A 68,789-nucleotide genomic window follows, 5' to 3' on the forward strand; every position below is an offset into this window, starting at 1 on the left:
AAATTTTGTCGGTTAAGTTGATATTTGAGTTTCCGCAGTATATTCAGATGTTTTTTAACACTATTTAATATATTTTCAACATGGTTGTTCCATTTTGCGTCACTTCTAAATGTAACCCCTAGATGCTTATGAGATCGCACAATTGGTATTTTTTTATTGTTCATAGTAAAATTAAGGTCTTGTATCTCATTATTTGAAAACATCATAATTTCTGTTTTTTCAGGATTGAAAGACATAGGATGTGTAACACCCTCTCTTCCGGTACAGTTCCATTACACGGAGTCTCATACTCTCTACAAGCCTTCTGAACTTTAGTTGAGCAAATTTATTCCATTCAGCAACAATTGCGCTTCTTAAATCGCTAAGATTATGCAAAGATGGATCTCTGCGATTGAGATTTCTGCCAATGGCATCCAAGTCTGGAGACATGGAAGGCCAAAAGACGGTGTCAATGACTTCTTGCTCTTTATACTCTTTGTACTCGGTTACAATCCTTGCCCTGTTTGGTCTAGCATTGTCGTACATGCACAAGGGTCTTTAAGCACGTAGAGGATTATCAAAATGAGGGACTACAATGTTTCTAAGCACCAAATCCCTGTATGTCTGTCCGTTACCCTGCATAATATGCATACCCACCTTAAATTACAACAGTATGAGAAGAAACCCCATACTGTAACACCACCAGCTACGTATGCAGTCGTTGGGCAAATGTTGTTTTGGTCATTAGCAGTTTTATTTCCACCACAAACTCATATTCTGCCGTCTATTGGTCGTAACAGAAACTGACTCTCATTTGACCAATGAATATTTTGCAAGCTTCTCATGTTCCAGCGTCGATGGTCATTAGCCCTTTAAAACCTGATTAAAGGGTGCCTGGCTGTTAGGGCAGGCCTCTTGATAACGCGACGTGCTCTTAGGTAGCCTCTATGAAGTCGACGGACCAATGTTCGAACACGAACATGACCACCTTGACGCCAGTGGTGTCTAAGTTGTGGGGCAGGAGTAAATGGGTTTGCTTTAGCACATTTAATAAGAAGTCTGTCATCACGATCGGTAGTCAAACGGGGTCTTCCAGACCTTGGTCTATCATTTACAGTTCCTGTGTCAACATGACGTTGTAAAAATCTGACAATGACGGTGTGTTTAACATTGAAATGGTTACCTATGCAACTAGTGCTCCTACCGGCATTTGACATGTCAATTGCTTGTCAAGGTTCAGTCACATATAACTTACCCCTTGCCATATTTCACAGTGACTTGGTGAAGGTCAAATTTCACCTGTACGTGGGACAGTAGGAAGATGATTTAAAGGCATCGAAACAGTGTATCCGAAAAAGTGCAGATGACCTTAAATAAAAAATTGCATGACGTGTTTATCGGAGTTTATTTTTTTTTGTCGTAATGGATTTTCTTAGTGTATGTTATAGGCAATTCATAACACCAAACATAAATATTTTTTTCGCAACCGTTAAAAAAATATTGCCAGTTATATTTAGGTGGTGCTTAACTTTTGGCGGACTGTATATTTTTCTTTTGTAAAGTTCCTTTACACATATTGTCTTTTTGCAAATCACTCAAACTTTATATACTGTAAATGAGAAATTATTGAATGTGAATAATGTGACTAGGTTAGTATCGCAATAATAAGAACTTGCATTCTTATAACTGAAACATACACATTTATGCAGAATTATTTGAAATCACAATAAATAAACATTTTTTTGTAAAATTGAGAATGGAAGTTGTGGAATATGCACGTCAAACAGACAACCCAACCAAAGAGCAGATAACAGCCAAGGCATCCATTCTTGAATAATTGCAATAATAAATGCATGCAAAAATTTCAGTATTTACAGTTTTGAAAAATTGCTGGGTATCCTGATTTTACATGTTTTATAAACTGTTTTTATTTTGAATAATAAATCTTTTTTAATAATAAAAAGTTGAAAATTGACATTTTTATATATACATGTATGTGAAATCCCATTTTAAATAATTCTAGTGTTGGTTATTATAATATATAAGTTTATCCAGATTTTTTTTAAAGAGGGTCAACAAGAAATCTGTAAGCAATACATGGTTACACAAAGACTTAAATGCCATTTGTCTGTTTTTATATCAAAATTAGAAGACTAGTATGATCGCCATTGAGACAACTACATGTATGCACCAAAGTTCAAATGAAGTAGCTATAGAATTTAGCAATTATACTATAGGCAACTACCCAGTGGTGGATCCAAAGGGGGGGGGGGGGAATCCATACCGTATAGTGGGCTAAAAATGGCTTAGACATAAAAAAAAATTCAATTGAGAAACTTAGCAGCCTAATGTATAACAAAACAGATATGACAGACATGAACCAAATTAAAGGAAGCCACTGAACAAATGGTCCCTTTAAGGTAGCACAATACAAAAGCAACTAAATTTTATCCAAATTTCATTTTCAACTGTTTTTGTTACTTCTTAATATTCCAAAACCACAGAAGAAAAAATCATTTACATATCTTGAATTGTTAATGAGTTTTGATGATAATTAGTTTTATAAACAAATGCACGTGTCTGACTGATACAAGATAAGAACATGTGGGCAGTACTTTGTGGGTAATCAATATAATCATTTGATAGATTTATGACCACTGACCAGCAATCCAAATAACAGTTACGAAAAAGAGGTGGATTAGGGATTAATGGAAAAATGAAGATAATGAATATTCCAAATAAAAATGCATTTCATTAATGGAGCTACCAGGAGAAAAAAAAACAAAGTAACAATTTGGAGATATAGAGGGAATCAAAATATAAATGTACAGAAATTAAACAAATGTAATTGTATAACAATTAATGTACTGGAATTTCTTGGGGAAGAATGTTTAGATGTGAATTTTTTTTAAAAGACAAATACAAATTAAATATTTCATTTTCAAACTGCAAAATTGAACAAAATCTACTTTGTGTAAAACACCATATTGTCCTTGTATACAATTACAATTCTAAAAATCCCCCATAAGGATCCCCTAAACTGAGCAACTGATCATTTTGTGTACACATGCCTAACTTACCTTTTGTAACAATCAAAAAACAAAATATATTATGTTATGTACTAAATGAATAAAATCCATATTGAAAAAAGTAAATGCAATGTGTAATTAGACTTCTGGGATCATTAGTACTAAAGGTTTATCATGGTAGGCGGAGTTTTGACCATATCAGTAGCAACTGACTAACAACAAGGTCAATAATGATATAACATCTCCCGCCAGATCTGGTTTTTGATGCATAGGGTGTGCATTTTCTCTATATATTTAGAATTGCTGAAATTGAATGCTTTCTTACTGGTCAAAACCTAATTGATTTATGATTGAAGGCCAATCCTGAAATATCCCAATGGTACATGTGTGAATTATATTGAAGTTAATGGGGTACAAGTAGGAAAATCCTTATTTATTCAATTGTGACACATTCATTTTTGTCATGAACATGTAGTTTTAAATGAATTTAGATCCTAGATGGATGCCCCTATATGTCTGGTTTTCAGACATGTTGTTCCTTGACCAGTTATCTTCAAAAGGGTGTCTCAGATTTCCAAAAACATCAATAGAACAAATTTTATACCCAATTAAATTTAGTGATCTCTTATGAATTTAGGTTGCAAACTTCATTGAAGGTTTATGAGAGATTGAAATACAATAGGAAAAATCTAAGACACCCTGTTGGAGTTCAAACTGTGTTATACAAGAATCTATAAAATATTTTGGGATGCGATGAATAACAAAGAAGCTATTTTCATTCAAGTGTGGACATCTCAATATAGCAACTAATTACATAATAATTAATTATGTTATAATTATGTCAAATTGACGTTTTCACCATTTGAAAGATTAATCTTTCTTCTTTCTGTTGGTACCTCATTTATAAAATTTCAAGCTGGATGAAAGAAATTACATCAGTTTAAAGTTGTCTGATTATGGGGTGAAAAAATCTTTGTATTGTGCTACCTTAATACTGTAACACAACAACACAAATTCATTTTTTTTGGTCACAAAATGAAATGCGATGCTTGATAACACAATATACATGATATGGATGAAATGTATGCGAGTACTGACTGGGACATCAATTTTGAAAATGAATATCCTTGCCTGGTAAGAACTGGAAAAACACAAAATGAAGGAAAAAAAGTGAAAATAATGTCTGTGTAGCAACAGATGAAAGGAAACATTCCATTTTCCCCTCCATGAATACCAAATTCTCTTCCGTTTAAAATCAAGTGGTTCTCTATACTTTTCAAGACTTCTGAGTGAGCTTGTCATACTCATTTCCAAACATATTCTGCAACTGAATATGTCAGAACTGCTTGTTTTCTTTTATTCTTCTGTTATATAATTTTTAATGCATACCATTGGCATACATTTACAAACCCATATTTAATAAAGGATTTATATAGTTAAAGATCAAGGATTTATATAGTAAGAGATCAGTGATTTATATAGCAATATCTTGAAATACACAAAATAAATAGTCTGATATGAATATAAATCACCTGGGGCTGGAGGAAAGTAAATGGTGGATAAAAAGAACCAAGGACAACACATAACATATAAATATGAAAGACCTGTTCGTGACCTTCTGCTGTTGTCTGTTCTATGGTCGGATTGTTGTCTCTTTGACACATTCCCCATTTCCATTCTCAATTTTATATAGAACTCAGATAACCAACATATACACCATAAGAGTACTCTTCAAAGTTTAAGCGACCAAATTTGCATAGAGATTGGTAGTACAAATTATTTATGAAGGTGGAACTGAACATATTTTGTCAGTCCTTTTAACGGGAAAATTCAACATTCTACATACAATTGAAGCCTAAAGAGGGGCATCAAACACAGACAACTTGTTTTACTATAGTCGGTTACTACAAAGGTCAAACGATTTCAACAGATATTGTCAATAAGACCAATTCGCCGTTTCAGAATCTAATGCATCATGGGTAATATTCTTTGGTGTACGCTGCGACGCCATTTTGTTTCTAAGGACGCCATAACGTTTACCGTAACTGGTGCAAGAAAACGTCAATAATAATGGGTTGGACATGTGCCGTTTGCCCAAATACATCCAGAAATTCACAAAACTTGAGCTTTTTCAGAATTCCAAAAAACAAATTACGAAAAAAGTGGTTAAGTGCCTTAAACTTAGAAGAAGAAAACGAAAATACGGCAACAAGAATTTGTTCTGAACATTTTTTCGCTGGTGAAAAAGTTCTGAGTAATGGTATCCCCGACCTGTCAATTGGCAAACAAATTGGAAAAAAATGTGAACGCAAAACTCAAAAGATAGAAAAAAAATCTAAAGTAAAGCTAGATAAACCAGAAGCAGATGCTAATTCAACTTTCTTTCACAATGAATCTCGGTCTCAATTACCTTTACTGCCTTCTGGTGACGCTTGTCAACCAAACCCCACGGCCACGGAAAATGAACAAAACAAACTGAAAGAGAAAATACGAGATCTAGAAAAAGCGCTAGAACAAGAAAAAAACATAAACACTATCTTATCAAATGAAAAACATATGCTCAGTAATAAACTATTCAGATATAACAATTTCAAGAACAGTGATACAAAGATAAAAGAATTAACCGGCTTACCTGATAACCACACATTTGAGATACTATTTACACTATTTGACAAACCTAAACAGTATTGGTCTTATGATAAGAAGAATTTAGATGGAAATTTAGGTAGACACAGAGCTTTATCAGCACAAGACGAGTTTTTTGATGTATTTACTGAGGCTACGACAAGACATAAGTGAAACCGTTCTTTCTTCTATGTTCAATATTTCAATATCTTCTGTTTCATGTATTTTGTCAACATGGGCCTGTCACATCAAATCAATATTTTCAAAAATTAATATGAACCCTACAATGGACGAATTACAGACATTATGTCCCCCTGATATACTTAAAAAATTTCCAAACTGCGTTATGATTTTGGACTGTACAGAATTTGAGGTTGATGAGCCTAGTGAACTTGATAAACAGTCGGTATTTTGGTCCGAATATTGGAGTCGTCATACGGCAAAGGTATTAGTTGGTTGCACTTTATGGGGGTCTTTATCTTTCATTTCCGACCTGTTCCCTGGCAGTACAACAGATGTTGAAATGTGCCAAAAGTCAGGCTTGTTAGATAATATTAAATCTGGCGAGGTATACATGGCCGACAAAGGTTTCACCCTTCAGAGACAGTTTCAGGAAAAGGGTGCGCAACTTCTGGTTCCTCCGTTTGCCAATAAAAACAATTCAACCCACAGCAGGTCGAAAAAACAAAGCACATAGCATCTACCCGCATTTTTGTAGAACAGGCGATAGGTAGAATTAAATCGTACAGATTCTTAACCAGGAGAATTCCGATATCTTCGTTTCAATTGGCTTCAATACATATACAAAACATCGCTTACCTTACAAATTTCCAACGTGTATTTGTCACCGCTGCAGATCCTATACTTGTCGCTCGCCGTAAAGTGCTCATTGAAAAGTTTTGCAAACAGCTTATAAATGAAAGCGAAGAAAACACAGAGGAAAACATAGAAGCATTTTATAATGCAGAGCCCATTGTAAATTTTGAAAACGTCTGTGACGGTGACCCTGACATTCCTGAGATTGACGTCAGAGTGTATGACGACGAGCTAGTGCTTGGGTTAGTCGACTTGTTAATTGAAGGGGAGATTGAAGCCGAGGAAGTTTACAGCATATGTTAATCTGCAGATCTCAAATCCGAAAACATTAAAGAGATAAATAATACCTCTAAACTTCACTCTTTGTCTATCATTAGCTAATATTAAGAATGCAATATTCAAATGTTGGTCATAAGAAATAATTACTTGCAAAACAGAGTTAAACTGAAATCTGAATAGCAAACATGTCATGCTAAAATAGACAACAGGAAACAAACAAACAATCAAACATACAAACACTAGCGAAAATTGAAAAAAACAGGAAAAGAAACAGACACGAAACAAAACAATACATACATAGCAATCAGCAACAGAAAAAGAAAAGATTGGAACAGATAATTATACATTTGATTAAATAATATCTCCATCTATTTTCCCGATGATTAAATTTAGAACTGGAATGAAATTTAGTTATAAATTGTACTGTGATAACGGGGTAACGGCCCGCATTATAGCATCATTTAAAATGCACATTTTTCTCTTTATGAATATTTGATATATAAATTCAGTCTCATGTGTAGTCATTAAAATTGTTAGAAATGAATAGAGATATTTCAATAATAAAAAAAGATCAGCACCCTCCCTACATTATATACATGCATTGGTTGGTCAGAAAGAATATTCGTTTCTTGATTTGCACGAAAACATATTTCAGTTTTACATATAGTTACCTGCAGCGTCATACATGTGATAGTAATTTATTTTTATCCAATTTTGCAATACTCTTTACCTATAATTATGAACCAGCACGTAACCAGTTTGGTGAAAAGTAACAGATGAAACCGCCAGTCGAGTATATGAATAATAGAAATCGATAAAGAATATTTCAATGCAATTAAAATACACAAAAATACAATTTGAAAGAGACTCGTGTTCTTGAAAAAATATTTAATCATGCTTGACATATTTTAGTTGCAATATTGTTTGTACACGGCAAATTCTGTCTGACAGTTGTAACTTATCAATTGCATCCTGAACACGACTTGTTATTTTGTCTTCAGTTAATGAGGGGTCTGAATTGAATGTTTTGTAATCCCGTTTTTGCTTGCGTTTTGTTGGCTGGTTTTCCCATACAGATAAGTTTTTATGAAATGTGTAGTCAGCTATACATGTTTTAGGCAACACCGATTTCTTTTTTGGTGGTTTCCATGTGTTTTGTTTTGAAGTGCAAGGAGTATTGTCATTGATATCAATCTTCTTTTCACAACGTAATGAGGAGTCCATCTGTTTATTCCTTTGAGACCATTCGATAAGCTGATGCAGGACAGCGGATACATGACCGCATGTACCAGATAATCTGAAAACAAACCAAAACATCATCAGGGACTCTGAGCGAATCTTTCTGAAACATGAGGCAGATTTCGGGATGAGGATGGGGCGTCCCCCATATGGAGCTTTGTGGAGTTTCAATTATATGTATAATAAATGCATTGACATTTTACAAGTTTAAATTCAAACGTTGGTTTGCTAAGGACCCCCCCCCCCCCCCCTCCCTTCAAAATCCTGGGTGTTATCAATATTCAGTAATGCATCAGAGAACAGTTTACAGGGCGTATTAATTTAGTTTTACGGAAGTTGAACTGGGTGCAGGGGAGGATCAAGCCACCTTAAGGGGGGTTCCCAAACCAGGATAAAAAGGGGAGGGGGGGGGGGGAGTTCCAACTATGTGTCCCCATTCAAATGTATTAATCGTCCAAAAACTTGAAAAGGGGGGTTCCAACCCTCCCCCTCCCTCCCTCTGGATCCGCCACTGGGGTGGGGTATAGTTATATTCCCCTATATCTGACTCATAGAATGTGTCTGCATGTCTTATATATAAAGCAGTTGTTGTGCATTTCTAGAAAAAAAGTGTACGTGTCCCTGCTATCAGTATTTTGAAAAAGAGGACCCCAAACTAGCAAACCTCAGAAGTTTGTGCCCTCCTTAAATCTGACTCAGGTATGTTGAACTGCGCCGTCGAGGTACAGTTTCTTTTACAACGAGTGAAAATATTTTGATAGAAGTTTTCCTCATAAAATTCCGTGACAAGTGAAATATAAATAAACTTTTATAATTTTGCCACTTTGTGAGTGATAGAAGCTGTCTTTCTTCAATAATTTAGATTTGTGGTCATCTTTTTCACGACTTTAACGACTTTGGTATTTTTGTTGGTTATTCATTCTATATTTCTGCGTGGCATAATTTTTATTAACCTTAAATTTACACCTTCTAATATGTAGACTCATCCACATAGATTCTCATTGGCTGACCCACTTATTTGGAAGTTGATTGGGCGGTAAATTCTAAATGTGTTTGTGTAGTCTTTGTGTATAGATGTACAATGCAGTACACATGTGACAGTGGAATGTGTTGTTTTATTACATTCGTGTGTTTTCTTTCAATTTAATGAGACAAATAGTGCCTTAAATGCAACTATAAAAAGTGTTTCGCATACGCATTGACTTCGCAAAAATTAACATATACATCTGAGTGACATCACAGCCGGAGTAAAATATAATAAAGTGACACAGGACAAAATAGGAATTTCATTATGACAAAAGTCAAAACATGTGTGAATGTAGAGTGAAGCAGAAAAGGAGGTCTGTATCAAGGTAGGATATATAGGCACATATATTTCATTTATAATCTGTGATTTTTGTATTCATAGATTTAGTATTACACTTACCCGGCTTTGCACAAGCAAACAGCAAATGTAATTTTGACTTTGTTTTGATTTTGCGGGTCATATTTTTTTATCTGAATGCGGACCTCATGTGTTTCTTTTCTCATGGAAGCATATACAAAAGCTTTAATGTAAAGTCCGTGGCTGACTAAGCTTGTTGTAGGTGCAACATTTTGAAGATAAATTACAGTGTCTTTAACAAATCCTGCATAAAATATTTTGGCACCACGACTTAAAGTTCTGAAACTCAGGTCTGTTCCTCTGTTTTTTGCCATTATTTCAAAATATTTATAAAGTTCAGAGGATGTAAAAAGACTGAGAAATATATTCATTTCGTCCGTTACATTTTCTAATTGAGTCCAGTTGTAAACAGGAAAGAGAGGAGGTTTTAAAGTTAGAAATTTCTCTAATATTTCGTCAGTTAGTTTAGATGTTGTCGACAACTGCTGAATTTTTTTGTCAGTGTAGTACGGGTAGTCTGGGTCATACAAGGGGGTTGACTTCGTTTGGACTGGCAGTATATTTTGCACTGTTGAAACCAGTTGTGACTTATTGAGTCCCGCAACTGATATACCGCGACAGCGTAACCAAAACTGCAACTCTGGAACCTTCAACAAATGTGGCAATTTTCCTTGCAGTGATGCCCCCGGTATATCATCTTCCGTGAGCACCCATGGGAAATGATCTGGGTTATCTAGTACCGGCTGTGGCGCATCAAATTTAAGTTCTTGTTCAGCATCTACAACTATTTCACTATCATCCATAATGCTTAAAACTAACGCGATCAACTTTACAACTTTGTGGCGTTAAATTCAAAATGGCGTCGCAGCGTACACCAAAGAATATTACCCATGATGCATTAGATTCTGAAACGGCGAATTTATGTTGAGGTTTAATAATGTCAATACTCCCGCATCGTCAACTGTGACAACAGAGTTGCGGTTCTTTGATGATTGTTCGAGTCTTCAGTGCGCTTGAATAACATAGACAATTTATCGAAACCATACTTACCAATTCTAAATTCACAAAAAGCGGGTTACCAGAGACGATATTTCTCAAAAAAATCAACTGAAAGAGAAAGCTTTAGATATAACCTAACAGAAAAGTGCTGCGCGCTTATTGAATATGAAACTGTAATCAAAATAGGAACGAAACTGTGTACAAATTTAACGTTATATGCTGCCGGGTAAAATACAAATATTATTTTTATTTAATATGTTCACTTCTGGAAAATCGCGCAGCACTTTTAATTAACTGGAAAGCACAAGGATGCGTTTAAAAAAAAGTTTGTTGATTTTTATTCAGTGTAGTAACCCGTTTTTTTTGCTAATTTGGTTTAGGCATTTTACCCCTGTAGAAGTCACGTGACCTAGGCGATCATGACCAAAATTTCGGTTTACTGAATCCTTACTACACTTTTTATAAAATTTGTTGTTTTCAGGGATTTATTTCTGATTTTTATTCTAAGAAGAAATACTTCCTTATATCAAAACCATAAAATAAAGTATTCATCAAATTAAAAGCAATTATATAACTATTAATAGTTACAAACTCTAAATGTTTATGCCTAAATGTATAAAAATACTTTTACAAATAAACAATTTAACACATATAACTTAAAAGACCCGTACCTGACTATGGAACAACCACATAAAAAAACGCTTCATAACGTGTGTAGATCATTTTTTTTAATTCAGTGAAATCCAGCAAATAATTTCTCGTTGAATATGCACAACGTTAAGTGTTAGCTAATAATGAACAAAACATTGAATAACCGTCACAAGGAATGATTGAATACACATCATAAATAAAGGGCAAGTACTGTTATAAACTAAAAAGCAATAGCATACTATTTTTTTGTTTTTGAAATCCAGACCCGTTTGAAAAATAATATCTTATCATTCTTGTGTAATGATATTGTAATTCATTGAATTGTATTTAGTATATCTCTGTAATGATATATATGTAGTGGACACGATTGAGTTAATTATTGTTTTGCAGACATGTTGAACAATTGTCTGTGCTGTAAAATATGTAAAGCAACGTCAACATGCTTTCAATTTGTTTTAATATCTGAGTCTTTTTATAGGGTTGCCAGACACAGTAATATTAATGAACCTTCTTTTCTGTTAATGTATTCACCAGTCTTGAACCCCACGGGAGATACATAGTTATTAGGAATTCGTGAATGCGTCGATCCGTTTGTCTATCTGTTAGACCTATGTCCGAGCTTCGTTCCGTAGCGCTTTAGACAACTTCTAGTAAGATGACTTTACATTTATTTTAAATGTCATATAATGCATGTATGTGATATGTGTTTTCAAGCACACATATCCTTAGAAACAAAATCTAGGAACATAACGTAAATTTAAGAATCAGCATTGTGATGTTAATAAGGTATGTTAAACAGTCCCAGTTTCAGTAAAACGTAACAGGTTATATAATAGGTGTAATAACAAATAACTCCATAGTGCACTACATATTTTATTATAATTTTTGAATCTGAAAATTGTTTAACGAGCTATATTTTAACTTTTTGTACTGGTTGTTTGTTTTTCGAATTTAAAATATATGGAAGTAAATGAACTCATCATAGTAACCATGATTGATTTTTTTTTATTTGCGCCAGACGCGCGTTTCGTCTATAAAGACTCATCAGTGTCGCTCGAATCACAAAGTTAAAAAGATCGAATAAAGTACGAAGTTGAAGAGCATTGAAGACCAAAAATTTCTAAAAGTTTTGCCAAAATCAATCTTGGTCAACGAATGTTTAAATGTACATAAACGTTCCTCTGATATTCAAACATGAACTTATATTTAAATTAATAAACTCGTATTTTGTTTTTAAAACATTTGCTTAAGTTCTTACACTAGGATAAACTGACAACATATTCCATTCATAAGCAAAATAATTAACATGGGTTTTATGTACCTCTATCTGTGTCCTGTGTGTGTGTTTTTAAGGAAAGTTAAACTAGGTAATTTAGAAAATTGTGGCAATTTGTATGGTTACAAAATAAAGTACCAAATTCCTGATTTTATATTGAAGTCATGAGGAAGTATTAACGTTTGCATGTGTAATTCAATACTATTTTGATCATTGTTATTTATAATAAGGCATTCACCAAACTGAAAACACTTGTTAATTATATAGCAATGCGGTACGCATGTATGTCATTCTGGCTTTGTTGTGAACGAATCTTCCATTAATGGGGTTTTTTATGCGATGTTTTCCTTGTATCGTGATTTTAGGGAAGCCATTTAGGCATAAACATTTAGAGTTTGTAACTATTAATTGTTATATAATTGCTTTTAATTTGATGAATACTTTATTTTATGGTTTTGATATAAGGAAGTATTTCTTCTTAGAATAAAAATCAGAAATAAATCCCTGAAAACAACAAATTTTACAAAATACATCAAGCGTCTACAGGAAGATGGAGTAATGTTAACATGTTGGTCTGTCCTAAAAGAGAGATCATGTTAAAATTAGAGTAATATCAAAGGTAAAACTTTTTTATAACTTATCATTAAACAATGATTTTAAATACATTATAAATTGTCCATTTAATTCAATTCTGTGTATCTTAGAACTGGCGATTAATATAGTTCTAATACAATTAAACCAGTTAATACAGTATCTTTACAGATCTTAATATAGGATTTTCACTTCCGTTTTTGTTTTCAAAAAGGTGTGTATTACGTGATATATAATACATCAACCAGTTTGATGGTAAAATTGTTTTTATCATGCTGTAATATATTTTTTTTTTCAAATATACAATAATGATATAAGATAAGACTACTAATAGCACACGATTTTTTTTTTTTTTTTTTTATGGCAAAGCGGTAAAATAAGTTATTTATTGTACATCCTTGTGTCATTAAGCCAATGATGAAGGGTATTTCAAAAGTAACTGATTACTTAAATTGATGTTTTTTTTGTTTGGTAATGTCAAAGATGTGAAATGTAAAAACAATTGATGGCCAAACATGCCTAAGCAATAAAATATAAAGTTACGTATTAGTTACACTAGATATATTTTCGCAAAATCAAAGTTAAACAAATCATTTATACGGCCTCTTTCACGGGTTACAACTGCTTCATATTAGTTCCGGATTCCTTACTCCCCACCCCACCCAACCCAACTCAACCCAACACCAACCATACCCTCTTCTCCCTCTTACTCTTTTCCCAATCACCAAAAAGCCTTTCATGAAATCGTATATTAAGAATTAGTATATGATCATGTAATGCAGTATGCTAGAAATAGCATTAAGTACAACAATTGTCTTGCATGGTTTATTAACTATTGTTGAAAATATAATCTGATTTTCAACTGTAAACATGTTTTGATACAAGAAAAAAGGTATGACATCCCCTTTAATGAAGTAAATTTAATGAATAACTTCCAAAGTTAAATGACTTGTAGTTTTCATACACCGTCATATTGTTTCTTGCATTACACAGTTACAGTAACATGTTTTTGAAATTGAACAATGATTTCTAACGTTTATCTGTAAAAAAAGGACGAAAGATACCAGGGGGACAGTCAAACTCATAGATCGAAAACAAACTGACAACGCCGTGGCCAAAAAAAAAAGACAAACAGACACATAATAGTACGGATGACACAACATAGACTAAAGACTAAGCAACACGAACCCCACCAAAAACTAGGGGTGATCTCAGGTGCTCCGTAAATTAATTAGTGAGTTATACTTTACTATACACTATACATTATACTTGACCTGTACGGAGGGCAAGGCTATACCTAATCACACAAGAAAAGATTGTTCCACTTTCTATGTGATTGACAGAAAAGGGTACAAATCCTGATAATATTTACAGAAACAAATAGTTTTTGATTGTACATGGATATACGCCAGGTTATGTATGTTTTACGGTTTTTCTTTGTGTATAACACACCTAAAGTTATAAGGGTTTCTTTATGGTCAGTCTTTCATTTAATCAATCTAGAGAACCCTCAATGTATTATTCGACAAGAACAGCCTACGAATATGCATTATATATATATATATCATTATTCTAATGATGATTTACCTAAGCGAAAGAAGAAGTTATAGCACGAACAGAATACTATCGGTTTGAAAGGCCAATTGTACACATTACATGTATAAGTTTAAGTTCACACAACGAGTATTTATGAAAAACAATTAATTAGGAATGCTTGAAAAACTTGGCTAACAAAAGCTGTCAAACAATGTACAAATATAAGCAGTGATCAGCCTAGCACGATGTTAACATCTCGTTAATTGATGAAAGTGGTAACGCTTTAATACTACAGGAATGGCAAGAACTCCAAAATGGAGCAAAACTGGGTGGATCAAAAGACTAAGCGTAAATTGATATGTATACTTCCCCGAATTTACTGTATGCTAAAATGTTACAGTCGGACAAATTGAGAGGCAAGCAATAGATTGTTGTAACATTCAGAGAAATATTTTTCATATAACACCACTGAAATTAATGGTTATATAATGCAGGATTTTTTCTCCGATCCTTTTATTGCATCAGTTCATATAGATAAAACAACTCATCGATTATCTGGTGGAAGATAGTCTGCATTTTTTGCTTGGAAAGTGGGGATCTTGGGATTAAATCTGTGGTCGGGTCATATCACTTCCTAACAATTTGATAGAGGTGCTTCTTGATAAGGCACGCAGCATTAAAAAGAGCAAAGATTGGTTGGCTCGTAAAAATTTGCCTGGTAGGTTACCATATCTCTTGACTTTACATTCTGGTAAGACTTCGCATGTCAGTCTAGAAGGGCATATTTAAATTTGTTCGTCCTAAATATGCAACTAATTTTCTGTTCTACATTACAGCAAACCATGATCAGCATAAACACATGGTTAAAACCTAATTTCGAGTTTAGAGGCATATCATTTGCACATTTTTGTTTTCCGTCTGATATTTTGTTGTAACACCACTGTCCCAGGTTGGAGGAAAGGTACAGCGCTGACAAATATGTTTTATCCAGCCTCATAATATATGTGGCTGTCCCAAGTCAGCTCTTAATGTAACGATTGTCTTCTGTTCCTGTCTCTCATATTTGTTTTTCGTTGGTTGAATTTTATAAATTTTGCCGTTAATTTTCTCGTTTGGATTGTTTATGTCGAGGCCTATAAAAGTTGACCTTACGGTTTGGGTGTTTCTGATTGTTGAAGGCCGAAATTGGCATCTCATTGATTTTATCTTCGTTTTATATCTCTAGCGGATAGTTGTCGCATTGACAATCAATCATACCACATTTTAATTGTATGCATGTGGAATATTTAATAAATATACGTTATTTCATTTTCCTATTTCACATACAACTACATACCTTACGCTCTACATTTTTTGTTGTATCATGTTTTATAACTTTTTTGTATCATGTTTTTGAAGCGCATCGACCATGTCATAATATAGTAGTAATGCAGACATCATGAATATACTGGTTACAGGGAGATATCATTTTTATCGGCTGAGAGCATAATTTATTTAGTTTCTAGCTGATTTAATCGGTACGTATTTTAGACATTACTTTTTATACATTTTTTTTCTGAATGCAATTTTGTTATCAATATTGTTACAAAATCTACAAAATAAAGGTCTAAAACAGGTGTTACATTATTTGACTTCATCTGAAATACAATGATTGAAACAAAACAGTATAAATCACATGGTTTAAAAGCAATAATATAACACCATCTGTTTTAAAGGTACAAAGATAAGAATATTTCATTTTTTAACAACTCATTGTATCCATGTCCTTATCGTTAAACACTTATTTATTTATTCGTTCATTATGTTAATGTAAAATAAATACACTCGTAGCGAGATTTGTTTTGTTAGTAATTCGTTTTAAAACTTTAAATATTACAAAGGATGCGGAACATCGAACCTAGTTTTAACACAAAAGAACCATATGATTAACTGAAAGGTCATTCTTTCATCAAATAAGGAACTTGATACGCAAGAATTTAGTTAAAACAATTTATATTTGCGTTTCATTATTTACCTTGCTTGTCAATGGGATTTAAGATTGGACCTATAATGTTTTTGCATTTTATTTTATAGTCAATCTAAGGGTAAGTAATAATAATCACATCACATTTTTTATAAATTAAATGATCTACCGACACACCATATTTTCCTAAAATGTACTGTACCAAATAATGGCAACAGTAGTATACCGCTGTTTAAAAGTCATAAAAATTCAAGTCAGGAATATGACAATTGCTATAAGCTAATCCGTGTCTAGGTATGTTGGAATTTCTTTTTGTTGCAGTAGAGTGTTTCTTTTGTTTCGTTGTTTTCCTCTTATAATTGATGTTTTCCTCCTCAGTTTTAGTTTGTAACCCGGGTTTGTTTTCGCTTAATCGATTGATTGAACAGCAATTTACTACTCTTGCCTTTATAAATTTGAAACAAATGCAAAAAATAAAACGATATTTAGCAAACAGAAAAGTAACCCAACACAGACTAGATAAAAAAAACCAACAACATAGATATAGAATGCCTGATGAACATGATAGATGTTTGCCTTTACCATTTAAACATGATTAATTGTTGAATATATTATCACATTTTTAATTACGGATTGTGTTTTTTTACTTCGACTCATAAATAATAAATCTTTTATATTTTAGAGGTAACATCGTGATGAAATACAGTGTTTGTGTTTTTATTGAATTGCTCATTTTCGTCTGCTTCTTCAGTAGAGGTAAGGCACATACTTGTTTTCAAATAGTATTTAAAGTATTCTAAAATGAAAGGAAACAAAAACGATCACGCAATGCTTGCATGTATTATGACAAATAATAGATACAAAAGGTAAACAGTTGAAATGGGATCATGTTTACCTTAAATACGTTTACTTTTCGTTTCAAAGGGATGAAAATTTGTTGAACACGAGGTTATATGGTAACATTCGTATCGTAACTTATAACGTGTCATTTAAGTGTTGTCAAACATGGTTGTCATTCAAAGATTTAACGAGACAACAAGTGTGGTATTTGATTTAAAAACAAAATAATTGATACAATCAGTAAACAACGCAACACTAGCTGTAGCTGATGCTTACCACAAAATCGTATTTGGACGCGAAATATTAGATTGATAGTTCGAATCAGTATTTAAAATAGCTGCTTTTCATAAATGTCTAAAAGTAGTTAGGATATGACATGACGCTGTGAATGGTTATACATATTGTTTTTTCAACCTTGTTTTAGGTTAAAAAAAACTTTTTGAAAAACAAATGATGAATGTTTACCAACTTCACTTATCAATACAATTGAGAATGGAAATGGGGAATGTGTCAAAGAGACAACAACCCGACCATGGAACAGACAACAGCAGAAGGTCACCAACAGGTCTTCAATGCAGCGAGAAATTCCCGCACCCGGAGGCGTCCTTCAGCTGGCCCCTAAACAAATATATATACTAGTTCAGTGATTATGAACGCCATACTAAACTCCAAATTGTACACAAGAAACTAAAATTAAAAATAATACAAGACTGACAAAGGCTAGAGGCTCCTGACTTGGGACAGGCGCAAAAATGCGTCGGGGTTAAACATGTTTATGAGATCTCAACCCTCCCCCTATACCTCTAGCCAATGTAGAAAAGTAAACGCACAACAATACGCTCATTAAAATTCAGTTCAAAAGAAGTCCGAGTCTGATGTCAGAAGATGTAACCAAAGAAAATAAACAAAATGACAATAATACACAAATAACAACAGACTACTAGCAGTTAACTGACATGCCAGCTCCAAACTTCAATTAAACTGATTGAAAGATCATGTCTTCTTCATATGAACATCAGGCACAATCCTTCCCGTTAGGGGTTTAGTGTCATACCATCATAACATATATGAGAAGAACATAACCCGTGTCATGCCAACAACTGGTTTTTTAATTAAATGTGTTTAGTGCCGATGCAAAGACCCTATAAGTGAATCAATATTAACGCCAAAATATGCAATCTTTAATGACCTGACAACAGTATCGTAACTATATCCCTTCTTAATAAGTCTATTTAAAGGTTTTGTTAGCTTCAGAGGTGAATACTGACATTTTTGTGCTTTATAAGAATATTTCCATAAAAAATTGGATGTAAAATACCTGAACGTATAAGAAGTCTGCATGTTGAGCTATATTTACGAATGATGTCGTTATAACGATGATAAAATTTAGTAAACGTTTTGACTAGTTTGTGATATCGAAAACCCTGGTGTAATAATTTTTCAGTAATACATAAATTTCTCTCGTTAAAATCTAAAACATTGTTACATACACGAGCGAATCGTACAAGTTGAGATATATAAACACCGTAAGATGGTGACAAGGGAACGTCACCATCTAAAAATGGATAATTAACGATAGGAAATGAAAAATCATCTCTTTTATCATATATTTTAGTATTAAGCTTTCCGTTAATGATATAGATATCAAGATCGAGAAAAGGGCAGTGATCATTGTTAGTATTAGCTTTATTTAAAGTAAGTTCAACAGGATAAATTTCTTTAGTATACATACTGAAGTCGTCATTATTGAGAGCCAAAATATCATCCAAATATCTAAAAGTATTATTAAATTTGTGTATCAGATGTTGTTTCGATGGGTCTTTGCTGATTTTTGTCATAAATTGTAACTCATAGCAATACAAAAAAAGGTCCTCAATAAGTGGTGCACAGTTAGTCCCCATTGGAATTCCGATAACCTGACGATATAAAGAATCTCCAAAGCGAACAAAAATGTTATCTAGTAAAAATTCAAGGGCATATATAGTATCAAAGCATGTCCAATTGACATAGTTTTTTTGTTTATTGCTACTAAAAAATGACCTAAAAGAGTTTGAACATATATATTCACATTTTGACTTTTTAAATGCCCATTTAATTAGGTGTGTGATTTTTTTCTTAATGAGAATGTGAGGCAATGTGGTATATAGGGTAGAAAAATCAAAACTTTGAACAGATTCAAAATCACCAATATATGCATGCAATTTATCAAGTACTTCCAACGAGTTCTTGACACTCCAAAAGTAATTAATTCCACTATTTTCGAATGCCTTATTTGAACAATTTATTATCAGGTTTTTGATTGTACCAAGTGTACTGGTAAGAAGAATAGACAATTTAGTAGTGGAACAATGGCTTGAAGACGAAATGAATCTATATTTGTAAGGTGTTTTGTGTAGCTTCGGAAGCCAATACATAGTTGGGACTTTCATTGTATTTGGTTCTGCTTGTAAAGCGGTAGCTAAAAGTTTATGTTTGTTACATATGTCGTTTTCTGAAAATGGAGTCAGTTGAAATGTTGGTGAATTGGTGATTTCTTTTTTCAGAACCTCAATGTAAAATTTACGTCAAACAATAATAATATTATTAGCAGCTTTATCGGCCGGGACAAAAACAAATTCCTTGGCTAGTTCTTTTAGTTTATGTTTGATACGAGAAATAGGTTTATTGTGGTTATTGTTAAGAGTAAAATGTTCTTTAAAATGTTGAATACGTATATCAACTATGTTCATTACTGATTTAAAAAAAGAGTCCAAAGATTTTTTGTCAGTTTTTTCCCGTTTTATCCATTTCAAACAGTAAGTATGGAGTGAGTCGTGGATGATATTACGACACTCATTCCAATTAATAATTGACGGGGGACGATATTTAGGTCCTTTACTGAGGAATGATTTTAACTCTCGGTCTTGAACGATGTTAAGATCTCCTGTTATAACATGGGAAATGGGTCCATAAATGTATTCGGAATTACTGCAATTACATGAAGTAGGTGTATTTTCACTGATATTAACATCTTTACACAATTGGCTATAATTAAACACAAATTTCCGGGTATATTTCTTGTAAATATAACAAATAAGAGGGAGCTCAGTATTATCAAAATATCCCGGAATTTGTTCTTTAACAGAATGGTCGTTAAAAATGCATTTTATTCGTTTATTTTATAAAGGAGTAGTATCATTAAATCAGCCATACATGTGAATTACGTAAACAAATGTTTTAAAGCCTTGATTAAGTTCCAACTATTAATCTGTAAATATGGCTTCATTGAAAATGCTGTTAAAGTAAACGTGTAATCTAGTTCGTGACGGTCAGCAGTTTTAATGTTACGTATATATAGTCGTATATGCTGTATAGTAAATACATGAGAATTGTATCCCTATGTGTTAGGATGCAATTTGTCATGTGATATAATTTGTTTCTTTCTGGCGAAACGTGTCGTGGTTAGTTTATGTGGTTTTTTGCTCTAATCAAATATAAATTCAGCGGCATTGGGAAATATTTGTTCCCGATGCACGTAATAATATAATAAGATGGAAAAAAGAAAATTAATAACCCTAAGAAAAGTGAGACAAAGTGTGATTTTCAGTAGTGTTTTACCATTTTAACTCAATAACCGTATGAGGTACGTAAAATCCAAAGACATTACCGAAAGGGATCAAAATTTGGATTTCGCGGGAAGTACGTCGACTGAGCATGCGCGAAAGCGTATAAGACAAGAATCAATAACGGTCATCGAGTTAGGATATTTTTTTCAAATATCGGCGTTTTCTGTAGAAACAGACAAATTTAGGAAGTACAAAACACCACATTTATACGTCTATCACAAATATTTCTGACTTTGTATGGTTTCAGAAGAGTTGCGGCTCAATGAAATCAGTTCCTTCCTTTAGTAGTATAGATAATAAGATATAAAGCCATAAAGATTGCAACAGGGAACATAATTTCCCGAAAAATAATTTATAGCTTTACACGAAGCATCTGGAACGATAATTTTTATTGATTTAATGTGTTGTCTAAAACTTAGGTAGACATAAAGCTATTTTTCGTAATTAAAACGAATAATATACAGCCACAACAGCCAAAACTTTCTGGTGCCGGGTTTAGGGTAAAAAAGATGTAAAAAAGAAAACGTAGAGTATAATTATAATGAAATGTTGTTTTTCATTTAATTTCAGGGCTTCAAAACAAGATAATCTTTTCAATTCATGGTTCAATTAAAGAAATAAACTTGCTTAATGGCGTAGTATCTAATTTATTATCCAATCTGCAAAGTAATATATACTCCTTAGACTATGATTATGAAACTGGATATGTGTTTTTCCCAAGGCATAATAAAGACGACATTTTGAGGTAATCAATAAAAGTATTTTCTTATAATCTTTAAATTGATATGTACATGTGTATGTTGTATTAGGCTAATTCTCCTATTGACATTCGAAAAAGTTGACGCGATTGTAGGTATGACATTAGGTTTTGTGATCTGCTCCGTTCTTATTAGTAAAATCCTTTTCAACTGATTTAAACATTGGTTCTTTACTTGTCCTGGCACAATATTGTTCCAGCTTAGAGAGACTGTTACACACAATCAATCTTGTGTAACCCATTTGCATTCATTGTGTATAGATATAAAAATATGTGGTATGAGTGCCAATGAGACAACTCTCCATCCAAGTTACAATTTGTAAAAGTAAACCCAAATTGTGTGCCTGTTTTAAGTCGGAATCTTTTAATGGAGTTCTGAGTTTTGTTTTCTAATTATTGTTTTCTTGTTTAGATTAATTTCGATTTCGCTATATTGATGCATTTACCTACTTAACGGTTATGATTGCCATTATTTTTGAAGTCCATACAAAGACCTAATAAACCTTTAGATACTCATACACATATCCACGTCATTCTGTCTTTGATTATTGGCTGTCTCATTGTCAATCGCTACAATATATCATATTACCCCAAATATATTTATTTTCTATAACGATGTTATATACAATATAATATCTTGTAGTGATTGTCAATGAATAAAATCAATGGTCTTATATTAAAAAAAGAATGTAACGGTCAAATCATAAAATATATTGGAGGAATCATACTGATAGGATGAACGCCAACAACTTTCAAATATAAGTACATACGGTGTTATATGGGAATTTCAAATATGAAATATTTGTTTTGAGAGAGAAAAAAAAAAAACAACAATCAAAAAGAGAAGTTAAAATATTAGTGAAAGATTGTTTTGTAGGTCGAAGCCTCAAAATACAGAGAGTGTAGACAAAACAATTGTCACATTCATATTGTTTTATTTAGTTTATAATTAGTTCTGTTATTTGCATTATCCATGTTATCTATTCTCATATTTATTGTTTACATGGGAGCAACATATCTTGGTTTCATTTTTCATGCTAACCACAATGTCTTGGTCAATTGATTATGGTTTTGTTCAATATTCTCACCTCCGACAAATATTTTGTATGTATGTATTTTTTTTTTTGCAATAACTTGCGGAATTTCAAGAAGGAAAATCCTGAAAATCGGTTCAAACGCACAGAATGAATTTACTTCATTTTCGAAAGTGTGAAATTTATACAAAAGTATTATTTACATTTCACAGATTTCGTTATCCATCAGATACAGCTTATAGCACAGAGTTGGTAACAAGTGCAAGGGAACCAATAGCTCTGGTTATCGACCCGTTATTGAATCATGTGTATTAGACAGAAATATACCAACAAAGCATATATAGATGTAATTTTGATGGGACAAATAAGACATTTATTCTGAGAGATGATCAACTATATGCTATTACATTAGATTATGTAAACAGGTTTGTATTGAATGAATATATAGTTGAGGAATCTGGTTATACATACAAGTTATAGCAAAAGTACAAACCGGCTTCTTTCAAACTTAGTTTTACTGTGCGTATTGCTGTCTGTTTGTTTATTCTACATTATCAAGAGGTATAGGGGAGGGTTTAGATCTCACAAAACATGTTTAATCCCGCCGAATGTTTTAGCTTGTCCCAAGTCAGGAGCCTCTATCTTTTGTTAGTCTTGTATGTTTTTTTTTTTATTTTAGAGCATTTATATAGTATATGTTTCGGGATTCAGTGTGACGTTAATTTTCTCTGAACTTGTACACAATTTTGTTTGTGGCCAGCTGAAGCCCGCTTCCATGTGCGGAATTATCTCGCTGTGTTGAAGACCCATTGGGTGCCTTGGGTTATTTTCTATTCTTTGGTCAGAATGTTTCTTTTTAACACAATCCCAATTTCCATGCTCAATGTTATTATCCATCTTAGTTCGATTTGTTACATTCAACAACGCTTTCAGTTTCACACGAAAAACTCTACACAACAATTTACGACAAAAAAGACGATTTTTCATTACGTATTGTTTATTTATGTTATGTTCCTTTGGTACCGTCTAACGGCCTTTATGTATCACAACTTGTTCGTTATGCTCGTGTCTGTAGTGACGCTTTGAATTTCAATGAGCTTACACTATGTATTACTGGCAATGTTTTAAGTGACAGATTCGATACCACAAATGTTTTTAAATAGATATAAGAAGATGTGGTGTGCGTGCCAATGAGACAACTCTCCTTCCAAGTCACATTTTTTAAAAGTAAACCATTATAGGTCAAAGTACGGCCTTCAAGACCAGCCTTGGCTCACCCCGAACAGCAAGCTATAAAGGGCCCGAAAATGACTAGTGCAAAACCATTCAAACAGGAAACCAACGGTCTAATCTATATAAAAAAAACGAGAAACGAGAGAAACTTATGAACCGAAACAACAAACGACTACCACTGATTATCAGGCTCTTGACTTAGGATAGGTGCAAACAAATGCAGCATGTTTAAACGTTTGAATAAGCACTTCCATTCACCCTAACCTGAAACAACAATGTACAAGTTACATCACAACATAGAAAGACACACTATAAAATATCAACTGAAATGGCTTAACTCAAGACATATACACAAAAACAAGTGAATATACACTGAACGAATAAATTTGATATATGACACAATGTAAATACAAAATTAATAAAACAAGGGAGTTAGATGTAAAACAATATCAGAAAGACAACCATAAACTTAGACAAAATGCCGCCAAATAAAATAACGTACACAGGTAAATACAAATTATTTTGTTGTAAGGTATACATGGTGTACGGACATATTTTTTATAAGATAGATAATTTTGTTGTTCTTAGTACGAGAACAGATTGAAGTGAAAATTTATCGTCATACCAAACACTTATCAAAGGTGGTATATATATCCAAAACAGTTAGACGACATATAACACTATTAAGTAAACATCAAATTGAAAAAAATGCATTCCAAATGGTATCAAAAGGTCAAATTAACACGAAAGTACTATTTGAGAGTACTCGCAGTTACTGAAAGCTAGTTAAAAGCCAAAAACAATTAATAATAAAAAATCATGCATCAGAGACTAAAATCAACTAAAACAGGGATTTATTGTTTTCATGGACAGTCAAAGAAGACATGATTTGTGCAATGCCAAAATAAAAGTATCGCCAAGCAGTAGGATAGTTAGGAGTTAACCTTTTGATAAATATGTATAATGTTATATATAGATAGAGTTATCTCTATATAGAAAATGAACGTGGATGTGTATTTATACATATAAAAAAAACGTTTGAAAAGAATACAAATTTAGTTATGTCTTCATTTGCTGTTGACAAAATCGATATTTGTGACACTGTTCACTATATTCAAAGATCTAATTATAACATTGGTAAGATAACCTTTAATTATAAGTTTGTTTAAAGGTTCGATAATTTAACAAGGATCACAAAGTGATTTTCGCGCTTTTAGTACAATAATACCGTAAAATTCAAAAAAATGTGAAATACCGTTTTTTTAAAAGTTATCTACAGGTACAGCTAAATTTAATAATCAAATCTATGTATCTATGACAGGGGTTAGTAAAAGTTTTAAATTTGTAATTTATGGTAACGAAATCCCTGACTTAATAAGTAAACAGTGATGCATTGATTACGTTCGTTAAAATCTATCACTACAGACACGGGCATAACGCACGAATTGGGATATATAAACACCGTATGATGGAGCCAAAGGAACATCGATGTTTTAAAAAAGGTAAATTGACAATAGGGAATGACAAATCGTCTCTTTTGTCGTATACCTTTTTTATATTCTTCCATAGGTAGAAGGTTTCGGTTTGCAAGTTTAATTGATTTTGTTATCAGTGAATTATAACAATCTAAATATTATTGTTATACATATTTGCATATTCACGGTACTACAATCTATCGATACTTATGTTTTGGCATTGCACGAGGTCATGTTTTTCTCTAACTATCAACGACGTTTTTAAGATTAATCCATGAAGTGTTGGATGTGTTTTGATTGATATTTAATTTTATTAACATGATTTATTATTAGTTGTTATTGCTTTAAACTAGCTGTAAGTAAATGCGAGTACCCTCAGGTCTTTACTTATTATGGATGTATAAATACGCTGCAATGTCCGGTCTGTGTTTTCGTGTTTTGCATTGTATCTGATCTGATGAGTTCAGCCCTTTTCAACTGATTTTTTATAGTTTGTTCTTATGTTGCACTGTTTGTCCAAGATTAAGGGGAGGGTTTTGTGCCAGTAAACTATTTCAAACCTGCAACATTCTTAATGTGCCCGTCCGAAGTCAGAAGCTTGTCTTTTAGTCGTTGTATTTGGTTCATGTCTGTCATAATTGATTTTTGGAAATTGTTGTGTTATACATTAGGCCGTTATATTTCTCAATTTGATTGTGTCATATAGTTTTCATGTCAGGGCATTTTACACAGTAAGAGGTATGTTTTCATTATTGAAGGCCGTACGGTTGCCTACAATTGCTAACATCCACTTCATTTGAACTTTGGTGGATATTTGTCTCATTGGCAATCATACATCATTTTCTAATCTTTATTTTCTAGGTTTTTGATGCCAGTTTGATGTACGTGCGAAATTTCGGACGGGTTTACGTGGGTTCCCTTTTTATTTTATTTCATCTCATTACAGTGTTCAAACAAGATCCCTGAAACTTCATCAAAAATGTGTAATATGTCGAAGAAGTCCATATGTTGCAACTTACAAGTTTGCGAATTTTGCAAAGACTGATTACTATAGTGAACCTATCATAGAAATTATTGTCAGTGTGTTTAGCTCTCGTCTCTCTATTTTGGCAATTTCTTGGGAACAATATTCAAAAGATAAGTAATATTATATACCTATATGGAAATATTGTCTTACAGAACGTCAGGTCTCTCTTTTGAAGAACAACCCGGACGATACCATCTACTTATCTACTTTCTCATTTTACTTTATCAAATGGTCAAATGACCAAATATACTTATTTAAACAGAATAACAGCCATGAACTTTGTGGAAAGGGGGGGGGTGTATAATATTAAATCCAGATTCTCAGTTTAAAAAGTATTGCTAGGCAACAGAGTGGTTAAATGTGTTCTGAATAGTTTATTAAATGTTGTTTAAAGAATTTTCTGCTTTTCCTCCATAAAATTCAACTGACAAAGTGACTTGTATTTTTCATACACCGTAACAATTTAATCGTGTCTTGCTTCATGCGGTAACAGTTATATTTTCATTGTAACTGGATAATGATTTCTAAAGTTTATATCTAAATCAATTGATGAGTTTTATTTCACATTGTAAATGAGCCGTAGGGCGTATATAAACCTGAACGTATCAGAAAAGAAAATACCACTTTAGTTTTGTCGGTAAAATAGGATTCAAATCCAGCAAATCATTGCAGAAAATAATATTTCTTGACGATATATAAGTCATATAATGCAGATTTTAAGTTTTTTGTCGTATAACACACCTCTGGTTGTCAGGATTGCCCTATCATTTGACCAATCCTGACACCCCTCAGTGTGCTATACGACAAGAAAAACCGTAAAATATGCATTATATATAACATATCTAACCAAATCTTTGGGACTTCACAGGAAATAGTCAACAATATTGAAGTTGTCATCCTTGCATTCTGAGAATGCTAAAACAACATTTTTCATTTTCCTATTTTATTTTTAAAATGTTTGTGAAAAATATTATTTATTTATCATAAAAAATCATTTTACCTAACTGTCGTCAATTTGTGTTTGTATTTTTTTTTTTTTTTGCATATCATAGTATGATAAGTCGTTTGGTGTTGTTTCTTCTGTGAATATTATATTCTGAAATTTGAGGTAGGGCCGATGATAAATCTGGTAATGTCTGACGATACAGCAACAGTAACAACCATTATTAGCATTTACTTAATTTTTATATTGTTTGTTTTTACCACCATTTTTACCCAAGGTCATAAACATTGAAATGAAACATTTGATAACGTATAAGAAGACATCGTTTGGAAGCAGATTGCTGAAATCAACTGATAGTAAAGGGGTTTTAAATTGGTTATTATTGTTTGAAAAGTAATAATGTCATGAAAATGTGATCAATTAGGTTCAGATATTGTATTCGTTTTAACGCCTCGGTGGTCTCGTAGTAGCGTGTTCGCCTCGAGTGCGGGAGGTCGTGGGTTCGAACCCTGGCCGGGTCACACCAAAGACTTTAACACTGCTGCTTCTCCGCTAAGCACGCGACATTAAGGAGTAAGAGCAAAGACTGGTCGGCTCGGGGTCAGAATAATGTGTCCGGGTAAGGTAACTTATCTTTCTGCGGACTGTTACCTTGTGAACTAGCACGTTAAAATCCGGCTCAGCGTGTCGGTCTAGTACAAAGCAGGGCTAATATTCTTATTACACTAACATGTTCTCGTTCTGAATATGCATATTAATTTGCCGCTGGACGTTAAGGTTGCAACTCCGTAAATATAGACAATGCAATTTCCCTTTGGAACTCCCTTTATGGCTAAAACTGCGCCACTTTTACTATGAAGTTTCGTGAGAAATTATATCCTAGAATGGAAAGTTGATATGCATTACTATTTTATTCAAAGGTCAAAACATAGGGCTGTGCGGCATGTTTTCAACATTTATATGCCCCGAACTTCTAAGAGTTTAAACTTCTACTAAAATTCTGTACCACCCGTACCTTCACTCTCGGTATTCCTCAGAATTCAATTTCGCCGCCATCCATGTGTTTTTATACTGGTAACATTCCCAAATTATGTCTCTATGAGATGAAACATAGAGATCATATCTGGGAACCAGTACGTAAACAAAACAAAATATCTATGAATATAATATATCTCCCCAAAAGAGGCGTGGTTTGTAAAACAGCTGTATTTACAAAGTGCAACCTATACTAACATTTATTCAAATAGAAAAATCTTGAAAAAAACTTTTTCTCGCAACAATGCTTATTTATCAAAATCATAGCCTTAAAAAAATCACTGCATATACTTTTCTTTTACAGTACATTGTATACCCCCACCCCTGTTTCAATGTTTAAAGAATTTGAAAACAAGACTTTAATTATTGTCAGCTTACCCTATGTGCATGTTTTCTGACATGAAATGTCTAGACCCTGTTTGAAGCTATTCTGATAACAAATTGAAAGCACTTTAGAATACTTTAAATGTAAAGTTTTGTAGTTAATCATTCTAACATTCAAGATTATATACAGTATCCCATTCTCCCTAAGTCTCCAGTCCACATCTTACTGTATGCCTATTTGTCAATAAAAGTTCACAATTTCTGCCTCAAATGGTCAGTTTAGAAATATTGTCACAAGAATATCACCTCTAACCATATATCTAACATGATTTAGCTAATATATGAAATAGAACTGTTTAAACAAAGCCATATTTGCAAAAGTTGTATGTATGAAGTTACCAGTCTGATGTATGAATTCACTAAACGTTTTATAGAACTGACTAATAACATCTGTTTGTGCATAACCTCCAAGCACAGTTATTGTTTTCTATACAAAAGACCTTTATAATAATAAAATCATAGCATTTACAAGTTAATTTATCTGTTTTACGACCCAGAGGATAGGCATTTGTCTCTGTTATTTGCCAATGGGGTTTCAAATTTGCTAAATGATTATGCTGATTATGTGAATATGGAATATATAGTACATATTTAGGATAGAACACACTATTGTCAGTTTTATTTTTATAGGTATTTTTGTATCTGTAGCTTGCATTTTCTATTCCGCGGTCACAAAAAAGCACATTCAGGTGTAATGGCTTACTTTTGGGTTATCGACAGGACAAAATCACTCCAACTGCAAAGAGTAAATATAACCACTTTTAAACAATTTAAGTTACAAATATGCATATATTTGTAACTTAAATTGTTTAAGTTACAAATATGCATATATTATGAAATTACTTAGCATACAGGGCATTAACTAAACTCTGCATATTATTAACTTTGAATTTATGCTGAGTCATCATAGTAAAGGCCCAGGATTTTCTCAATCTTTCTGAAATATTTATAAAACTTTATAATTGATCATCATCATCATCATCATCATCATCATCATCATCATCATCATCATCATCATCATCATCATCATCATCATCGTCGTCGTCGTCGTCGTCGTCGTCGTCGTCGTCGTCGTCGTCGTCGTCGTCATCATCATCATCTTCATCATCATCATAGAGATTCCGTATATCGTCAAGTTATCGGAATTCCAAGGGGGACTTACTGTGAACTACTTATTGTGGACCTGTTTCTGTATTGTTATGAGTTACAATTTATGACTAAAATCAGCAAACACCCATCGAAGCAACATCTGATACAAAAATTTAATAACACTTTTAGATATTTGGATGATATAATGGCTCTTGATAATGACGACTTCAGTATGTACACTAAAGAAATTTATCCCGCTGAACTGACTTTAAATAAAGCTAATACTAAAACAATGAACACTGCCCTTTCCTGGATTTTGATATCTATATCTTTAACTGGAAGCTTAATACCACAATTTATGATAAAAGAGATGATTTTTCATTTCCTATTGTTAATTACCCATTTTTAGATGGCGACGTTCCCTTGTCACCATCTTATGGTGTTTATATATCTCATCTTGTTCGATTCGCTCGTGTATGTAACCACGCATTTATGTTTAACAAAAGAAATCTCTGTATTACTGAAAAATTATTACACCAGGGTTTTCGATATCACAAACTAGTCAAAACATTTACTAAATATTATCATCGGTACATATACAGGGACATCATTCCTGAAAATAAATCGATATGCAGACATCTTATACGTTCAGGTATTTCACATCCAATCTTTTTATGATAATATTCTTTACAAAGCACAAAAATGTCGGCATTCACCTCAAAAGCTAACCAAACCTTATTCAGAAGGGATATAGTTACGATACTGTTATCAGGCCATTGAAGATGGCATATTTTGGTATTAATATTGATTTACTCAAGGGTCTTTGCATCGGAAATAATCACATTTGTTCTAAAACCAGTTCCCATATATCTTATGATGGCATTATACTACATGTAAACCCCTTACTGGAGGGATTGTGCTTGATTTTCATATGATGAAGACACAATCTTTCAATTAATTTAATTGAAGTCTAAAGCTGGCAGTCAGTAACTGCTAGTAGTTCTTTGTTAATTTATGTATCATTGTCATTTTGCTTAGTTTCTTTTGTTACATATTCTGACATCGGACTCGGACTTCTTTTAAACTGAGCTTTACTGTGCGTATTGCTGTGTGCTTGTTTATTCCTCATTGGCTAGAGGTATAGGGGGAAGGTTGAGATCTCACAAAACATGTTTAAACCCGCCGCATTTTTGCGCCTGTCCCAAGTCAGGAGCCTCTGGCCTTTGTTAGTCTTGTATGTTTTTTTTTTTTTATTTTATGTCATTTATATGTTTTTGGAGTTTAGTTTGACGTCTATTTTCACTGAACTTCTACACATTTTTATTAAGGGACCAGCTGAGGCCCTTTCCGCGTGCGTGTGTTGAAGACCCATTGATGCCTTCGGCTGTTTTCTGCACTTTGGTCGGGTTGTTATCTCTTTGACATATTCCCCATTTCCATTCTCAATTTTATAATATCATCGTAGGGTATTTACGTGATATAAACTAAATAATAACGAATAAGAAAGAAAAAACATCGACGTAAAAAACATTCTTTGGAAAATATTAAATGGGTTCAGGTGATAGAGGCCAAACGACAACATTTTCCCTTTAAGGAACATGTTTAGACATAATCTGAAGTCGACTACCACCACTTATTCACAACTTTCTCACGTTTTTCAATTATTTTCTATTATGTGGTTACAGTTGGCTGTATTATAGTACAAAGACAAACAAAATAAGAAGATCAAGATTAAATGGTGCTAACAAACAGACCCTCAAAGAATTGGTAGATGTAACTGGTTTGGGTATAGGTGTGTACACTCAATAGTTTATGTTAAAAGAAAACCCCGACACTATGGATATACAGTATGTGGTACCGATGACCGATAGCCTCCATGCTGATAGAAGACTCTTGGAATTAGATTAAAGTGGTGACGATTGCATTTAATGTTTTCCTTGCATCCTTTTTAGAGGTTGCAGCCGGACTTTTTTCAATCTAATTGGCTAAAATGCAATGACAAAAATATGTTTTATCCATAAATCTGAAGCCTTCAAAAAGTAGATAGTTCTTATAATATGATGAAGAAGTAGTGTGTTTGTTCTAAGTGGAAAGCTTATTAGAATCATGTTTGGAAATTAAGTAATATATAAAGGAAAAGCATGAACAGAACATACAACTATGTATTCTGAAAATGTAATGAAAGAAAAAAGTAACTGAGTACATTAACTTGTTGAAATGTCCGTTCATACTTAAAAGAAACTCATCATAGATACGCTCAAATAAAAATAAAAATCTAAAAAGACCAGGTAAAGTACGGAGTTAAAGGGCATTTGAGACCCAAAGTTCCGAAATGTTTTGCAAAATACAGCTAAAGTAGTCTATTCAAGGGGTTTTAACATAAAATCTATAAACATGTCTTTTCATGTTATTTCATTTCTTTTTAGACCGTGACATACACAGAAAAAGTCTTTTTTTTTATTTTTGACATGCCCAAATGAAGACTGTAAAATCTTGCTATCTGTATGTTACAAAACGTTAAGAAAAAACATTTGCCGTACGGTGACCCATAGTTGTTAACTTCTTATGTTTAAAATTATATACATAAGAAAAGACATAATAGTATGTCAATAAGTCGAAAATGGTGTCATTTTTTTGTAAAATACCCCATAACAATTTCTGTTTCCATGACACGTTCAAAAATTAGAAATTTAGAGATGTGACATTTTATCTAGTTTAACTTTAAGCATGAACTTGACAAAGGTTTTTAACAGTAGCTTTTAACACCAATACTCAAACAAAGTTGGTTGAACAAAAAGGTAAAACATGCTACACAGAGCAACACGTGATCAGTATGCTGGAATTTCTCATTGACATCATATTTGTTGAATTTGGATGTATACTTATTCAACAATTTATCGGCATTCCTATGGGAACGAACTGTGCGCCTCTCCTTGTCGAGCTGTTCTCATTTTCGTCTGAGTTGGAGTTGTTTCAGACACTTGTCAAAAACATGAAAATGAAATATGCCCAATCATTTAATTTCACATTTAGATATATTGATGATGTTTTTTCCATTAACAATCCCAACTTTTTTGATTGGGTTCTATTAATATATCCTCCAAAACTTGAAATTAAAGACACAACAGACACGGCTTCCTCTACCTCAATTTTTAGACTTATACCTCAAATTTGACATAAGCGGGCATCTCAATACCAGAATCTATGACAAGCGAGACGATTTTAGTTTTGAAATTATAAACTTTCCCCAATTTAGCAGCAACATACCAACTTCACCTGCATATGGGATATACCTTTTTCAACTAATTCGGTATTCAAGAGCTTACCGCTGCTAATCAGACTTTATAAAACGTCACCAACGTCTGAGCAGAAAGTCGATGAGGCAAGGTCATGTCAAAGAACGCCTCGTCCTTTTTCTAAAAAAAAAAAAAACATTGGAAGATACCAAGACCTTGTTGATAAATATTCTGTATTAACTTCAAAAATAATATATGATAATCTTGAAGTATAGAATCTAGGTATTGTCGTTGTTTATCATTTTAATTACGTCATTGTACGTGTAAAATTTCCTATGTCTGTCCTTGTAAATTTTTAACCTTTCCTGTTTAGTTCATTTTTGATTATACACATATGACGTGGATCGGTACTCATACATCCCGTCATTATGTTATTGTGCTTTGGTAATTTTTTGATTAATAATTTATTTCATTTTTGCTTCTGTTCTTTGTCTATATGCCATTTTGTGATTCTTTGTTGAAACTGTTATTTGTTTCATTAGTTATTAAGATTGTATTACATTGTTGACTGCTGTACCCCAATTCTTGACGTTTTTACCTATCATGTCTGTTTGTTTTGCTCACATATCGTTTTCAATATATTGGAATTTAATGCGACTGTCATATAAGTGAGAGGTTTTGCTAGCTATAAAACCAGTTTTAATCCCTCATTTTCTATATAAGGAAATGCCTGTACCAAGTCAGAAATATGACAATTGTTTTCCAGTCGTAAGTTGTGTTTGAGCTTTTGAGCTTTTGATTTTGCAATTTTAAAAAGGACTTTCTGTTTTGAAATTCCCTTGCAGTTCGGTATTTCTGTTATTTTACTTTTTAGTAAGAGCTGGTTTTATCCTAAAGAGTGTTTTAATCTTTATAAAGGATTTCTATTGAATAACAATGCTATAATCATGATTATTATACATACAATGACTTCTTCAAATAATAAGAATAATACTATTAGTAATCACAAAAGTCTCATGGTTATTCCTAGAAAACGGACACTTTTCGAAGAAAATTACAATACTTTTCAACCATTGTGTGTCGCGAGGGGTCAGAAATGACAACATTTGATTTGAACAACTAGTGAAATTTATATATCTGCCACACCTAATTTTCGTTACAGGCCAGGCCTTTATACTGTAAATCAACAATTCCACTATCTATAAAAAATAAGATGTGGTATGATTGTCAATGAGATTACTCTCCACAACAGACCAAATGACAAAGAAATTAACAACAATAGGTCACCATACGGCTTTCAACAATGAGCAAAGCCCATACCGCATAGTCAGCAATAAAAGGCCCTCGGTCATAAAACTTTACTCAGTACTCGGAGTACAAAGTTTGTGCTCGAAACACAAAATACAGGTTTTTGATTAGTTGATTTCTGAGTCTGAGTACAAAAATCGTGCTCGAAATTTTTATTACCGCAAGGCCAGGCCTTTACACTGTAAATCAACAATTCCACTATCTATAAAAGATAAGATGTGGTATAATTGCCAATGAGACAACTCTCCACAACTGACCAAATGACAAAGAAATTAACAACAATAGGTCACCGTACGGCTTTCCACAATGAGCAAAGCCCATACCGCATAGTCAGCAATAAAAGGCCCCGAAATTACAAATGTAAAACAATTCAAACGAGAAAACTAAAGGCCTAATTTATGTACAAAATAATGAACGGAACACAAATATGTAACACAGCAACAAACGACAACCACTGAATTAAAGGCTCCTGACTTGGGACAGGCACATACTGTATGTGATTGGGTTAAACATGTAAGGGGCACCCAACCCTCCCCCTATCCTGTGACAGTGGTGTAACAGTATAAAATAAGAACAAACTATAAAAATCAGTTGAAAAAGGCTTAAACCATCAGATAAATACAAACAGAAATACATCTAACAAAAATACAGAGTGGACGTGGACGGTACTTGTACATCCAAACAACAAAAAAATACACTAAGTACAGATCTGAGAGTACTTACAGTTACTGACAGCTAGTTCAAAGCCAATAACAACTAATAAAAAAAATCATAAATCTAAGACTAAATCATCAATCAGCACACATCCAACATCCCGTGGATTTAGTGTAAAGACGTCATAAACAGTCAGAGAAAAACACGACCTTGTGCAATACCAAGATGCAGGTATCGACAGATTGTAGAGCCATGAATGTGCATAAATTATGTATTTTTTTGTTAAAACAATAGTATTAAGTTTGCTTTTAATTTACTGATAACAAAATCAATATTTATACCAATAAAAACAATATTCAAAGATCTAATTACAGTGGTGAATTAGTAACCTTTTAGAAACAGTTTATTTAAAGGATCGATAAGTTTACCCGGATCATTTCTAAATTTCCATCAAAATTTCCATGTATATTTATTACTAGTATCTATTTTATGCTTGTTTTTTGTGCTAAGTATTAATTATCATTGATCAGTGTAATGAATCGTGTGTCAAATGTAGGGCGATAATTGTGTTTTTTTTATTTCAATAAAGTCACGACATGATTGCCTTGTAACACCATATTGAAATATTCAACTACCAAAACTGATGTTAGTGAATCTAAGAACACCATTGCTATTTCAGATGCTAACAAAAAACGACTGTATTGGATGGAATATCAAAAAGGGGATTTGGAATCTTCTGATCTCAATGGAACAAATGCTATCAAAGTTGTCAGCACGAATAACAACAGAAAAAACCTAGGCATTTATGTATATGGTAGCAAAATATATTGCTCAAATGGTAATCAAACATTAAAGGTCACAGTATTACCAGTAACAATGGCAGAGGTCGTACACACAGATACAGAGACAATTCATGATGTACTTTTTTATGATGGTAAGAATATACTTATTGGAAGAAAAGGGTAAAGATAAATTTTCTTACATATTCGTATACTGTTTATATTTGTCAATCAAGATACAATCAGATAAACGGTACCAATTTTTCTGCACAAGATGCACATTTTTACAATACATGAGCTGCATCCGATAGAAATTGACCTTATGCAAATGATAATCAAAACATCTATTAACATATTTCGGGTTTGAAAAATCTCTATGCAAAATCTGTAACTGTTTGAAAATTTAGTCGATATAAGAAACCTACAAAATAGATCAAATTCATCTTTTATTTCGTATTTGAATGTTCCAACATCAATAAAAGTATGATACATGTACATGTATACGTGCATTTTTGGATTTCTATCCGATGCAGCTCACATGTCTCTTCAGTGATGGTACGGCCGAAATATTTAAAAAAATGAAAACCTAATGAAAAAAAAAATAAAGAGCTTATACATTACAAACCAAAAAGAACATAAGGCAAAGGCACAGCCGGGCAAGGAATCAGAGCTTTGAATGAGAGGATTATCAGTCCCATAAACATGTGGATATTTCTTAACGAATCAATTCATAATTGATTTGCAATGTTTTTTAATTGGATTATTTAAAATTCAATATGTGTAAAAAATGAAAAATGAATAAGTATGTACAAATGTATGTTAGTCTGTAAATAAGAAAATTGCATGCATACACACACTGTATATTGCACAATATGGATGAATTGTAGTCGTAACTTGATAAATAAAATGTTTGCAAAAATGTTTAAGTTATTGACCTAAATATATTATGCATAATTTTATCATATATGTAATCTGTATAATTTAATCTGCAACTTTTATGTGTCATTAGTTAACGATGTTTATCCTTTTTGTAAGTGTCTTTGTCTAAAGATTGTGAAATAGTTATGTACTGCTTGTACGTGTATGCAGCCATATAATCAATGTTATCTCGTAGCTGTTAATTCGCATTAAATTAACGAAACGTAAAGGTTAACTAACTCTAGCTTAATAAATGCAATACTGTTGGTTCATTTTATTTCGTGGTAACCAATTTTCGTGGATTGAGGAAATCTTGCATTTTCGTGGATATCTAATGTCATTGTTAATGCTAAGTCTGCAAACATTCCTTTAGAAAAATCTGTAATTCGTTGAACATTTTAATTCGTGGTTCCCATGTGAAAACGAAATCCACGAAAATTGGTTTCCAACGAATATTAATGAATTCACAATAACAGATGTTTATGATATGAGAGAGCAGTCTTTTATTGACGTTACCATTTGGATATCAGCTATGAGTAATCAATAATAAAAAAACCTAGACAAAACAATAGTACAAACCAATAAACGTATCCTACTTTGTAGGCTTACAGAGGGATGCATATAGTTCGTTCTACCTCATAATCACGAGTTTTTAATTTTATTTACTAATAATGTTTCAATCGATAAATATTCAAGGTTTATGTTAATACAAGTTTGTAATACATTTAGAAAAGAGGGGCGAAAGATACCAGAGGGACATTAAAACTCAAAAATCGAAAATAAACTGACAACGCCATGGCTAAAAAAAGAAAAATAACAAACACACAAATATTAGTACACAAAACACAACACAGAAAACTAAAGACTAAGCAACACGAACTCAACCAAATACTAGGGGTAATCTTAGGTGATCCGGAAGAGTAAGCAGATTCTGCTCCACAAATGGCACCCGTCGTGTTGCTCATGTTAGTACAAACCCGATAGCTAGTTTAATTCGATAGGTCATAGAAATATCGTGTTTGCCCCTCTTTCCATACAGATTTGAACTCCATTCATTCACACAACTTTATTTCATTCACTAAAACGACATAAGTGACATGTCACATTGTATATTATGATTAAGATGTTTTCTAAATACTTTATGACATGTTTACATCATGTCTATATTATACGATGTGTTATTGGTTTTTAATGTTTAGTTTGACTAATTTGATAATGTCATATTTGAAATAAAACTTGAACTCACTTTTGCTTTTTTCGAATAATATTTTCATGAAAACAAAATATCCCTTCTATGAACAAATGATTTTCAAATCAATGACCATTATCTCATGAATTAATTGATATTTGATTAAACATGTCTCTAAATTTGCACATGTTAGTATGTTGAGTTTAATCATACATATGTTTTATATATCTAATTTCAACCTTACGAATTGATTCATGTTATCCTTTTTCATTTAAAGAAATGTTTAAAACGTCTATATATGAGGTATTTACAAACATAACCTTAATTAATCCCACTGAAATCCAAAGGTGAGTAAGATTTTATGTTTTTTTTTAATTCAAAACTTATTATAGAAACGTGTACAAAAATGTTTAAAAGTACATCAGCACAAGCAAATGATTATAATTTTCAAATGATTTTAAATAAAGAGATATTTTTCATGTTACAATACACACAGTTAAACTGAAAACATTATTGTTCTATGATTGTTTTTTGCGCATATGCGTTGATATTGGCAAGTTTGGATCAATTGCATAACAGTTTGTAATCCACAGACTAGAGTTTACAAAGTACATCACATTACACAAACATTCGTCTACAAAAAACAAAATATATGATAGAAGTAAAAAAAAAAAAAAAAAAAAAAAAGGGTATAGGATATTTAACGATGACAAAAAATAAGTACATATAAGTTTTTGTGATATTATATGGATATACGAAAAGTGTTTACATGAACCTATTGTTTTACCTGTATTTTGAACAAAGACATTTATTTTTCATTCGAAGATTTTGCTTAACACAACTGACTTACAGTTTAAGAAAGATTATGCAGTATCTTAATCAACCATTTTTCTTCCTGTTTTATATATCCTACATTGTAAGTATTGTCATAATTTATTTTAACGTTGTGTTTAACAGATATAATTTCAAAGTACACGTTAAAATTAGTTGTTGTGAAGGTGAAAATAGTAACTTCAGCTTTTCAAAATCATTTTAGTGTCAGATGATGGCTTACCCAATGCATATGATTATTATAGTTACATTATCAAAAAAAAAACTACGCTGATTTATCAAGTCTTTAAATGTCTGATAGGATAACTAAATATTTGCATCTTTAAACTCACAGTCAATGTGCCGGCTTGCCATTTTTGAAACAACTTATTTTCTTATGTAAATAATCCAACCCTGCCAAAAGAAATATAATAATTTAATTACTGACGTTGTTTATCATCTTAATAACGTGTTATACTATTCTTTCGTTTGTCTTTGCAAATCATTATTTTACTGTAAGGCTATTTTTGGTAATATCCATTTGACGTGGCTCGGTACTTATACATCCCGTCTTTGTGTTATTGTGCTATACTAAATTTTAATATTCTTGTCTTTCGTTTTTGCTAATGGGCTTTGTCTATATGCCTTTTTTTTTCTTTATTGACATGCTTGTTTTGTTTTCATAGTGATTAATATTATAACATAATGTTGACTGCTGGACCCCTATTTTTGACATTTTTACCTATCATGTCTGTTTGTTTTGTTCACACGTCGTTGTCAACATAATAGAATTTTATGAGACCTTCATACAGGTGAGAGGTTTACTAGCTATAAAACCAGGTTTAATCCACAATTTTCTACATTAGAAAATGCCTGTACCAAGTCAAGAATATGACAGTTGTTATCCATTCGTTTGATGTGTTTGAGCTTTTGATTTTGCCTTTGCTTAGGGACTTTTCGTCTAGAATTTTTCTCCGAGTTCGATATTTTGTTATTTTACTTTTTGCATAACAGAAAACATGTCAGGATTTTTTTCTACATTTAAGTATCATTATGTTTCTTTTGCGATCGATGGTGAAGACACAATCAATATAGACAGAACACACATTATCTGACGATATAGTTTAAAATCATTACGACAATGCTAAATATAAAAATCAACGTTTGTTGGTGCAACGTTAGACTTAAAACAATAATTAAAAAAAAAGAACGGATAAATTTTTTGACTATTGCTTGTTCTCAGTTCTTGAGTATTTACTGTTTCAAAAATTTGAAATCATTATGTATCTTAGGTCATTTTCACATTTAGCTATACTCGGTTTGATGAAAGTGAACTCAACACTTAAAATAAACTTTATTACGTTTCCATTGCTACAATCAATGTTTACATGTAGCTTAAATCAGATTTTGACTTCACGCAGTCGATAGTCAATGTAGGCCTTGTGTATATTAAGTGTACATAAAACTAGATATCAAGAACGTGGATTTTGCCATGAATATTTAAGGAAGTTACAATTATTGAAAACAAATGATTCTATTAATAATATTTTGTTTTCTTTTGCTAATGGAATATTCATTGTATATCTGAGCTGTGTCAAATATATAAATTGACCTTATGCAGGTGCACATTTATGTGTATAAGACTTTGATTGATCTTGGAACATTCAAAAACAAAATAAAAGATGAATTTTGGTCTTTATAACAACTCAATTTTCAAAAAGTTCCAGATTATGCATACAGATTTTTGTCAACCGGAAATACGACAACAGATGTATTGATATCATGCATATTTCCTATTGATAGTACGGCTTCATTATTAAGCACAAACATTTTTTTTTCTAACTATTTCTTAGAAAGTCATGCATTTTGTAGGGAAAACTATTTATTGTCATTTTGTTTTGGAAAAGGTTATTTTTGACAGTTAGTACCAGTCCAGAATATTAATTTCCAAAATCACCACTTAGGTTATTGGGGAATAGAAAAATTGTCACTTAGGTCTTATTTACAAGCGACAGTAAAACCTTTGTCAAATTGTATCATCAGTTTAGATGTACGGGATGTACAAGTCAGGTCAGAATGAGGACATTAAATCTAGTGAGTTGTGTAAAGAGAGAGCAGAGCACGTTAACATTTCTTGCAACAACACTTTCAAGGGTCTGTAGGGGGCCTGTTGAAAGGGAAACATTATCCAATGTACTCTAATTTTCGAATAACAGTGTAAATTTCTCGAAACTTTGTCCCGGGCATCCTCTGTTATAAGACCTACCTATTGTTTTGAAATGTGAATTTGTTCAAGTCCTGAACACGAATGAAATATTTGCCACTGGATGTGAAGCAACCACCAACCAATCAATCCCTCATTTCCAAAGAAAAGTGTGTTTGACTATTATTACGCTGTTTTGTGTTGTGTAATTGTAACATCTTTAAAACACTCAAAGTTAAAAAAAAATGTGTTTGACTATTATTACGTTGTTTTGTTTTGTGTAATGTAAACATCTTTAAAACACTCAAAGTTCTACCATCAATAAACCATTTTTTTTAAGGTCTTGACCACTCGTCTCCGTGCGACAAACCATTATTTTTTATATTGATAAAACCTAACAATTTGTCTTCCATAACATAAAGGAACATTTTTTAAACTACATGTTGATAACCCTGCTCTTCAGTTTCAATGGAATCTAACAATTTTCCTCATCCCTTCCTGAAACAAATTTATGTTTTCTGTAAAAGAAATGGAATTTAAACAATTCATCTAACCACCATCCCCCCAAAAAAACAAAAAAAAAGTTTTAGATTAAAAACAAATATGAATTGCTCTTCGCCGAACTGATGAAAAGTTTACAGTCCTATATAAAGTACTCGTAAATTACGTGTATATGTAAATTACTGGTAGAACACTTGTACAGTATGTTACATTTGGTGTGTATAGGATCTTAGTTGGTGTATTTTGAATCTGAATCTTTAATCTAATGTAATCTTTATGTTAAGGATTAAATCACATGTGACCTACAATTCTTGCCAAGTATTGTCATAATATTTGTCCTCCAACTAAACTAAAATTAAATAAAATATATACTTTACTCATTCATGTGTGTGAAATGTTTTGTGAAGTACTCATGTCAGCCTTTCATTCCTTAAGTTGAACTTATGATGATTATGTTATATTCGTTTTTTTCTGTAATCAGACAAACATATGATTATTTATTTTTATGTTTTATTTTGAATCATTATAAATTTTCAACAACAATATTTCTATACATGTGTTGTTTTTATCATATTGTTCATAAATAAATATAAGAAATTGTATTATCATTATGCTGATTGGCATTAAAGACCAAACAGCCTATTGTTGATGCGCATCAACTAACGCAACTTGGTAGTGACATAAAAGCTCTATGACGTTGTTTCTAGCCATGAAAAAAAAAAACGTCAAATTATAACGTCCTATTTCGCGTTTTTCACGGATTCCAACATGGTGTACGCTTAAAACTACGTCTTCCAAGAAAAGTGGAATTAAGCGTCGCACTGATACCTAGTGGAAATTAAACACAAATGGACACAAAAGATACTACACTATCTGTTACCTCCGTTCAAAAAAAAAAATAATAGTAAAAATATAAATTTTGAACTCTGCTTTTTGCATTTGCGGCGATCTGCATTTCACTTTTTTTCTTCCACTTACGCCGATTTTGTCTTTCATTTGCGCCAATTGTGTACAGGTATATTATAGGTGAAAGTTATTTTTTTTATTTATCATATAAACCTCTTCCGTTAGCCAGTTGTACATATGTTATGAATTGTCAATTATAACATGTATATAACTGTTGTCCCCTGCTCACAAAGGGGGGGGGGGGGATGGGAGTAGAATTTCGAGCAGGATAAGTCAATTTAAAAGATATTTGTGCACTCTGTTTACATCCACTAAAATCACGGAGTAAAATTCTATTTACAGCATTTCAAAGCACCACAATAAAATCCATAAAAATGTAATACTAGTACAATGAATTATTATCTTGCCGAGAATTTATATGCCACACATCTGATATATAATTCTTTCTTGTCATTTTATCTTTTCTATACTTGTTGTACTTGCCAATAACGAAATCCATCTTTTCTTTCTCGTGTCAAAACGAAGTTCTCGAACAGTATGACCAAAATTATCTTAAACATAAGGGAACACTATTTATATCCATATATTGCCATGCGATATACATTCTAGGTTTACTACATGTACATGTATTTACTAGTATAGCAAATAAAGTATCGGGGCTAGTGATAAAAAAATAAAATAGGAGCTAATGAAAGAATCAAATCGGCGCAAATTAAAGATCGAAATTTGTTTTAAATCGGCGCAAATCTCGTACGCCCGTGTAACTTTACACTGGTAGATTTATATGACTTACGCTTAGAATTTTAACTTAATATGTGATTTTCAAAACTGAGATTTCAGAAGGTTAGGCCGATAAACAATACTTTCTAGAAGTTTCGATATACTGGCAACGTATGCATGATGAGACTAACTTATTTCTTTAAGATTCTCGTAAATTAATGGTGATCTTGCAATGAAGTTAAATTTCATCTATACTGCTTAATTGACAAAATCTTATAGTAAAAATTAAAATTATAAAGGTACATTGTATTTTGTCTTTTGTTTCATTTCAAATTGTCTCAAGGAGAAATGATAAAAATATAAGAAATTAATATACTGAGTGAATGTGAATTAAAATAAAAATTTACGGTTTTTAAAACTAAACTTGTTGTAAATTTAACTTATGACAAAAACAATTGCTTCAAGAATAAGATCCAACATAAAATTTCTCACTTTCAAAAGGCTACAATGACCGGAAGAATTGAAAATAAATTTCGATTTTCAATGCCGGCAATCCGGCTATACATACAACCTTGTATTTGTTTTAATTTCCAAAGTGAGCTATTTCATATATACAGTCGAGGCAAATAGGAAATTGCATAATATTATGAAATATCCTAATTAAACACATTATTATGAAATTCAATAATATTAGTTATTCGAATAATTTTGTTGCTATATTATGAGATTTCGTAATTCATAAAATTATGGAAATCCATAATATAAGAAGAAATTTTGATTTTCAATTAATTTTTTCGTTCGTTTTTTGGACCCCTTGACTATTTTTGGGAAATTCTTCGGAGAAAAAAGTAATTTCTGAGTGGCGTTTATATCAGGGCGTTAGGAACAACAGTCAGATTTTCTACGAAACGCCTAAAATTCTCCCGAATCCCCGCTATATGAATTATTTCGAATATTTGACAATGGGAGGTAATCCATATCGACTAAATGGGCAAATTGCGGTTATTGCTCTTTGATAATTATATTTTTATCTTATGTTGATGATGTGAATTTTTAAAATGTCTTTATTACTTTGCAGTGATTTACATCTGTTTACATCTGTTTACTTTAATTACTTTTATTCATCTTAAATCATATAGTTAGGCCACACCAATTAAATTCCTTGTTCGACAGACCAGTCCCCATAATATTTTTGTCTAAACAAATTTTATATATTTTTTTTAATATTCCCGCTTCCAGCATCTGGAAATGTAACTGGGTGTATTTCCCGCGCCTGTTTTTTTGCGTAGCGGGTTATTTAAAAGTGTGCACCACATTTTTTATGTAATTTCGAATAGACAGAAAACATATTAAAGTAAATTCTTAAAATTTAATTCTAAAAAGAAGTAAATCATGATAAAAACGTTGATAACGTCTCGGTCGCATGACAAAATTATGTCTATGAGCTGATAGACAAAACACTTTCAGCCAATCAGAAGACGTGTTACATCCAAAATTAAATTATTACTAAATTAATTAGCGATCGTCAGAGCGTTTTAATCGACGTCAAATCGCGATCCTTTAAACTGTCTCGAGCATAAACACATATTTCTTATCGAAGTCACGACGAAGAAACACACAACCAACATACATGTATAACACAAAAAACTAAAAAGTATACACATTAACGAACACAATAAATCCCTAAAACCTTGGGTGAACTCAGGTGTTCAGGAAGGATAAACAACTCCTGCTTCTTGCAAGACACCCGCCTTGTTTCTAATTATAAGTCAGGTCTTGTGAATGAGGAAAGACATCTATGAAAGTTCAATGAAAATCATTTAAGACAGTAAAAATAATTATTGAATTATTCAGTTCGATATCTGATGTTCTTAGAAAGTAACAGTAATACAAGAAGCCATAAATATGAGGCAATTAACAGTGGGCATTACATGTTGGTGAACAGAAAAAAACACATCAGCAGTTGATATATTAAAGAAATGCCAAATTTCAAGTTGTAAATCAAATTTCATACCATCTTGATCAATATTGTATGAACCTATGATTTTATTTTTCAAAAAAAAAAATATAATTGGTCGCCTTTACTTTTGAAGCTTCTCTTAAAAAATTTGTAATTTTTTTTTTTTTTATTTTCAAATCGCTCGCTCGCACTAATTTCTGGAGTGGAAAAATCCGTAGAACAAGAAATTAAATTGCTGTGGCCTTAAAGACGTTAAAAATTAAACGTAGTTGTTCAGACTGTTGTCATTTTGAACAATAAAACATTGATAAAATAATAAATACATTTGGTGATAATGGTGTAATTTTTCCAAATAAAATAACGACAATTAACAAATGAATTTAACAGTTAAAAGTATATTTTGTTATCAATTTTGTATATGCAGATATTTACTTTATTTATTTCGTGTATAAGACACTCTGATAACAACAAAATAACGATAAAAATGGTTTCAAGTTAAATTATAAATGACATTGTCTTTTCCCTATTTTGTTGGGGTAATACATAACCTTTTGTTAAATGAATCATTGGTTAAACTAGGATTCACACATTTTGAGGAGATTCAAACCAGTTTTCAATCAACAAATAAAGTTGTAGACATTTTTCTTGTACATGGAAGAATCCTAAAATATAGCTTTGATTTATCGATAAACTCCAGATTTAGCATTATGTCTTTTTTTAAAACTGAGCCCTATCCGTGATCAAATGATTTCCTAAATAGTATGCAGTTGTCAAATTAATGGTCATAATGGAACGTTAAGAATTAAGACACATACAAAATGCAGGGTATTCGTAAACGATTAATTATCTTCTAAACGTACACTATCTAAATATAAATCTAATCAGATTAAGTAGACACACTTCTGTATAATATCATTCCGAGTGATAAGTTTATCCGACCAGCCTACAGTTATAACATCACAGTTGTTTGAATTATTACAAAGAGATGTCTCACTATGCCTGTGATCTTGATTTAAAGGGGAATTAGTTAATATTTTTATCGTTATGAAAGTGTTCATTATACAAAATATAAATATTTAACTTAACCAATGACAAGGAAGGATACTGTGCAACGATTAAACAAATTAACACCGTATAAAATCGATATATTAAATTATTTCATATATAATGTAAAATGTATTCAGAAAAAGGTAATCTCTTAATGAAATTTAATTTAAAATTGTTACTGATAATCTTATTTTCACAAAGTCTTAAGATTGTTAACCACAGTGTGTTTACGCACACCGGTCTATTCACTTGCATCAAACTTTTAAAAAGTTTTAATGTCCTTATGAATGTTATAAATTGAAACTAATTCTGATCTGGTCTCCAAGATTGATTTTTTACGAAAGCATTATCATTATTAATCATTTAAAACTAATTTTAACAATAATCAAAACACTAGAGGTTTTCTTGATTTGTACGATTTATTCATATCAATTATTTATTACTTATATCCAACAAACAGGCATGATGAAACATCATTGATCCTGTATGTGTTCCAACAATGTTACAAAAGAGTGTGCGTTCAATAAGCATGATAAGTGATAAAACCTTTGAAGGACAAAATTAATGTACCTGTGGGATATTTTTATTATAGAACAAGTTGTCGTTGTGATGCATCGTTCTTTCATCACATTTAAATAAAGAAGTTATTCAAAATATCTTCGTTAAACCTGGTTTTACAGCTAGCTTAACCCCCCCCCCCCCCCCCCCCCTTTGTATGGCAGTCGCATACAATTCCATTATATTGACAACGATGTGTGAACAAAACAAACAGACACAATAGGTAAAAATGTCAAAAATTGGGGAACAGCAGTCAACATTGTGTAATAATCTTAATCACTATAAAAACAAACCAATATATAATAAAGAAATACAAAAAGGCATATAGACAAAGCACATAAGCAAAAATGAAAGACAAGAATACTAAAATTGACCATAACACAATGACGGGATGTATAAGTACAGAGCCACGTCATATGTAACAAAGAAACACAAAAAGACATATAGACAAATAACATAAGCAAAAACATGAAAAAGGAAAGACAAGAATACAAAAATTTACCATAGCACAAAACACAATAACAGAACGTTCCATCTCTTTTGAAATTCGTCTGCGATATCCCTCAAATCATTTGGGTCAGTTGGTTATGAAATCACCTCATCTTTATATTCTTCAACTATTGCTCGGCAAACCTCGGGTAAAAATTTGCTTACAGTATTCCGAGCAACTCTTAAGTCATACTGCTAGGTAGAATACTTTTCACCAGTAGCTTATTGTCTTAATGTGATGGTAAATTTGAAACTAGGCGACAAGGCTCTTCTATATAGAGTATCAGATTTCTTTGGTTTAACTCTTTCAAATATAATGCATCGAACATTTCTGCTGGCATTCTCAGAAAATTAAAGAAGGAAGGTTCATCCTCGAATCGTAACTCGTTCATCAACTGACCATAATGACCACACTGGAGCATCCTTTCGGAGGATAACTAAGATCAACCCCAACAGGCCTAAAAGTCTAAAGTTTCTTTTTATTCTTCTTATTCGCTTTCTCAATAACAATATCATGACCAGGTCGTTAAGATTGTGTTTCTGTGTTATTGATTGTAGAAGAATATCTACATTTACATGGTCTTGTATTTTCATGGTTCAAATGAAGTTGATGTTTCAAACAAAACCTGGAGAGCTTTTTTATATTTTTATCTGACAATGACAATGAGCATGACTAGAACTCGAAATGTTCGTGGTATGAACGTATAGTCAGGTCGTAAGAAGAGCATGATGAGGACGGCATGGGCGTGCTAGAATCGTACTGTGGTCTTGAACAGGGTGATATAAACGTAGTAAAGTCGTAGTAGAAGTGTTGTTCGGTCGTGGGGAGAATGTGATTGTCGTAGTTAGGTCGTAGTAACGTCGCTGTGAGATCGTAGCGCAGTCTCTCCGACTAGAATCGCGCTTTTGCTACGATGGTACAGCAACCTGTACGATCTTACCACGACCTTACTGCGCTCTCACTACGCTTCTACAACGACCTGATTTCTCCACGACCGCACCACGATTGGGTTGAACATGTTCAAAGTTGTTCCACGCTCATCACGATTATGAAAACCTTACCACGACCGTCGACATTTGAATTTATTTTTCAGAGATCGAAGTACGATCTGGTCTAGTGTGACGGGGGTTTATCATATTTTACTATATATATATATATATATATATATAAGTGATAACAAAAATTTGCCACTGGACGTTTGTTTAATTTTAATCACTTGTATAGTCAGAATAATGTTTAGGGTAATTATGAACTCCCTACAAGAGACCCAATGACCAAGAAGTTAACAACTATACGTCACCGTTGGCCTTCAATAATGAGCCCACACCGTTTAGTAAGCTACAAAAGGCCCTCAGATGACAAATGTAAAACAATTCCAACGAGAAAGAAAACGGCCCGATTCATGTACAAAACAAGGACCAAAAAATACATATTATTACAACTACAAACGACTACCACTGAAATACATGCTCTGAGTATACTGCATGAGACGGGGTTAAACTAGTTTTCTGGAGCCAAACCTTCCTCCTAACCTGAAACAGTGATGAAACAATACAGCATAATAACAAACTATAAATGTACCTGAAAAAAGGCTTAAATCATTAGATATGAAATTTAGTTGATAAGGGCTTTGATCGTTAGATCATTACAAAACAGAGAAAAAAAACATCTTAACAAAACACAGACCGGACGTGGCAGGATATTTATATATACCTACAACAACAAGAAAGTCACTAAGAACAGATATGAGAGGACTCGCAGTTACTGACAGTTTATTTAAAACCAATAACAACTAATAAAAAAACATGTTTCTAAGACTAAAATATCAATCAGTACACATCCAACATCTAAGCTATTTAGTGTAAAGGTGTCATTAACAGTCAGAAAAAATCATGAATTCGTGAAATGCTGAGATACAGTGAATGTGCATAATGATATAACAATTATATTTATAGATTGGTTTTATTTTAGCGTTAACAAAATCACCAATATTCAAACAACACAGCTGTCTTTTAATACGCCTATGCCAAACCCAAAGACCTCTAAATTTCTATTGGCACTATTATTCAAATGGTTTTTGTTAGATTGTCACAAACTGACCTTGTTACAAGAATAATACATGTCGGTGTATCGCAATATTTATTAATATGGTAATACAAGTTTCAAGAAAGAGTTTGTCAATAGAAATGGATGTTTAAATATCAAAATTTCATTGAATTTTTAAAGTTTCATGTTTTTTATATGATTTCTTCAGTAGTTTTAACATTAAAAAGATTTGTACAAAAAAAGTGCCAGACAAGTATACGACAGTGAAAATGCAATCACACGACACCGAATAACGAAAAAATGTATGACGAGATTAATGCATGAGTGTCTACATTATACTAATGTTTATTATTAATAACTCAAAAATCCAAATGGACAAAAACATGATTGACAATGTGACAACTATCCACCAAAGTTCAAATCAAGTGGATGAAAGCAATTATAGGTAACCGTAGGCAGGGTTTATATCCCTCCTTTATCTCTAATATCAAAAACAGAGTTTCTATTGTTCCGGCTAAAAATCTATGAAAATGCACTGATATGCCTGGACTGGGAATAGGATAACAGGGTTGGTGTAACCCCTCTTCCTTTTTTATTCTGTTTTTCTTTGAATTAAAAATGATGAATGTTTTTTCTCTGTTAGATATTATCGTAAACACAATCTTACTTTTGAGACAGGGTTACTTGTGCCTACCATTTTCTCTTATTTCCTACATGTATGTGTTAAAAATCACAGAAATTTTAAATGAAAAATCGTTCAAAATCATTTCACGACCTGATTTGGACCAAACTTCAAGGAAAAGATAAATTCAGGAACCTCTTTGGGAATCAGATATTTCCATTGAAGCCATAAGTTAGTGGCCTGATTCGTAACCTTGCAGGAAACGGACTCGTAGACCAACAAAAAGGAGAGTGGTTTTTGCCCCCCCCCCCCCCCCTTAATTCTTTTAGAATAAAACAAATCTGGATAAACTGTATACTTTGCAGTAAATTAATTTGTATTTTGATTTGCTTTAATGATATAATGGAAACAATTTGCACAGTTGTTTTCCTCCAATACTAATAGTGACTGTAATTCAAAAATGTATTTGCTGCATGTCAATATCTAGATGTTTGTATGCTTCTTTTGATCTCATTTGAAAAACAGTTTATTTTGACGGAATCGGTGTGTTTCATGGATTAACCAGTAGAGTATGGCCGGAATAACAGCATATAAGCAGAGTAAAGCTATCCTGACGGAATCGGTGTGTTTCATGGATTAACCAGTAGAGTATGGCCGGAATAACAGCATATAAGCAGAGTAAAGCTATCCATCCGTATGGCCAGAAGAATAGACATTTTTGCTATTTTCCGGCTAACCGGAAGAAAAGCCAATGCCTAACAAAAAAGACACTAAGTATAGATCTGAGAGTACTCGCAGTTACTGACAGCTAGCTGGTGGAAAGCCAATGACAACTTATAATAAAGCATGTAAACATCCTAAGATTATAATATCAGTACATATCCAGCATGCAATGGATTTAGTAAAAGCCGTCATTAAAGTCAGAGAAAAACCGTGTGCCATGCAAAAAAATAGGTATCGACAGAAAATTTTAGTGATAGCATTGGAAACATATAGATAACTCGAATGTCCTAGATTTTATTGTTTACAAAAGGTCTTAAACAGCCTGAAAAAATACAAACAAACGTCGTGCTGAGTTACTTTAGTCGAGCGCATCCGAGAATGTGTACTTAAATTGGTCCATTTTGTGTTCTTGTTACCAACTAATATTTTTATTTAAAAACTTGTTTTAGAGAAATTATTTCTTGCAAAAGCCATGCAAACAAATGTATCAAATCGAAAGAAAAGTAAAATAAAAAGGAAATCAGAAAAAACAAATACACAGCTGATACAAACCAACACATTCGCTAAAATAAAAGAATTCGGGTTTGAAACACAACAGATTTCTTTCCTAAATTGTTAAAAAAATTTAATTTGTAGTAACCCCTGGGGAAGGACGAGTGAAATGATTTGAGTGCTAGTGGTGATCCGCTGGAATCAGACTCTTTCCGATGCTGTATATATAATACATGATATGGGTGCACAGTTCAGGGGCAATATACCACAAGGTCAGATGCGGATCTGTAAAAAGGGGGAGGAACCCCGACGAGACGACGTTCGGAGATAAACTCAGAAAAACAGTAAACAGTCTGTATAATTATAAATGTAGCTAAAAAGGATGAGCTGGGGCACCCTGCCCCTCCCCTCTCCCATAATCCGCCTTTGAAGGTTGATATTAACACAAAAGTATTAAAAACTAGAAATCAAGTTTTCACATGTATAAAGATACATGTCAGAAATAGTTAATTGATCAGATATTTGTAAAATTGCATTACCAACTCAAATTATATTTTAGTATTATATATTGATATGGCATTAAATCAGAAGCGGATTCATGCGGGGACGTAGCGGGCGTGCATCTCCCCACCTAAAATTTGCAAAGCATGGGTTGTCTTCAGCTTATAATTTAATAAAAGACATTTCGATAATTATAACTTAAGAAAATGTTCGCATCGCTCCGCTCGGCGAAAGTTTAAGTTTGTGCCCCCCTCCCCCTCACCTAAGATCCTGGATCCACCAGTCTTATCTACCTTTTGTAAAATAAACCACATGCGAATACATTCTAAATATTAGAAAAAATATGATACGGCTGCGATAGCCTCGAGGGGAGGGGGGGGGGGGGGGGGGCACTTCAATATTTTTTTGGTAGGGGTGAGCAGCTGAGACATCAAGTACCCCACCCTTTTCATATATTTTGTTTGTCAAAAATATATACCTTGTCATATATCAATTATAAAAAACAAAAACCTATAGATATATTTGGATATTTTTCATCTTCTGGTACATTAGTATAGAGATTTTTTTTTGGTCCCGCTCATCTTCAAGTTTATGTTAAGAAGCAACGCAATTGTACACACCTTGCTTTTCAGTTTCCTCTATTTGACCCTTTTATATCTTTCATTTTGAAGAAATTTCAATTTCAATAGATAATAAAATTTGTTTGGTAAGATAAATGTGGTAACACTCCCAGAGAGTTACACTTTCACAGGGTTTTATATTATATAATGAAAAACTGATAAAAAGTTACATTGCTCTTGACACTATGGAATTTCTTTTAATAATTGTTATCATGTTTCATTCATACAAACCTTTGAATGTTAATTAGGTGCACATGTCAAAATGGTCGGATTTATAGCATCTAGCTACATTATAACTACCATCAGTGAAAATACCACATTGGAATAAATAGAGATTAGTGGATTGACAAATAACTGATGCATTTACGACTCTGGTTTTACCGCACCGAAATTAAATACTGACAACTGATTAGTTTCAAATACTTATGATATAATCAAGCAACCTATTGATATATTTAATCTGATTTTCTCACCCTTTTCATATATCATGGAGCATGAAATAGTGACCTATTCCAGCGGCTCATCCCTTACACTCATTACATAGTAAGTGCTCCCCCTCCCCCCTCCCCACCCTAATCCTCTTTAAAACTTTAAAAACACAGTGTCATTCCTAGTAAAATCTAACAATCCCCAAAGTACAAACGAATTAAATAAACAACACAAAATTACTAGAAGACACGTTTTTTTTAATATATTATTCAGTTAATTTTACACATATTTAATTTTTTTCTCTCGAAAATCAATCAGCTAAAAATTCATTTTTCAAGAAGTAGAAGAGATACTCAAATAAAAGTAACGTAGTTGGTGTCTCTTGATCATGACAAGTTGTTTATGAACAAAATAAGTGTGTATGTTATATACTTTTTAACGATTCACATAACTAAGGCGGTTGTAAATTCTTAATGAAAATAAACCGAAATATTAAAGTTTGTAATAAAACACCTGTGACTTGTAAAAACTTTCTAACTACAAAGAAAGCATCTGCCAAGTCAATCTTGGAAGCAGAACTTCTAGCAGAATCAATAGCAAACATCGATCGAAACGTCATAGCTGGGTAATGAATATTCATATTTTAGTAGATTAACAAAACATGCAGCCATAGAAAGACAATAAAAACCGATACAATCTACAATATACATGTTGTATAAGAGATACAATATAGGATAGCTGCGTTCATATCCGTGGATATGGATATTTTAACAACCTGAAGTATCCAAGTTCACCCTGAGGCGAATCCGTACAGAAGGGTGTTAAAATATCTGCAGGTATGAACCACCTATGAACATATATAACGAATTCATACCCGGTCTTAGTCCAAATCTGGCGTTTTTAAGATAAATTCGACCACAAAGTGTAACGTGAAAGCAACGTAGGGTACTACTTTTGGTACAATCCTTCAGATGGTCAAATATAAGACGTTTTTAATCCAGAGACAGAGGAACTGGAATGGGTCAAATTTGGCGCATAATGTTGTGAAAGTCAAACATCAAAGACAACAAGGAACAACCATGGAACTAAGGAAAACGCGCGTGAAGTTCCCCGGTGTAATAGGTAGCAACGTCCGGTTATATGGGTTTGGAACAACCCGGGGCTATGGGTTTTGTGACGACGTGCGTTAACCAATAAAAATTCTAGAAATATACTAGTACCCGGCCACGTCCCCTCTTTGAATTTGTTAGATGTATTTCTATGTGTATCCTTCTGATGAGTTAAGCCTTTTTCAACTGAATTTTTATAGTTCGTTCTTATGTTGTACTGTTACACCACTGTCCAAGGTTAGGGGAGGGTTGGGATCCCGCTAACATGTTTAACCCCGCCACATTCTGTATGTATGTGCCTGTCCCAAGTCAGGAGCCTGTAATTCAGTGGTTGTCGTTTGTTGATGTGTTACATATTTGTTTTTCGTTCATATTTTGTACATAAATTAGGCCGTTAGTTTTCTTGTTTGAATTGGTTTACATTTGTCATTTCGGGGTCTTTTATAGCTGACTATGCGGTATTGGCTTTGCTCATTGTTGAAGGCCGTACGGTGACCTATAGGTGTTAATTTCTGTGCCATTTGGTCTCTTGTGGAGAGTTGTCTAATTGGCAATCATACCACATCTTCTTTTTAATTTAAGCCTGGGATAAATGCTTATATTGTTGTTTCAAATTTTGAACAGAGTGTGATCAACCTTTGAGTTGGAAAATGAGTTCCAGTTCCAGTTCGAATTTAAGTTGAGTTCAAGTTCGTATTCGAGTTTGGGTTCGAGTTTAAAGTTTAAGTTATACTTTGAGTTCGAGAAAAGGTCCGAGTAATAGTTCGAGTGAGAAATCGAGTTACAAGACGAAGTAGAGTTCGAGTCAAAAATATTGTCAGACAGTAACGAGATATATAGGTTTTGTTGAAACATGACTAGAATGAATACTAGTATATAAAAAGATGAAGTTGAATAACAAACAGAGAAATCGTCAATATTAACATGATTATGAAAAGAAAAGAAAAGAAAAATGATTCTAGAGGAAACGGGAAATACATACATATTAAACTTAATCGTTAGTCACTAAATAAGTCTAATTTATAGTGTTTTGGTGTTGGTGTTTGGGTCTTGTTTCTCTATTTTTAACTTCTTTCGCCTTTTACTTTATTCTCTATTGTTTGCCCTGATATTCTGTAAACCCTATCCAGACTCTTTGATATGTATTCACGTAAGCATTATTTCATTTTTAGTTGGACTTGAGACTTGAAAACAATGTAATGATTGCAGAAGAAAATGTTTTTTTTTTCGTCGTAATAATTATTAAACAACGTCAAATAGTACAGTAGCGACATTTGGTAACGAAAATAAATCTAGTATTAAAAACAAAATTAATATTATGTTAATTTTGAAAGAGTTTCCATGAATATCAAAATTAGAAATGCAAGTAGGCTACAATTGCAATTACAGTTTCATATAAACGCCTCGTTTTGACGAAGGAAATGACTTGTTATAGTTTTTTCCAGATTTTATATAGCTTGACAGATGATATAGACTAGACTACATTCACTTCATTTTATCTTTGATGGATAGTTGTCTCATTGACAATCATACCATATCTCCTTATTCTTTAACAGGACTCTTATTGAAGACCATTTCCTAAAGATACTTGATAGGTTTTGTGTTTGCTTTTTGTCGTTGGATTGACTTCTTTTTTCATATAATTCATGTTTTGCAAATCTTCTTGTATTCATACCCTGAATTCTTCAGATTTAAGACCTCAAAGATCAATGTTTGCCACTTTGTGATTGATTGATAGATTTGTATTGGATAAGGCCACATTCAGCACTATTGACTATATCTTGGTGGCCGGGTTATTGTCTCCAATATTGTATTAATGGAATAAACACATGTTATTTACTCTGTAACGCCGACATAATCTCATGCGAAAAAAAAAACCCTTTCTATTGAGGGGCTTCCGTTGATTGTTCGGGATATATAAAAGAGGGACAAAAGATACCAGAGGGACAGTCAAACTCATAGATCGAAAACAAACTGACAATGCGCAGCAAGGAAAACAGTCAGAATAAGTTAAATCAGATGTCTTGTACAGAATGCACTTGCATGTACTCGATCGTAGTTATTACTCTTTGACTGATCGGAGATGGGCCGGCCGGTGGCGAACCACGGAAGCAACAGATTTTACCTCATGAACCTGTTGAATCCTAAAAGTTCACCGGACAACAGTTACCGATAAATCAATAAATGAATGATATATACTCAAATCCGAACGGATGCTTACAACTTTCAAGTGTTTACTAGAACCAAGCCTAATTACCAACTGTGAACTGTGAATCGTGGAAATGCATGCATTTTGAATGTTCTAAAACAACTTTAAGTTTACATTGTATTAATCTTCAATTGTTTAAACCTATATGCATAATTCTAATAGTATGGCAAATTATATAACCGAATATGAAAAAAGCACAAATCTACAACGATTGTATCTAATATATATGTTACTTATACTATCCTAACGTTGACTGATTGATGACTGACCGATGACTGATCGCTAATTCTGTTTTACTAAGTACTAAAGGTTGCCACGGTTCTAAGCGTATAGACCATTTTCAACAACTCATGTAGCTGGCTATTGCAGAGCAGCAGGTCCATTCCTGTAAAACTCTTATGTATACTCTTTTTAAATAGCATTTTTTTTGTTCCCCGAAACGCCTGATTTTCTCTAGACAAACTGTATTAAGGGAGTAAACACATGTTATTAACTCTGTAATACCGAAACTCGGTCAACTCCGCTATACAAAATAGAAAGTTACTATTCTTCCGGTCAGCCGGAAAAATAGACAAAGCATAGAATAAAACAGACTAAATAAAAAAAATGACGTAGATATGATTTTATCATTTCTCTTTTATATAAAAACAGAAAATGTCAGCAGATTTGATAATTTCGTGTAGAATTCAATTTTGTTTGAAATGTTGCTTATGAAATACGTTCCCACCGTACTTAGTTCAATGTATATTTCTCAAATAGCTGTATACTTCGTTGGAACACGCCGTTTAAGGGATAAAAAGCTTTATTATACTAAATACTAGAAAAAAACCGCGTCTTGAGAACTAATTGAAATGTCCAGTTAGTAGCTTCTATCTCTGTGCTACACAGGTGCTCCTAGAACGGAAGAAATAACTCAGAGGAGAAGACGACAACCAAAACACTGATGATTAAAACATTTCTCAGTGGGGCTAGTTCGTAGTATTTTTTATCTTCGAAAGGTGCGTGTCAAGTTCTGTCTCTGTGTGATACGGGTGCTCAAAGAACGGAGGAAATAACTGAGAGAAGACCATGATTTAAAACATGTCTTCAGTGATGCGAGTGTGTTGTGATTTTTTTTTTTTCGAGTGGTGCGAGTTTTGTCTCTCTGACATGGGTCCTCCGAGAAAGGAGGAATTTACGCACAGAAGAAGAAAACAATTTAATGAATAAAAACACATTTCTTCCGAGCTTGAGTGGTGCGAGTTTGTGATGCAACTTGTAATAATTAGTAAGAGTGTTTGAGTATAGCGAGTTGGCCGTTGGCCGAGTTGTCATAAATTTAAAACAAATTGAATACAGAAACATTTCCGCCTGCTTACAATACGTAGACGGTAAGGAACCAGCTACGGAACTTTATTTGGGGTTGAATTAATTAAGCTACCCTCATTAGATAATAATCTATATTGTCATATAAACAAATCAAAAGAAATTACTATATGAAGTTATAAAGTACATTACATACACTAACTATTTATTGTTATATAATACTTCAGACGATCGTCGGCTCGGAGACAAACCGGCTAAAAACATTTGTTAACAAATGTAATAGTTTACATGCAGATAATTATCATATTCCCTATTTCCATTCTCAATTTTACCAGGAACAGACCGAAACTTAATCACTAGACCAATGTGTTGTAGAAGCTGTTCATTTTAAGGGCATATAAGTAAATAAACATTAAAATGAGGGGACAACAAAGCTAACAATGCACTATTTATGTGATTCAAAAGCTACACGATCTTCCAAAGGTAATTATTTGTCTATGTGAAACAAGTGTTACACGAGCTACCGAATGTAATACGTACATGTTTGCTTTATTTATCATTATGCATGTTATACTTCGGTATTCAGATATGTAAATATTCGGGGAAATCGTATGCTCTAAAAATAATCAAAAAGGAACGAAATCCCGAAAAGATTCTCAGAGGAAAGATTAGTTTCGTTGCCAAATTGTTTAAGGTCTGTTTGAAGAAGATTTTGATAATTCATGTACATGATACATTGTAAGAGTGCACATCAGAATTCAGATGAAATTTGGTAAAAGGTTAATATTTACATTATATTCCTGGTATACGGAAATGACCCTATATATATGTAGGACTCTGAACCGCGATGGTACTCCGAACTGCGATGGTCACGCTGAAGTGCGATGGTTTGACGCTAAAGTACGTTTTTGATCACGCTGAAGTGCGATGGTGGCATTGTGACGCTATCTTGTTGATAGCTACGCCGAAGTGCGATGGTGGTTACGCTGAGGTGCGATGGATTACCTAACCTTTATTGTTAATGTGTCCCATGCCGACGAAAAGGTAAATTTGTTTGCTAGAAGCAGCGTTTCATGTTTATTAAGTAAATTATCGAGAACAGTAACCTGTTGAATTAAAAACAGTCATAACTAGATTTGTAATTGCGAGCAATAACGGATGGCACCCTTCTCCCCATTGCCACGGTAACGGCAGCCATTTTGAAAATTCGAAAGTCAAATAGCGCATCTACACATGCCAATAACATTGTTGTAAAGTTTCATTAAGGATGGAGCATTTTGAAAGTTTAGACATTTTTGCTGTTTCCATGGTAACGGCAGTCATCTTGATTATGACATACCCCGATTGCAAATCTGCACATGCTGGTTAACATTATAATAGAGTTCCATGACAATTGGTTCATACTATTCCGAGATATAAGCTGGACAAAAAAAGTGGAAGAAAAATAATAAGAAAAATAAGAAAAAAAGAAAAGTAGAATAAAAATATGTCACCCCGACTCCGTTAAGGGTGCCATTATAAATATTTCCAGTCATAATTGTAAAGTTGTAGTTCGCTTTTGGCAAAAATAAGCCAACGTTCATACAGTCATTCAAGACGCTACATACAAGATTATTTTCCATTAAAACCAGTGTTAATTTCAATGACTGATATTGCGATAGCTGTTTAAGATGCAATTTAATAAGGGCCTTATATTAGTTTATTACCGTCGGTGTTTTTTTTCTGCAACTGAAGAAAATATGGAATGTTTTTGCATATTTAACATGAATACAACTTGTATTTTTTTAATACTACCGAAAAAGGGATATAATTAGTAGACATGGAAAATGTAAATATGATTCTTTTTCGAAATCTATAGAAGTTTTGTTTTTTTATGTACGATGGAGCTTGGAATTCTCCAACTACATATGGGTCCGCAGAGGTACTCCCCGTATTATGATATTACGGTTAACGTGAAAATCATGAGAGCTGAGAGTTGATGTTACTTTCAGTAATCTCAGATGAGAGGAACAAAGTAAAGATAAGCTGTTAACGCAGAATAATGTCCTAATGCAGCAAATTTAAAGAAAACAATCTATCATTTAGTATAGAACTGTAAAAGAGAGGCGAAAGGTACCAGAGGGACATTCAAACTCATGAGTCGAAAATAAACAGACAACGCCATGGCTAAAAAAGAAAAAGACCAACAGACAAACAATGATACACAAAACACAACATAGAAAACTAAAGACTGAGCAACACGAACCCCACCAAAAACTGGGGGTGACCTCAGGTGTTCCAGAAGGGTAAGCAGATCCTACTCCACATGTGGCACCCGTCATGTTGCTCATGTTAGTACAAACCCGGTAATAAGTCAAATTCGGTAGGTCAAATTTGGGAAAAGGGGACAGGATTATAGTTACGACATTAGGAACATATCCGTTATCATCTGTGAAACGGATATTCCAAGTAATGGCTTATATAGACCACTCGGCGGAGACCATCGCACTTCAGCATGACCATCGGACTTCAGCGTCCCCATCGTACCTCCGAGTCCTACATATATATAAAATTTATGACAAAAGGAAGCGAGATTTACTGTTTATTTTCATCTGTCAGTACTCATGCTTATTTTTTTCCGAAAATTTATTTTCAATTTTATATACACTATATAAAAATAAGGAGATGTAGTATGATTGCCAATGAGACATCAAAGTTCAAAACAATTTCCGGAAAACAAATATGACAGAAAAGAACCAACAACAACCACTGAAATACAGGCACATAAAGAATATGGCGGGGTTAAACATGTTTGAAGGCGCCAACACTCTCTTTACCTGGTATAGTGGTGTGACGGAACACAGCAGGAACAAACTAATTATGCAAAATAATAAACGAAAAACACATATTAGAAACAGCAAAAAATGACATTCGACGATTTACAGGCTTCTGATTTGGGACAGGCACATATAAGGTGTTGCGGGGTTAAACATGTTGGAAGGCTTGCACTTAAATATCAGTCCTGTTGACTATAGTTTCTTGCATTGTGTTTTGTATAATATTCTCATCCCGCCTTGTGTAAGATTATTTATTTACAGTTCCTACCAGGCCGGCAGGATATTCTTTTCACCCCCACCCCAAATAAAATTAGTTGGATACACACTTCGGAGGTATGAATGGGTGGGGAAAACTATAAAATATATGGTTAAGTTTCCTTAAGTGTGATATGAAATGCCCTGTAATTTTCTTGGTGTTAAGGCTGTTTTTTTATTCACAAATTTCCTTTCTTTTGACACTTTTGTATTCCACTTCCAACGCACCACACACGAAACCCAACCAATATTGATCAATATGGGAAAAGGTTACGTTTCTAAAATCTCAAGTATTAAGAAAAAGGTAGAGCAACAGAACCCCAGCGGCACCAACTATCAATAAAGTATAAAAGTGCAACGTCCCCCCCCCCCCCCTTTTCCCCAAGGTACACACAAATTGACTAAAAACTAATGATCGGATGTAAAAGATAGTTAAGTCATCTGAAATTATTCGAGATTTCCTCATTTTCCTAACTCAAGTAACTACGTTATAATATCTTATCTATATAAATGGCATACGGCTTTAGGTGATCTTTTGTCCTTTCATAAACCCCCTCCCTCAAAATAAAAACAAACAAAAAACATAAGATAAAAAAAGAAAAAATGGTTTCCCTACACGCCAACTAATTTCATACATTTTATATCGTATGTTTTTTTTAATTTTAAGAAATACAAGGAATAATAAAATGCTCCGCTGGGCGCAGCTTGATACGACCGCAGAGGTCGAACCCTGAACAGTTGGGGCAAGTATGGACACAACATTCAAGCTTGATGAATTTGGATTGTGATTAAATATTTGACACAGCATAGGTTTCTGAAACAGAATAAATGTGGTCTAAGAACTTTAAAAAATTTAATTTACCTATTCAAACCATATCATTATTATTTGTTTTTATATATTAATCAGAAATAACCAATTTAGAATGGAAAATTTTAAAGAAAAAAAAAGGAAAAAAAAAATCCCCCCCCCCAAAAATTTTTTGAACCCCCTTATGATTCATCACCCCCAAACTCAATCCCAGCCTTCCCTTTGTGGTATGGTACCTTGCAGTACAATTTCATAGAGATCCATACACTTGAACACAAGTTATTGTCTGGAAACTAGAAAAATGCTTGTTTTTTGCCCCTTTTTGGCCCCTTATTCCTAAAATTTTGAGGCAATTACCCCTATATCAATCCCAGCCTTCCCTTTGTGGTATGGTACCTTGCAGTATAATTTCAGAGAGATCCATACACTTGAACACAAGTAATTGTCTGGAAACTAGAAAAATGCTTATTTTTGGCCCCTTTTTGGCCCCTTATTCTTAAACGTTTTGGGCAATTACCCCCAAACTCAATTCCAGCTTTTCCTTTGTGATATGGAACCTTGTAGTACAATTTCAGAAAGATCCATAGACTTACACACAAGTTATTGTCATGAAACTAGAAAAATGCTTGATTTTTGCCCCTTTTTTAGCCCCTAATTCCTGAAATTTTGAGGCAATTACCCCCAAAATCAATCCAAGCATTCCCTTTGTGATGTGGAACCTTGTGGTACAATGTCAGAGAGATCCATACACTAACACACAAGTTATGTCTGGAAGTTACAAAAATGCTTATTTTTGGCCCCTTTTTGGCCCCTAATTCCTTAACTGTTGGTACCATAACCCCCAAAATCAATCCCAACCTTCCTTTTGTGGTATTCAAACCTTATGGTAAAATTTCATAGAGATCCATTCACTTAAACTAAAGTTAGAGTGCGAAAACCAATGTGTCTTCGGACGACGACGACGACGCCGGACGACGACGACGCCAACGTCATACCAATATGCGACCACAAAATTTTTTTGCGGTCGTATAAAAAACTAAAGTTGAGGAACAAAATTCTTTCATATAAATGCAGGGGAAGATGTCCATAATATCGTAATAAACTTATCAAAATATTCATATTTTTATTATTAATTTTATATTTTTTTCTTATGATAAAAATAAAATTTATAAAATTTTTCATATTTGTTTTCAGAAAGATCTGAAAATACAATGAAGCAAGTAGGAATGACAGAGACATATTAATTTATACAAAACTTTTTATGATAAAGACAGTTGAACATTTAGATTACTAAGTCAACATCTGGTTATAATTAGTGAACCATTGAGAAAGTGTGAACACATAATTTATCTATAACAGATTACTGATAACATGCTGAGATAAAATTGTAGAAATATATTAGTAAATCCGGGCTTATGTCTTAGAGTGATTTTAAAAGTAACGAAATAAATGAACAGTTTGCAAACGATCATAGTTTCAAACATTTTATTTTAAAGTTAATTATATATATATATATATATATATATATATATATATACATAAGTATACTTTTCAAAACTGTTTTCTGCCATAAACTCAACTTTTTAAATGTAATTTATCTTTTTAAGCGCAAGAGAGAGAGAGAAAGAAAGAAAAAGGGGGGGGTGTTATATCATTCAAAATATGTGTGCATCATTCTTTTTGTATAATTTTTTTTTTTTTTATTGTATCAATAATCAATCCATCACTTTTGCAGAGGATTCGTTGTATTTTTCATTGTGATTTCTTAAAATTAATAAATCAAATGCGACTGCAAAATACATATAATTTTTGTTCTTCAAAGTAACACAAGTACATATAGTGTGGGAATATCGAAGTCAGGAGTTTATCTTGATTACATCAAATTAATCAAGTCAAACCTATTGTAAACGTATGCATGGGGTTTTTCTAACCACAAAGATATCAAATGCCAAGCCTATATCCTTGATGTAGAAATTCTGGCGGGATCTATTCAGTAGAACAACTTGAAGTACAACTAATGATTTATTTTTTTATCTACTAATCAATTTAAAGTAGATATTTTGTAATGTTTTGGTATAAATTCATTCGTGTAATTTAACAATATCATAGCTGCTGTGCACATATTATCTTTAAAATTAATTTTGTGTTTCCTTGTAATTGTTAAATCATACTTTTCAAATTGGAACACTCACAGTGAGGGGACGACCATTTGATATTCTTTTGGGTGGGTGGGGGATGGGCAGAAAGACTGATCATTTACTTTTCATGTGTTAAAAAATGTACTACGAATGCTTTTTTTTATTAATTTTTTTTTACATTAGTTTCCAGCAAATCTTTAAAAAAAAATGTCATAAACGACAGACTAAGCCTATAAATACAAAGACAATGGCGCATGCATTAACAAGACAATAACCCAATGAAAAAAAGAATGACAAAGGAGCAAAAAAATCAGATGAACTATACAGTTAATAGATAAGAAACTACAATGATTTGTTTGCATTTCCACTTGATTACAATATCAATAGTATTATCGATTTAGTTTTGTTTAACACGTTTATAGATTTTGATCTCATATTAATTTTTATAATAAAAGACGTGTCCATTACCAATCCAAGCAACATTTTACACAGAGCGCGCCAAGTTTTTAATTATATGTCATAGATATTAAATATAATATTTTGATTGACTATGTGTCAGTGTCTTTCCCACTCAAGTGTTTTGGATCTCAATTTAGGTCAAAACTGTCGACCAAGGCCGTTCATCCTCATCAGGTGCTGTAGCCTTATAATTATTTGTATATAATTGTTAAAAAATGTAACTAATTAAGTCGCTCTAAATATGCATGCAATATTTGCCACTGGACGTTAAGCAACCAACAATCAATCATACATTAAGGAACATAAATGTGTGTCTCTTTTGTTAACTAAACGAACTAAACGTTCCTTTTTTGGGGTTGAGGTTTGAGGGGGGGGTATTCATGCAAAGCTGGCCATTATATTTCTCCTGCAACCTAAATATTTCGTCAAATTAAAACAAAAATAGACACAAATATTTCTAAAATCCAGTTGACTGAATGAATATAAGAAACCTAAAGGAAACACGGGACATCTAAAGCACTTGTTTAAACCATTTTAACCTATATACGTATGTATTTTAGTAAGGTATATAAGTAAACAATTGCAGAGACATTTGCCTGTGATGACATCTAGCTACACAACTGTAACTATCAGAAGATGAAATCATCTGAAAAAGGCATGCAAGGTGACATTTAAAAATATTGAATGCTCATGCATCTCTTGACAAATACACACAATTTTCAAATTGTAACGTCGAAATAAAGTTTTGTACTTTTAATAAATTTAATTTATCTATGTCCGATATAAGTTGGACGCAAAATAACTGTCAAGGTTCTTAAAAACTGTGTTTTTTGTCCGTAAGTGAACAAAAAGTAGGACGATTTTGCAATTTATAGCCTTTTGACCAAACGAAAATGTTATCGAAATGAAAATGTCAGTGACTTGATTAGTTACCCTCATTTTATTAAACATTACATGTATTCAAGAAACCTCCGACTAGCTTGAAACAAGGCCATTCGTTATTTAAAAATAAGGATTTGTGGTATGATTGCCAATGAGACATCTGAAGTGAGTGTATGCAATTATAGTCAACAACACGGCCTTCAAAATTGAGGAAAACCCATACTGTATAGTAGCTTATAGAATATAATTTATTTTAAAACTAAAAACATGAAAAGAGTATTGTGTTGTTACATTACTGTAACATTACTGTAACAACACGACTGTCACTGGTTGAGGGAGGATGACGCGTTCGAATATGATTAACAATGCTATATTTCGTATTATGCCTGTCCCAAATTAGCAGTGGTCGTGAATTACTTTTTCTTTGATTAAATTTTCGAGATGCATTTTATTTTTCAATTAATCGGAATTAAGTTCGTGTTTGAAACAGCAAAGTGTCTTAAATTTCCAATTAAATGTTAATTATTCCTGAATAGCAATCGATTTTGTTTACATTATTTTCTGAACTAAGTCTTCTGGACGTCTTACATTCTGGTATTAAAACCGTGTGGGATGGATAGATACGCAGCCACGTACGATCGGAACGTGTACGTTAAATCGGATGGTGCACGAGTAAGGGCCCTTGATGGGTTGGTTTACAGGCTGGTGACTTTTTGCCCTATCCATACACTAGTGCTTTTGCCCTATCCATACCCTAGTGCTTCAGTGGCAGTCTCCAATTCATAACATTCATACAGATCAGCTCCTACTTTGTAAAAACAACATATTCAGCATTTCTTATCTTGTACATGCGTGACATATTTGTCACTGGAGGTAAAACCACCAGCTATCAATCTAGTATTGCTGTAGCGTATACATCAAGTAGAAAAATAAATGAAGATTGGAACGTAACGATTTCATTGGCACATCAACATTGTTTTTATCACATATATATTTTCTCGCATCTTTCTATTTTCATAGGGTATCTATTGTACAAACATTTTTATTCGTGTATTGTTTTGAATGGTTTCTATTGAACTATGGCCGATGCTGAATTATGACAGATATAGTTGTTCATAAAATTAGAAAAAAACGTCTTTTTTTGCTGTATTTTTATCCAATTTAAAAAAAATTGCATTGTTGACTTTTTTTATGAAAATTGATACAAATAATCTTCATACGTAATTAAACCAAATGCCATTTTTAAAAGGGGAGTCAATGAACTCGTTTTCAAGTTAAATCAGAAAACTGCATCTGTTCCCGATATGTCACAATTTGACGTCGCGAAAATAAAAGTTTACGTTAGCAATGTCATTACCTCCCCTTTTCCCGATATGTCACAATTTGACGTCGCGAAAATAAAGGTTTACGTTAGCAATGTCATTACCTCCCCTGTAATTGTATCGTATGCCCTTAATACGAAATTCTGTCTGATCTCTGTCGGATTACATTTGGTAGAATCGGGACGCTGTCGGGACAGATTCGGTCCTTTTCTACCATGCGAATGATAAACATCGGATTAGAATCGGATTGAGAACGGGATTGTCGGGACAAATTCGCTTGGAAACGGTTGAATATCGACGCTTCCTGAATAATATCTGATTGTTGTCGTGTTTAAATATATTTTTTTTTTACAAATTTTAATTTAAGTTTAGAATTTCCATCCACGATTCAAAGGATTTTGATCAGACTTTTGACAAATTTTAATCGGGAATGGTCCTGTTAAGGACGGCATTAAAAATCGTAAATGTGTGACCCCAGCTTAAACTGAAAGACAAGACAAGACTAGACAAGACAAATCAAATACTTTTAAATAATATATACTAAACACAGATCCGCTTATTGAAATGATGGATTAGTGAATTATTGCAAACATTACATGAATAGCATGCGAAGGTCACGAATTAATATGTAGGTCCGCAGAGGTTAGCTAAACACCCGACAGTTAGGTGAGTTCCGTAACATTCGGGAAGACTCAACTGATATTATCTATAATCGGATTACAATCGTAACTATGTCGTGACAGTTTCTGCTGTATCGGATTGAAATCGTAACAATCGTTATTATGTTCTGTGTTTTCTGGACGGTGTCCTGTTGAACAGACATGATCTGGAGAAATATGTCATTGCTGTTTTTTGCCGATTGAGTCCAGATTGCAATAAGATCTTGCCTAATGCGAACAGTCTTTGCCAAAACCGTTCCGGATCAGTCCCGTTATTAATACGAAATTTGGCAATAATACCCACGGATATATATCTTCCGTTAGCGTCGGTTCACTGTCTGGTCACTCTCTGAACTCTGTCGGATCACATTCGGTATAACCGGGATGCTGTCGGGGCATATTATGTCGTTCTTTACCATGAGAGAGATTCAAATCGGATTAATACTGATCTATTGAAACTTCTTATTGGATGGTGTTAAAACTCTATTTTACGTTATTTTGTATTGTGTTGTTTGATTTGTTGGTTTGCAGTCGAATTAATATTTCATCTTCAAATCATTCTATGATTTCATTGATCAATTATTATTATTTATTTATTCACTATAGCTATGCTTCATACGTGTATTTGAATATTTTATGTTATTCTAGTGGCGATACTTTTTTTTTTATTTAACCTGAATCTGCAAACTGTATAAAAACTTATAAACATTGTGTGTGGACAAATTATTACTTTGAAAAATGCACGGTATTTACATTTCGAATAAAACCCTACGAGTCATGTTATGCAATTCATGTATACCTTCAAATCTAATTTCTTTCAATCTTTTCCAATGTAGATTATTATACTATTCTATAAAACTGCACTAGCAGTAAGCCTGGAACTGTGTCACTGGTTATTTATATATTTTGTTAAATTATCAGGAAGTACATCTCTCCCAGCAGGTGCCCTTAGATAAGATTACCAACAAACACAGATGTGAACCGAAGAAAATTGTATTCCAAATTATTTACATTTCACATTATAAATTGTAATATGATTCATATCATGTGACTATTTCTGCAAAGGTTAATGTATTTAACGCCTTCAAATTTTTACTCCATTGTGTTGCAGAACTTTAATTCTAATGAATGAAATCAAAATATGAAAATCATTTTAATTTAATATACCCGTTACCAAAGTATCTGATCCAAATGATGCCATGCTCTACTCGTAATCGACAGAAAACGACCCCCTAGCCACCCATGCACCCACTACAATAACAGTACTGATTATCTCAGATCTTGTTCTGATTTTTTTTTATTTTAATTAGTTTGAAATATCCCTTTGACTAAGATAATTTATTTTGCCTGGTCAGAAGTCATCAATACGTGATATCCTGAGGTGGGATTGCCGTGAGGAGACTTCATGACCTTACTTATGCTCTGTTTTTAACTGGTGTAACTGTTTTGAATCAATACTTTTCAGTTTTATCTTTCTTTAACTTAAGCATTTGTATACAATCACTTCTTTCATATAGAAATATCTGACAAATGTACGTAGAAATATGCACATAATACGCATTTAAATGTACAAATAGTTTGACATTCAACTGGAACCATGGTGAACAAATTGTCATCGATCAATTTATGCTGAGTAGTTTCATTCCAAATAACAATAGGTTATTTGCCAAATGTGTTTTATCTCCATGAGCATGTGCAATTAAAAAAGATTAAAGGTATAAATATTCTTTGTTACAATTAATTCACCTCAACTCAGAATTCTACGTATATATAAAATATTATGGACATTTAGCTGTTTGTTTTTAAGCTTTTAGTGAATTTATTTTCTTTATCAGATAGCCAATGTCCATCATTTGGACATTAATAATTTGCTATGATGCAAAGAATTACTTTTCAGCTTTGTAGATTGTTAATGTTGTAATTTCAGATCCGCATCAATCGCATAAATGTCTATGCTTATTTGTACACAGGCTATTGACAGAACGTAATAATTATTGTCATAGTTATCAGTTTTTGTGAGGAATTCGATTGTTTGTTTATCTCCCGTTGTTAGATTTTCAAACATATTTTACAGTGTTTTTTTTAGAAATATTTGTCTGTGATTTTGCATGATTTTACGGTCTTTAATTTTTTTACATAATAAATAAACTGTAAATAAATTCGCAATTGACCTCCACATGCATGATTTGCTATGTCGGAGACTGATAAAATAGTAATAAATATAATGATTCTTTCTAGTTCATTACACCAGATTTTAAATAATCTTTAGTCAAGTTTGATTTATCTAGAGTTACTCCTTGTGTATAATAAAACCCATAGTTCGAAC

At 32.8% G+C, this 68,789-nt stretch overlaps 1 long non-coding RNA gene across 1 annotated transcript; it reads left to right on the forward strand.

The window, feature by feature from the left end:
* The first annotated feature begins 16,406 nt into the window (after positions 1-16,406).
* Positions 16,407-36,027, forward strand: LOC127718614 (uncharacterized). The gene is made up of 6 exons (XR_007989930.1): positions 16,407-16,488; positions 17,050-17,123; positions 21,383-21,557; positions 22,816-23,028; positions 31,475-31,581; positions 35,667-36,027. It is a non-coding gene; the product is annotated as an uncharacterized LOC127718614 (long non-coding RNA).
* Positions 36,028-68,789: the final 32,762 nt, after the last annotated feature.

The sequence above is a fragment of the Mytilus californianus genome, unplaced genomic scaffold (genome assembly GCF_021869535.1).
Source record: "Mytilus californianus isolate M0D057914Y unplaced genomic scaffold, xbMytCali1.0.p SCAF_10, whole genome shotgun sequence".
NCBI lineage: Eukaryota > Metazoa > Mollusca > Bivalvia > Mytilida > Mytilidae > Mytilus > Mytilus californianus.